Raw genomic sequence first — 70,543 nt, 5'->3', positions numbered from 1 at the left:
TTGCTAGAACGAAACCCAAGGAACATTGGCAGGATCCAAAATAGGTGTCATGGTCAGAAGGACCCATTACTTATAAAAACACAATCATCAACCTTAGCGGGTATTCTGTGTATTTAACAAATTCATGCTTGGAATCCCTTTGGTTATGGTGAATGTAACTGCTGCCATTGACACTGCCAAACCCTTTAGTACACAGGCTGACACTTTTAGTAAAAGGCAACCTTGGTCTCAGGAGAGAATCACCAGCAGTTTCATTTCCCCTGAGGTCACCCAGTGATCTTGTGTAACATATGGTACCTAAACCACAAGGACCAACTGAGACCCAGAGAGGATGAAAAAAAACCCCTCTGGGCAGGTGTCAGAGAGATGGCTAAGTGGTTAAGAGCACTGGCTGCTCTTGTAGAAGACCTGAGCTCAGTTCCTAGACCCCACATGTAAGTTCACAACAGTTTGTAACTGGACTTCCACAGGATCTTAGGTACCACTGTTACTACTTTCTGGGATTTTGTTTGTTTTGTTCTGTCCTGTTGTTTCTGTATGAAGACAGGGCTGACTCTGTGAGCCCTAGGCAGCTTCAAACACATGGTGTAGATCATGCTGCCCTTGAGTTGGCAGGAATCACCTCACCTCTATCTCTTAAGGTCTATCATCACTTTTACCTCCACCGACAAGCCTGCCTCTGATGGTATAATGCTGTGGAACCTCTACAGGCTCTTTAACTGGGTAGCCTTTCTCCAGTGACCACTCACACGGACTCAGGTCTCCATCCCACCGCATCTCAAATCCAATCAGCACCAGGACTTGGGTCATAGCCTGGAACCTCTGAATCCTCCCATTGAGGGGGAACTTCTTAATTATTTGTTTGTTTGTTTGTTTGTTTTGAGACAGGGCTTCTCTGTGTAGTTTTGTGGACCAGGCTGGCCTCGAACAAACAGGAATCCACCTGCCTCTGCCTCCAGAGTGCTGGGATTAAAGGCACATGCTACCATCACCACGCTGGGAACTTCTTTCTGATCTTCCCTTGCCTTGCTTCCAGATTTCCCAGACAGGAACACTCAGCTTGCTGCTCCTACTGGGCAGCACAGCTGTCTCCTTGGTCTTGCCTCAATTCTCTATTTGCTCACTGACCTGCTTTGGGAAGTTCCAGACCGGCACCCTGCATCTGATTATTTTACTAGGAACAAATGTAGATATGGAGGCCCTGGCCCTGGCCCTGCCACCCACCACCATCTCTTTTTTGCCTTGAACTCTACCAGTTGTGGGGTTGGGAACCTCTAAAGATCTTCAATGCCAAGGAAGTTTCTGATGTGCAGGGGGTTTGACCTTCAGGACAAATATACCCTAGTATGGAGCCGTTCAGCTCAGACTAGTAGCAGCCCAGGGGTGGAAGAAGGACTTTGACCCCTGGGAGCTTGGAGCCATTTTTACCTATCACTTAGAATCTGGGCCATTTCCTAAGGTTGCCCTGTCCAGCTGCTATGTGTGGAGTAGGTCTCCTGGGAGACCTGGTCCTGCTTTGAGGGTCCAAGAGGAAAACAATATCAGTTGCCTGGATCTCCAAGAGGGTTCATTTGGGGCATTCTTCTGACTGCTGAACAACACAAGAATGGGGGGCACTCCAGGGGCTGTGGTGACCTTTTTAGGGGAGAATGAGGGAGCAGTAGTGGGAATCAATCCAAGTCCACTGGGAGATGGAAGGGAATAGAGTGCACCCTAGGGCCCAGGTGGGTCCATCTCTTTTCTTCCTTTAGCAAAAGAAGAGGAGCACGGTGTGGAAGGGAGAAAAGGAAAGGGAGAAGAACATGAGGGAAGGATGTGAGAGAAGGTGCTGGGGGGGAAATAGAAGCCTCCACCATCAGTGACCTTCACAGGTCAGATTTTGGTGGCCTTGAAGATTGAGAACAGAAGTGTTCAGTGCTTCCTGCAATGTAGATGCTTCTGTGATGTCTTTGGGTGACTATCAATAGATGTTTCCATTGTTTATATCCCATTGACCCCACCACCACCACTCCTCAGAAACACCTGAACCAAACTTAGACATTTCCAAAGTTCTCGGACTGGTGGAGGATAGTCCAAGAACCTACACACTGAGCAGGAAAGCTAAAACCAAGACAGGTGGCTTTCTCCAGAGCTCCAGTACATCTCAAGACCAGCAGATACTACTAAACCGGTAAAGAGGGCTTCCCCATTCAAGAGAGGGGAGGCTTGTTGGTGTGTGTTGGGGGAGGGGCTGAAAAAATGGGACTGATGGTGGCTTCCTGTTATCTGGGTCTTTGAAGCAGAAGTGCAGGTGGCCTGAGAAGTGGGTTCTATCCTCTTATCTTGAAGATGACCCCATGGGTGAACAAAACTACAGCAAGACCTTTTCTATTGGAGACTGACATGAGGGCAAGGGGACAGTGACTCAGACCTCTGTCTGTGTCAATGTGCAAATAAGCACCTGTGTGGGCTCCTCCACTCCAGGGCAGTTGTTTCCAATACAGAACAGGACAAGATACCGCCCCTTACCCGCAAGTGCAAACTAGTTTCTGTGTTGGGGTAAAAAGAGAGAATAAAAGTTTAATAAACGTGTGCTGTGTCGTGGATGACTTTGTGGCGACCTCTGTTGCAAATGGCCTATGCATGCGGAATAATGGCCTCCTTGCAGAGAGGGAAATAGCTTAGTGCTATCATCGTTGCCTCGGTAACCATCAGAGTCCCCATCTAGCAAGAGAGAAATGAGTTATGAAAAGGCTTGAGTGAAGAAGGGATTAACACATGATCCCAGGGACAGTATGTCAATCAAAATCAACTGAGAAATTACACTCTCTATTTGAGAATTTCTCCGGAACCCAAACGGTAGTGAGGTTGGCATATTCTCTCTCTCTCTCTCTCTCTCTCTCTCTCTCTCTCTCTCTCTCTCTCTCTCTCTCTCTTCTCTTTCATACACATACACAACTTTTTTTTTCTGTTTGAGGAGAGGATCATGATGTTTCCTCATGATTACCATAGAGTTTTATACTGAGGGAAGGGAAGAGCTTTATTATAAAAAGGAGTTAAGAAGACAGGTCCTACCCATTCAATCCCTTTGCACCTGGGTACCCTTGGTCTGGGTTCCTCCCTCCTGCCTTCTTCACAGACCCCAGGACTCTGTAGTTTGTCTCCTTTGCACTGAGAAGGAAACCCAGGTCTGAGTCTTTACACATGGCCTGGCAAAAACCGCACTGAGGATGAGGCAAAAGCCCAGCAGCAGCGTTTCCCACCATCCTTCTGTCCCGAGAAGCAAGGTCTCCCTAACTGCTGCCTAGCTAGTTTTGCATTCTGTGTCCAGGGGAAACAAGTCGATTGTATTGCACACTCCGCCCCTCAGCTTGTGAGACCTTCTCTCTGGGTAGGAACACACACACACACACACACACACACACACACACACACAGCTTCTCACACACGTGAAACCTAGGGGAAAAGGGCTCAGCCCTGTCTTGCCGCTGCATTCGTATACACTTCCGGTTTTGCCACTTAAAAGAGGGATTTGGAAAGAATCCTCAATCTGTTGCGCTCCCACTCTCCCCTTTTTCTTTTTCTTTTTTCTTTCTTTCTTTTTTAAACACTTGAGAGGCCAAAGGCGCCTGAGAGGAACCTGGATAGGCAACTATTTGTGCGCTAGTAATACTGCAGTAATTCCTAGCGCTGTGGGCTACAAAGCAGGCAGAGGTGGATGGGGGAGTTCTGGAGTGAAGGCTTTCTAGGGCTCCAGAGGGGTAGGCCAATTGGTGGTGGCACCAGGTTGTTCAAGTGACAACGGATGAGGAGAGGGACTATGGAGTCAGTCACACACCACTCCCGATTTCTCTTCTAGCCCCACACCCTGCCTGAGTGTCCTTGGTTATCGCCTTGTACAATCCCTTCAAATGCCATGAAGGGAAACTGAGACCTAAATATGACACAGGTTTTAAAGCCTGTGTTGTGGCAAGAGCCTAGAGTTCTGAACCTTGGTTCAGAAAGTTAGTCCCATTTAAAAGAAACAAGTTATAAGGAAACTTTCATCTGAGAGCTTTAGCGTTAGTCTGTGAAGAGCAAGGAAACGTGAGGCGAGGCCTGGACCAGGTGAAGGCTGGCTCCTCCCTCCCTCAGCCCTGCTGTCTCTCTGCGGTAGCCTCAGTGTGCGCTTCCCACTTCCCACCTCTGCACGCCTCACCGGTATACCCTTCCTCCCATCCATCCGGGAGCTCCCCCTTCCCCCGCGGAGTCCCACACAAATTTCAAGCCCTGAGCGTCCCGTGGTTAACTAAATCGCCTTGACCCCGGCGCTATTTGATATTTGCCTCTTTGACACTCATTTAGGAGCTCGCAGCGGTAACGCAGACATTGGACAAGTCCAGCCTGAAACCGAAGCCTTATGAAAAGAGGAGAAGGGGAGAACCTGATAGCTGGAAACTGGTTTTCTCCAAAGGCTTTCGGGACATTTTAGCCCGGCTCCAGGTCCGCAGAGCGCCAGGGCGCCGCCAGTGCGGGTGTAAATGTTAAATGTTAGCTATTTGTTCCGATGATTGCCATGAAAATCGACTCTTTCTTGTCCTCTCTTTTTTTCCCTCCTTTCCTTTCCTTACCCCCTCCCCGTTTCCACAGACACCACTACAGACAAGGTCTCCGAGGTCCGCCTCCCCTCCTACAGCGCTGTTACTCCCAAACTTCCAATTTGGAAACAAATAACAACGGGAAGGGGGCAGCGTGTAGTGTTTTTCTGACTCTTCTACTTTGGACGACAACACTTCATGGTTTTTTCCTAGTTCCCGGTATCTTCTCTTTTTCCTCCTCACCACTTAGCGCCCCCATGTCTTTGAAGTGGGACAGGGGAGGCTTACTGTAAGCCGAGGAGTATTAACAAGTCAGGAGTCCTGTATTCTGTACAAAAAGAAGACAAAAGGATGAGAAAATGGGGGGGAGGAGGTCATGAAACTTCCCATTTCTACTTAAGAGGAACAGAGAGAGACTTCCTACTCAAGAGTGGTTTCTGCCTTCCCCCTTAAAGAGAGCCTTGCCCTAGAATTGAGGCTGGTGGCCAACCCACATTCTCCACAAGGTGTCCATGACTCAGTTCCACTCCTTCTACCCCCCAGCATTAAATAATAACACATTTATCACAGACGTTCCCCTTTCGTAGGGTGGTGCCTCTCAACTCCATCCCTGTTGCACCCCAACTCCCCATTAACCTTATTGGCTCCGTCAGTACCTACAGATTCTTGCAACAAAACCCTTCCCGGTCTCCTCACTCACCGTTCTTCCCCAGTTCCTCCTCCCCTTTCTTTCTCCCTCCTTGGAAGATTTTGGAACCGGGAAGATAAGATAGTCAACCCTCTATCGGGAATCCTGTGATATTAAAGATCAAACGTGGCATCAATACAAGGACCAAATGCAGGGGGAAACAAAAGGGGGAGCTGGGAGATGCTCATCAGCTAATTACAGCTGCAAATATTATGCAAATTTATCTTGGCACAGAAATGGAGAAAGCGAGTTTAAGTGTGGAGATAATGCCGGAAAATTGAATGTTCATCTGGGCATGGGAAACGGCCCAGTAGGCTCCAGCAGTCTGCCGCATCTAGGGAATCTCCGTTTCCAGGCTCCTATCGGATCATCTGCACTTCGCTGGTTGAGACTGAGAAATTCATATTGCTTATAATTGATACTTGAAATTCTTGGAGGGATATGTCGTAAAGAAAGGAGAGAAAGAAATAGAAAGGGAGGGAGGAGAATATGGAGAAGGAAGACAGGAAACCTTCCAGATATTAAGCACAGACTTAGAACACTGAGTCTGAGGTCTACTGTTACAAGGAACAAAGTGAACTAAGAGATAAAGGGGAAATAGCCCAGAAAATCAGGTGTCTCCTTGTATAAACCCGCTAGTTGTTTAGAACCATAACCCAAGTTTTAAAGAGACTATACTTCTTTGATTGCCTCTTTTTCCTAAAGGTGGGGGCAGGTGCAGGAACTGTGACTTGAACTTGACTTCGATGGGAACCCTGGATAATGCCGCAGTGGGAAGGGCAGGACCACTCCAGGCATGGGTGGAGGGATGCTTTTCCCTGCTCCTGCCTCCCCCTGTGTACTCCATCTTTGTCATCATGCTGGCCCCTGTGTACTCTCCATGCCATCATTGGTGGCCATGTCCACACCAATGATTCAGTCTCCTAAAGAACTATGTGGGGAATTACAGTCCTAGAAACAAACTTTAAATTCTCACACCGTAAGAAGCAAGTGTTTTTCAAGTGTAGGATAAAAGAAAACAATAGAAATTATGGAAAGTAACTCTTAAAACAAAAGATCTCCACCTAAGTCCCACCACAAAATCTTCTGTAACTTACAGAAATGCATGCACAAGTGTGCATGTGTGTATGCGCTTGCGCTCATTCACACACACACACACCAGCACGTGTGGGTGTGTGCTGGGGGAGGGGTTCAGGAATGCAGACAAGCGGTATTTGGTATTCCGGTAGAAGCCATCCAATTGCCAATAAATTACCACCTGACGTCAGGGGAAACAATTGGAAAGCGAATATGTATGACTCTCTTCTCATTCGTTTACATATTCCCAAGGATTATTTGATCCAAACACCAAGAAAGTAATCAGCAGTCACAGGAAGCTTAAAGAGTGAATTATCAACCACACTTGCCCGTCCCTAAGCCTGGATGTCAGATGCCGGGTGGTTCTGTCTTGGATTCTGACATCTGTCCTGTTCAGAGGCCAGCTATGCCTGTTGCATTTCCATGGCTTTTGTTCTCCTGGTGTTAGGATGAGAGACAAAAGAAAACAAAAATGGCAATTATTGGAACTAATTAGCCATTAAATGAGATGTGTGCCCCCCTTCTCTCTAAAATGGAAAGAAGTTAATGAGAGTAGGGGTGAGGTGGGGTGAAGGGAGTCTGAGAGAACCCACCCACCCTTGTTCTCTAAGAAAATCAAACCTGTGCCTCTTCTGCATGTGTTAACAGACAAAGCCAGACAAGCTGAAAACTGAATGTGTGAGTGTGTGTGAGTGTGTGAGTGTGTGTGTGCAGGCCCACAAGAGTGTGTATGTGTGTTAGTGTGTGTGCTTCGTGAACAGGAGCAAAAGCAATGACTATCTGTAGGAACCTGGAACTGATCCTTATGTCCTGGTTTGCTTGAAATGAGGCTGGAGTGGGCAGCGGTGGGGGAACGGGGGCACGAGAGATGGAGCAGCAGAGAGGAAATCTCACCACAGGAAAGAGAACATTATTGGTATCTTTCCATAGAGAGATGCAAGTAGCATTTTACCTTAAGCTGGCCCTGTGCTTTAGTCAGTGTTTATGATTAATCATCTCCTTTTTCATAAAAATAAATCATGTTAAAAATTAGGATCTCGGCACTGGGGAAAAACTAGCCACTGGTTTTAGGTCGATCTTGTTAATTTCAGCCTGAAATTGACACACTAATTAAAGAGCAGTGTGGTAAAGCACGACCAGGCAAGATTATACCCAGCCCCCCCTCCTTTTTTTATCAGATCTACCTTATATTTTCCCAATTAAAAACTGCAAAAAGCAGTTTCATTGCCTGGGGATAAAAAATAAGGGCCCCCTTTTCACAACGTTGGCCATCACTTTCCACCATCAGATTCATTGTGATGTATTAGATGCAATAAATTATCCCATGTAACAAAACATTGGGAGCTGAAAAGCAGATAATCTGGAAAGCAGAGATAAGGATTCATTATCCAAATCATTATGAATCCAGCGTTGCCTCTGACTTCTTTCTTAATCAGCTCCTCTGATCCTGGATATGTGAGCAGTACAGATAAGGAAAGAGTCGTTTATAATTCTCCACCTCGCCTAATATTTTAAAATAAAGTCAGAGGCAAGAAAACGCCATAAAACACTGGTGAGCAGACAAGCACCGAATGAAAAATCACTTCCATGCCATTATATCCACAGTAAGATTTAATTAAAATTCTCCCCTCCACGTGCTTTATTTTCAGATAGGATTTTTCCCATCACGTAATAATTGATAGGAATTTGCAAACGGGGCTATTTATTTAGGATGCCTGGGTGGAATGGGTCTAAGGGCTTTTTGTTTTGTTTTGTTTTAATTTCTAATGGCTCCTCTTCAAAACTTTCATCTGAGACACCCATAGCTCCCTATTAGCCAGATGCCTACTGCAGCAATTCCCCAATGGAACTAGATCAGGAAAACATACTCAGAATCATAACCCTGGTAGGTGATTTTAATAAAAAAATGTTTTGTTGGAGGGTGTGAAGAAAAGAGTCCTAGGCTCCAAGCTGTACACCCTTTGCATTCTCACAAGCCAAGTCCTCCTCCTCTACACTCCCACAGTTAAATTTCATAAGTGGGATTGAAAGATTAGAGTTTTTTATTTTGTTTGGCTATTTTGGTTTGTTCTCAAGCAAAGTCACATTTTGTGACCAAAGATCTCTTCAAACTCATGAGCCTCCTGCCCCAGCTTCTCAAATGCTGGGTTTACAGGTGTTCACAACCACACCTGTCTTGAAGGATTAGAACTTTTAAACCTAGGATAACAGTTCAGCATATCATCGTTTGGCAGAGTACCCATTGAAGTCCTAAAGTAATTTCACAGTGTACTTGGGAAGACTCAGAAGCAGGATGAGGAAGACTGATGGACAGTGAACACTACTTGCTGGTTTTAGGGGAAAGAAACGGGATGATGGGAACACACTGGGGAAACACACTGGTGCAGGGTAACTGTGGACTCCTTGTCCCTACACACAGCACTAACTGACCACACAGTCCTAGAAAGACTGGAGATTCTGTCAGAGATTTTTTTCCCTCCATCTGGGGACTCCTTTTCTTTATCCAGTGGGTGAACCTATCTGCAAGGACATTCCAGAGAGCTGCACTCCACGTTTCTTTTATCCCTTAGCCATTAATTGATACTTCTTCATCCAAGTGCCTGGTGACCTCCCTTTATATTTCCAACTCTAATGCCTTAGATTCTCATCTCAGAAAAGCTATAGCACTCAACTCTGGATTGGGAGCAGCCAAATGGTGATGGTGACCATTAGGAGAGCACAATGGCCCCCAGGAATGTCCCAAAGCCAAGAAATGTCCCCAGTCCCAGAGCTTCCCTCCATCTCCCTTGCTAACTAAGCTCACAGAAGGACCTCTGCCTCGTCCCCATTCCCACCCAACCACAGGAGAAATAGTTAAAAGTTCAGCCATGCAGGGGAAGTGGAGTCAGAGAAACCTGAGGTAGGGAGTGAGGTGCAGGCAGAGCTGACCAACAGTGAAGCCTTCAGGGCTTAGTGGCTATGAACTGTCCTGTGTCTTTGTGATCTAGGTGCCCAGAACACACACACACACACACACAGAGAGAGAGAGAGAGAGAGAGAGAGAGAGAGAGAGAGAGAGAGAGAGAGAGAGATTTCTGTACGAGTCAGAACTGCATTTTAAACTCAGAAAGCGACTCATAGCTTCATTAAAGTGCTATCCTTGTAGTGTTCTTAGCCGATGTGCAGGGATCAGGAATAACTCTTCAATTCTTCTGTCTAGGAAATGACCTAGAGCCTTTCCCTCACTTTATTTACTGCTCAGAAAGAAAATTCCCCACTGTCCCCCACTTTTTGTTTTGTCTTTTTCAAGACAGGGTTTCTCTGTGTAACTTTGGCTGTCTTGGAACTTGCTTTGTAGACCGGGCTGATCTAGAACTCAGAGACCCACTAGCTTCTGCCTCTGCCTCTGCCTCCGAAGTTCTGGGAATCAGGCGCGTTGTTAAGGGCGTGCTACCGTGCCGGGGCCTCTCACTTCCTTCCCACCCTCGATTAACACCCCCCAACTACCCAATATTATTTTCATCCATCGATCCATTAAGAGAACCAGATCATGCCCCCTGTCCGACCACTGCCATCCTTAGAATCTTCCTTTTTAACCTCCGAGTTTCTTTGGCAGCCTAACTTTCTTCAGTTAAGGTTTTTTGGGAGCGATGTCGGGCCACACGATCGTATTTTTGCACCTCTTTACACTTTAGAACTGTAGTCGATCAGAAGCCGGTGTCTGCAGAAATGAGCCAGGCCAGCAGACCTGCGGAGACTTTGGGGAGGGAAGATCGCCGGTGCTCGCAGGAGGGATCCTTAGTGGAGTACTGGGAGAAGGAAGAAAGTCTGCCTTGAGTCTTAGAGGCATCAGGACTGGACATAAATTCTTTTAAAAAAATAAAATAAAAAGGCTTTCAAATTGGAGACGAACTTGTTGAGGGTAAGGAAAAAGAGGGGCAAGATATCAGGAAGCTTTAGAGGGGACAAGAAGCATGAGAGGGAAGCTTGGAGAAAGCCATAAATGGCTCAACCGGCCTACTGACCCTGGAACTGGGGTCTAGAATCCGCTGGGTGCAGGCGGGAGGACTACTGTAGTCACGTGAGTCAGATCTCTACTACAGCTCCCACCCAGTCGCGTGTAAGGAGGAAGGGTGCATGCCTTTCCTATGGGTCCCAGAAGTCAGTGACACCTTTCAAGGGCCCAGGGCTTTCCTGGACAGTTCCCCAGGGTGCATCAGGGCAACAGGTTGGGCGCAGGCTGCCGAGAGCCAGGCCCCCGCCGAGCCTTCAAAAGCTTACAGGAGAGCTTGACTCCGCCACTTGGTGGCGGAGAGCTGGAGCCACAGGGCTGGGGACAGAGGCGGGGCTGTTTCTGTGAGGATGGATCTTCCGGGATCTCTAAAGGACCAGAAGACCACCTACTCTCCTTTGCCAGGTTGGCAGATGGTGTTCTCGGCTCACCCGATTCCGTGCTTCATCGCACCCTAGAGGATGCCCGGCCGAGGCGCGCAGACAGGCTGGCAGGCGGATTGGTGTCTAAATGGAAAGAATTTCTGGTTTGTGGAGCTAGAGACAGGCTACCAACCCTACGTAGGGGAAAAGAGTACCTGTCGTTGCTTTACCCACTCTGCAAGGCGATATCCACCACCCGATGCCTCCGCCTTACTTGTCCCCACTCATTCCTACCCTAACACTTTTGGGCCTCCCCCCTTCTCTTTCCTTCTCTGTCCTCCACCCTGCCTTTATCGACGCTTGCTCGGTTCCTTTGGCTCTCTCCATTCCCCTACTCCCAGGGACTGACCACCCCAAAACCTTACCTTAGGGCATTGAACCACCCCTTCCTACCCAACCGGTTGGAGCAGTCCAAACTTATTGACTTCATGGCTCAGCCAGGGCCAAAATTTTGTTTTATTTCTCCCCAAAGATATATTTATTTTTAAAGTCAGTCTCCATATTCTTTTTGTATAAATATTGTGAAAGGAAAACTCGACCTGTCAAAACAAATGGGCCCTGACCCTTTTCTACCTCAGTGTTTAAGGAGTTTCGTTTCACTCTAGCTGGAATTTATTCCTGGCAGATTCCCCCCGGTGCCCTTGCTAATAGGGTGAGGATGAGAAGAAAGTGGGGGGAACCCCAAGAGGAACGCTGCAGTTTCCTGGGTTCTGGGTGAGCAGAAGGCATCATTTCCTGCAGAGATTTTCTTTCTGGATGCTTCTTGTTCCTGTTTGTTTGTTTGTTTGTTTGTTTGTTTCTCCTCAATGGGAAGGCTTTCCCCTAGAAGTCTTTAAGAGGATTGGGACCCACAGGACCCTTTAATCTATGTGCCACCGGTAAATATTCATCTACACACGAGTCAGATACCAGCAGTCAAGCCCTGCCAAAAAACATCCCAATTCTAACTTACTAGACCCCCAACTAAATCGGTGGTGGTGGGAATGGGGTGAAGTAAGGGCAAGGAGCCTGCTTTTGAGAAGGAGTGCCAGTGCAGATCCAAACTTAAGAAGAAAGGCACTTTGAAGACTAGGCTCTAGTCCGTTGACCTGACTGCCCCTACTGTCTGTGCTCCTAGAAGCTCCATTGACCAGCACCCGCCCCCATTCAAAAGAAAATGCTTCAAGCATGTTTATACCTATGGTAATGACCCAGTCCACAGGACAGTGACATTTATAGTGTTAATTCCAACCCTGCCAGAAGACAGTGGACTGACTTTGTAGGCGCCAGAGGCAGGTCACATTTCAGGCGATCTTTCTTGTCCCCCCTCCCCCTCCCCTTTTCCAACTCTCTCAGTTTCACACACCTCTGATGTGCGGTTTGTGTGTTTGCAATGGGGAGGGGGATGCTATTAGTTCCCTCCCTCTTTCTTCTTCCCTCCCCCTTCTCCCCACCCCTTTGCAACCCGGAAGAGCTCTGCTGTCTACAGTGAGCCAAGGAAGGCAGAGGGGAGGGGGCTCTTAGCAAGGATTCACATCAGCCAGGTTTTACCTCTGGCTGGGAGCCTGACTGCCAGGCAGTGAAGCAGCTGCAGACTAGGACTGCGGCGGGAGCTTCGGCAACAGCGGTGAAGTCTGCCTGTCATTTCTACCTTCAGATCTCCAGCAAGTCGGGTGGAAAAAATAAAAAACAGCTGGCCCTCAGGAGAGAGCTGCCCAGGTCAGTGAGTACGTAGTTCTCTTCCTTTCTTCTGTTCTCCTTCTCCCGGCTCCACGTGCAGAGAATTAAGAGGAGGTCTCCCCCGTTGGGGACAGCTGCCTCTGGAAGAAAGTGAGCTAGACCCAGTCCTTTATTGTTCTTTCTGGTCACTGAAAATCTTTGGCTGTCTGCGGTGACCTTGGGTGATCATGGAATGGGAGTCTGCGGATGTCCTTGTTTGGATGAGGGGGCTAGTGGTTGCATTTGGGGTGCAAAGAAAAATTGAACAGAAAAAGATGCTTGGGAAAGGGCTCCAGATAGGTGCTTTTCACCACACGGAGAACAGATGACTAAAGGAAATAGCCCATCTCCTCAGGAGCCTTCACCAAGGGTGGCCGCAGTGTCCAAGTGTCAACTCCACGTTTATTTTTCTCTGCTTATAAGTGTATGTTTAGGCTCATTGTCTCTGAATATCATTTAAGAAACAGATGTTCACTGTGAGACAAAGTTCCCCTCGGGGAGCTGGTGGTTGGTAGTTGTGCTTGCTTACAGAAGCACCCTGAGGTAGATGAGAAAACCACAGAGGGTGACCAGGGTTGCATGGAGTGAGATGGGTGGAGGGGTGCGATTGGGACTTTCTCCCGGGACATCAGACTTACAAGATTCCACTCAGAAATATATGTGTGTCTCCCCCCCCCACCCCGCCAAATAGATAATGTAAAAATGCAAGGAAAGTCTGGTGGATCTGAGTGGAGCAGTTGTTCTAAAAGTGTTATTTCTTTAATAGACAACCTGACAAGTGCAGTCAGAATGAAGTAATCTTGTCTGCTGCATCCTTTTGGGCTTGAGTTTATTTCCCATAGTTCTTGGTCATCTCCTTATAGACCACAACAGGACCCTGAAATCATGGTTTGAGAGACTCAGAACTCTGAAGGGACAGATAATGAAGACAGCCTTTCTTCAGCCCATCCACTCTTCAGTAGTGGTAGTGGTGGCCTGATACCTCCAGTAACACATTGATGTTCAAGGAATGTCAATCAGTCAGGTTGAGTGCATTCAGGTATTTCTAAAAAGATGCTTGGCTGCCCAAGATCCAAGATGCTTTGCTGTTTGTGCGGGAGAGGTCTTCCCATAAAGTGGTTTCACCACTCCCAAGAATAAAAATGTTCTCCACCAGTTTGAACTAGGTTCTGATAGACCAAGACTGTAGGTATAGGTTGTTGATTGCGTGTCACGTTAGGATTTAGCCGAAGGCCCAGCTTTCACGGTTCAAGCCAGTGGCTCAGTGAGGCCTAAGGTTCATTGCATGAGAATACAACAGGGCTTAGAGAATGCCATGCATGATAGCAGTCTAGATAGACTGTCGTTTCCAGCAGCCCCTGATTGCCCAGTCCTTTTCTGTTACAATCCAAAGCCTGGACACAGGGCACTCCGCATTTTCCTTTATTTACTCTTTTACCTCTGCCTTCTTGGCAGGAAACGTATGGGGTGAGTGTCAGGCAGAGGTACAGTGAAGGGATGGGTACAAGCATCCGGGCAGACAGATCCCTCCTGTCGGTTTGCCAATAGCCCAAAGCCACACAGAAAGGCCCAGGGAAGGTGCAAGTATGTGGGAGTCCCAAGGCTTCCATCTCCTTCGGCAATTTGTGTCCCCATAGTGAGGAGTGAGATAGAGAAATAAAGATTCTGACACTGAGTGGGACAGAAGGGGGAGACCTTCTGTTCTTTAGCCCTAGGCTGTTTTAACGGTCTCTAGGTTACGCTGGAGGATGGTTTTATTCTTGGTGTCTAAGCCTTTTCACACTTGAGTGTTTGTTCCTTTTCAGGTATGTCTTTGTGTGCCAATCCAATATTTCTGATCACTCCCTCCGCACACCACTAATGGTTGGAATACCCAGGGAGACTTATTAACTGTGGGGAGGGAGTACCCTGTACTTCTTGCTGTGTCGACCGGGACTAGGGTGCTGTTGGGTGAGTGCACAGTCAACTTGACTGAGGAAGATTAGCCAGGTGCTCTACCCCCGGGGTTTGTGGGGGAGAGGGGGTCTGCAAGCAGCTAGTAAGCACGTGCATGGTCTGCTGGTTGTTTTATTTTATGTAACAAATTGCTGAAGCTCACGAGGTGGCAGGCTCTGGGGAGGTGCCCAGCAAGCCGGGGACCAGGGCCTGAGAGTCGCAGGCAGGCAGCAGGCAGATAGCAGCCCCAGTCAAAGAGCCGGTGATGCCGGGGGAAGTCTTGGTTTTGCACCTCTGAGCCCAGGCATACTCAGTCTTTTCTATGGGGTAGCCAGCTCGTTCAATGATACTAAGGATTCTGTGCTTTTTAAAAGCCATCCTCTGCTTTCCTCAGGATCCGAATCTCATCTCTTTCGGCCGTTCCCCTGCCCCCCCATCTTTGCTGTAAGTACCCCACAGCCCTCCCTGGGCTTCAGCCCTCGTCCTCGGTGGATTGTCCACCAACAATCGGCATTCCAGTTCCTTAGGCTAATCTAGAGATGTAAAAGTCCAACATCTCTAAGATACAGCCCGTTTTCTCCTCTTGAAACCACCAAAGCGCAGGAAAAGAGTAAGCTGAAGCAGGCGGGGACTGGGGAGAGCCTCAACCAGTCGGGGGTGGGGGGCCAGGACCGTAATGAGGCAGGTGACTAAAGATGGCCCTCCCCAGTCTCATATATCTTTTTTAAGACCAAGAGGCCTGTGTTCAAGAGGTCGAACCACTTGGCTCCGGATTTTCTTGGATGCCGGGCAGAATCCTGGGTGCTTCAAAGGTGGGGCCTGGAGCTTTCCTGGGAGCAGACTGGGTCTAGAAGCGCTGAATCTTCCACTAAAAATTAGTGATGCTCCGGGTCAGGGGAGCCGTTGCTGGGTCCTGCGCTTCCCAATGGGTCACCCGCATCCCTTCCTCTTTCCCACGGTTTCTAAGCCTCCAGGGCTAGGACCCGGGGAGAGCTGAAAAAAAAAGTGCACACTTTTCTTTTTAGGGTGAGTTCTTTCTCTTTCTACTGTAGGTGAAGGTACCCCAGTCACCATCCCCCCAAGTGTGCTTTGTTCTATTCGAAAGCAGAAATCCCGGTCTTCTCCTTGTCCACCAGGACCTTTCCGCTTCGCTTTTACCTACTTATTTTTTAAAAAATAAATCACGCTATAATCGGGGGTTATCTCAAGCGTGGGGGCGGGGAGATAGTAGTGGCTGAGGGAGGACCAGAATCCGTGGAAGATGAAGGTGTAGGCTGGGAGCGGAGTGCGAGGGTAATCGCCCAGAGCATCTCTCCTCTCATAGACTCTCCACGGCGTTCGCTGTTCCTCCCGGCCTGGGCGGCTTTGCTGCTGTGATAGATGAATGAGCAAAACAGAAAAGAAAGAAAGAAAAGAAGAAGAAGAAAAATCAAACCGTATAACCAAATCAGTGGCTCATTTGGCTTGGAAGATGGACCTCAGACCCCGGGGCGGGTGGGCGTGGGAGCCGGGAGATCTGTGGGTGCACAGCCTTTTCATCCAAGTTCTCATGGGTCCTCTCTCCCCCTTCCCCGCCCCTCTGCCAAGACCCTCGCGTGGCCAGTGACTTTTAGTGTCTTTCTCTGTATCACAAGTACCCTGTTCATTCTTTTAATTGGAAAAGGGTCTCTGTTGATGAGCAGGCAGCCTCAGCCAGCTTGGCCCATTGCCTGACTCGTTTCCCACCATGTTTTGATTTTGCTCTCTCCCTCTCTCTCTCTTTTTTTCCCTCCGGCATTTCAGCTCAAGCGGGGGGGGGGGAGGGAAACACGATGAAAGCTATAGTGATACGCAATATGTGTTTAACCTGTGAGGTCCGGGTCGCCGAGGCGAAGCAGCCTCCCCAGCCGTTGCGTCCGCTCAAGCCAGGCTGGTCGGTGGCGCCTTGGGGCTGTGTCCCCGGCATAACCCTCCAGCCCTGCAGCCAGAGAACTGTTTATACAGCTTTACCTGTACTATTCTCGCATCCAGTAAAAATCCTCGCCCGGCCTGGGTAACCTAATCCGGAGGCTAAAACGGAGGAGGGGTAGTGGGTCTAGCTCCAGAAAAGGAGGTGTGTTATGCGACTCAAGCAGGGGTCTCTCCTTTGCTCCTCCCCCGATTGGGAAGGTAATTCGGATTTGGTTCGAGGAACCGAGGCGGGGATGTAGGATTTAGAAAGGAGACGTGGATTCATGTCCCAGCCTTCCCGGCTTTTTCCCCTTAAACAGGCACTGTGGATTGATGCGACGACCGCAGCTCCAACCCACGCTCCAAGAAGGAACAGTAGTCCGGGGGGTGACCAGTGGGGACTAACAAGACCAAGGACGAGTCTCCCTCCGTGACCTACTAGGGGCAGACCTGGCGTCCCTCGCCTTTCTTTTACAACTCCCGTGCCTTAAGACAAAATGATCAAGGAACCGAACCGGTACCTTCACAACCAGACCCTCCCAGTTATCCCCGGCCTGTATCACAGCGCCCGGGTCGGGACTGCAGCGTGCACAGAATCGAATTAAACGCATCTTGGTGGTTATTGTCTCTCGCTAATTGCTTCAACAATGGCCACTGTTAAAACGAATATACCCAATTAAAGGCCCCAGAGCCGTCGCCCTGGGTTCTCGCCACCGTCCTGCTTCCCTAGTCCGAGGCTTTGCAGACCTCCAGGTTGTGAACCGCATTGGTAAAGTGGCGCCGGCGCTGGCCTGGATACCTCTGGCCTCCACTTCCTTCCCAGACGCACAGCAACCACGGTCTTTTCACTTCGTTTTTCTTGATTGATGGCATCCAAGGAAGATTGGTAGAGCTGGAATGAGAAGGGACGTTTTCCCTAGTCTTCGCCTCGCCGGGGCCCGAGGCTGTGCATTCAGTTTCTGACTTTCGGTGCTGCTCTTAGCTCTTCCCCGACCTCCCAGCCCCGCAGGTTCCGGGCTTCACTTCAGTCAGTAACCGCGCCCTCAGGTCCGCCCAGGCCGGCCGGCGCCGTTTCTCTTTGGGGGGGGGGGGGGAGGGACAAAGCAGTACGGCCCCGCTCCGCTTCGTTCTTCAGCCTGCAAATATTTGCTGCCTCTAGGAGAATCCTACTATTCCGCTCGCGCTCCGCTTGCAAAGTCCTTAAGTAAACACACTCAAATGACTGCCCTAGGCATTCCGAGGCACGCTCTCTACCCTTGCCCAGGATTAGTAACTATAGTACTTCGACCCCCAAGCTTCGGCTTTGCTGGTCACTCTCTGGAGGTCGGTGCTCAAACCCCAAGGTAGCATCTTTCCGCATCTCGGCCCCGCGGAGCTCGCCTGGCTTCTCTCAGAGTCAGGCTCGGGTGGGTGACGAAAGTTGTGTGGATTTCTACCTTCTGGATTTGTGGCCCAGTCACCTTCAGCTTCTTTGCAATCGGGGCTTCCAAATTCTGAAGGGGACAGACTGTGCCTGCTACCAGAGGGGATGGGGTCTCAAAGCCCCAGTGAAGGCAAGTGGGAGGGACCTGAAGATGGACTGTGTGTGTGTGTGTACACGCGCGTGTGAGCTGGAGGTATCCCTGCTTAATCCAAGCATAGAGAAAGTCCATTTCTAACCCTTTCCCCAAGAGGGCACACATACCCTGCTCAACTTGACGCCTACATCAGCAGCCCAAGGCCTGGGGTTTTCAGATAGGCCAAATTGGTTCCGGTCACCCAACACACAACCCCAGGTCCCGGCTCCTTGGAGGGCTCTAGCAGAGCCTTCGCCTGCTCCGTTCCAGAATGCTGGGTACCCAGGCACCCAGATCCTTGGTCAGCCCCTTACCCTATTGAGGGAGGCCTCAGGAACTACAGGAGTAAAAGGCAGCGACAACATGCTCCTTGAAGGCTTTCTCTTGTCTTCCCCCCAGTCTCTCCAGATGCTCCTGGGGAAGAGGGGGAATGAGCAACAAGGGGCTCAGGCCCGAGGTGCCTGGGTGGCACCCTACGTCTTCAGGAGGGCGCTGAGGCGTCCCCCAACGAGACCCGGATCAGCTTTGTAGCTCCGGCAACTGAAGGATTCCGACCACCCTTTCCCTGCTTCCCTCGGGCCTCAAGCCCCCTCCCCTCCCCCGCCACCCGCCAGGGGAGGAGGAAGCCCGGCCTGCATTTGCGAACAAGGCGGGTCAGACCGGCGCCTGGCCTGGCCCAGACCCCCGGAGTCCGGCTCTCCGCCTCAGGCCACGCGCGCCGCAGCCTCTCTGGCCACGATCCCTTCCCCCTTCTTCCCGGTGGGTCCGGGAGCCGACCTCGGCCCTCCCTCCCCGGTATCCCTCTCCCCTCTTTTTCCCTCCCCCTACCCGGCTCTGTGTTTCTGACTCTGGGGCTGGGCCCGTGACGTCAAACCCAGTGTGGCGTCGGCGAGACTGGCCGGCGCGGGCCATCAAAAGAGCAACGTCCTCTTTCCCAATTACCCACTGTCAGTCCGGGAACAGGGGCGGACCGGCTGGGAATTACATGTTAAATACCCCCTACAGGCTGGCTCCATTACCCCGGGCATCCAGCCTCAGGCCCTCTACCCCTTTCTACCAGCCCTAAACTACCTCAGACCAGGAGGGGCCTTCTAGATGTTTTATTTTTCCAAGGGAGGGATTGTCCTCTGCATCCTAGGGTAGCTCCTCTAGTGATTGAATTAAAACGAATAATCCTCTCCATTCCCGCTACCAAACTTACTAGAGATGAGTCCTTACTAGGGAAGCCTTCCTTTTCAGGAACATTTCTTTTTTCAGGCTTTTAAACTAAGTTCTAAGCCGCATAAATTAACACGTTCAAGCCTTGGCGTCAGGAGCTTTGTTTCTCGTCTCGAGAAGAATTTCTTTTGCTCTTTTTTTTTGTTTGTTTTTTGACTTATAGATCTCGGTGCCCAGGACCAAAGAGTTAAAGCTTACTTTTGAGGGTTTTTTTTTCTTTTTCTTTTTTTTTTTTCTCGTAGCTGTGAACTAGGGTCAAGCTGACTGGTGTCCCACAGAACTCACCAGTGACACAGGAACACTACTCTTTTTTTTTCTTAACTTCCATCCTTAATCTTAATCCCGGGCCTCTTAGCAAAAATGTGTGTGCGGTCCTCTCTGCTTGTTTATGGAGTGGTTTCCGGCGAATGTTAGACAGCAACTAAATAATTAAAAGGTTTTGAGAGCGCCGTGAGCTGGATGCTGGCAGCTTGATTGGCCCAGGAGAGATGAGTTGGTCAAAGAGAGAAAGTAAAAATCGATATTCTAAGACTGGGTCGCCTCATAAACGCGAGACCAAGGTGTGCAGGATAAACTCAGAAGGGAAATTTATTAAAAAAAATAGGTATCTTCCTATTTTGTATTTAGAAATTCAGCCTTGGTTTTGAACGAGGAGTCAAGGGAAGGTCCAAACCCAAGCCCACTGGGCATATTTCCAAATAAATTTTACTTGTCTTCTTCAAGGGTTGTGCTTTAAAAGAACGCACCCCCCCCCCACAGCTTCAAGGTAGACACTGATGCTTTTTCTCCACAGTAGGACCGGAGTAATTTAGAACTTTTTAGGAAGGGCTGGAATCGAAGTTTTGCCTTGGTGAGAAATTTTAAGGAGTAAAGTAATGGAGAGGGAATGACGCCTTCAATACCAGTAACCCTCCAAGCGAAGCTCTTTGTCCAGGAAGATGGAATGCAATCACCTTTTGTACACTGCCCTGGGGTGCACCCGAAATCTTTTCCCGCCGGACCTTGCAGGTCCGGGCTGTGTTTTTGGGACCCAGGCTGCAGAAATCTCAACGCCACTAGGGGATGCAGTGACTCAAAAGACCGAACAGGGCCGCAGAGGTTGAAGCCCGTGGGGCGGGGCGACTGCGGCCCGGTCATGGTCTCGCCCAATGATTGGCCCTTACAATGGTCCCGCCCTAGTCAAGCCCCACCCCCTCCACAGGGCGTCTTGCCGTGGCTCTCCCAGAGTCAGAATGCTGCCCACCCAGCCGACCCCGGCCCTGAAACCTACAAAGTCCAGGGAGGTTGCTGGGGTCCCACCTAGGAGGTCAGGGTTAGGGTCTGTGGAGGGGACCGTTTTTCTCGGATGGAAGGCAGAATAAGTAGGGCCCCGAGCTGGGCGAAGGGAAAAGTTAGGCCACCCGAGTAAAGATCAAGTCAGTTCTACACCGTATTTCGGGGAACCAGTGAGCCTAGGTCTCGCCCACCCGGCTTTCCATGCACCAAGTTGTCACTCAAGTCAAAATCACACATCGATTATATCATTTGATGTTAAAATGACAGCTGCAACAGCTGACGCTGTTGACACTGGTGAGGTTTGTGAAAGTAAGCATGGACCATAACAAAAATAATGCGGGCGTCCGAATCAAAGCCCAGGTCCTTTGCGCGATTCATCAGCCTGCGGGGAAACTGGTTCGGGAAGCAAATCTTCAGTTACTTTGCCATGAAACTTTTCTGATCAGTTTTACATGCACATAGCCCCCAAGTTAATATAAACTGAAAAATACTGTGGCTTGAATCCTAGTTTCAAAGTTTGCTCATTTTAAGGAAATATGGAAACTAGCTTTATGAATGGGGCGGCGGGGTTTCAGTGGTACGGAATAATCTTCTGAGCACGAATGAATCGGCTCTGCTACATTTAAAGGGCCAGAGCGCGAATTCCCTCCAGCCTGTCCCCTCCGCCCCAAGCCCCTGCCGGCCTCGCCCACCCTGCCCGCGGCCCCTCTGCCCTAGGCGGCCCTCGGCGGCGCCCCTTTCCGGTCAGTGAAGGGGCGGGAGGAGGGGCGGCGGTGTGAGGGGGAAGGGGGCGGGGGCGGGGGTGAAGTCCTGGAGCGGGTTTGGGTTGCAGTTTCCTTGTGCTGGGGATCGTGTGCCCTCCTGCCAGAGTCAGGCTCCTCCCCCTCGGCGCGGATGACACTAGAACCTCCTTAAGTTGCGTCGCGCCACAGCTGTCTGCGAACACTGAGCTGCCTGGCGCCGTCTTGATACTTTCAGAAAGAATGCATTCCCTGTAAAAAAAAATACTGAGAGAGGGAGAGGGAAAGAGAGAGAGAGAGAGAGAGAGAAGGAGAGACTGAGAGAGCAAGACATAGAGAGCTACGCAATCTGACCGGGCAGGTCACACGCCTCCTCCTCTCCTTGTTACTCAGGTCGGTATTGTGACTTTTTTTTTAATCTCCCTCCCTCCACTTAGAGGAACTTTTTACTTTGTGTGTGTGTGTGTGTAAACTTAAGCTCAGCTTTCTTCTTTTGGAGGATTTGTCGTGGTTGGAAAGATCCTGGGGCCGGTGTCCTCCAGGGAGGACTTGTCCCCAAGTTTTAATTGCTTAGTCAGTCCCGGGCTCCTGCGAGATGTGCTAGGGAGCTTGGCTTCCTTTCCCGCCGGGTCTTCGCGTGCTTGTGCACGTTCCCGGTGAGTCGGCCCTGCGGGAAGCTCGAGGAGACCTAGTGCCCTCCAGAATCTCAGGTGTTCAAGTACTTACGGCTCATCCAGGTCTCCTTCTCTCCTTTGCAGGTGACCGGAGGAGCAACCGTCTCTGAGCTCCAAGGAACCAGTGCGCAGTGTGGCCACACTTGGATTCCAGCGTCATTTCTTCTTTTTTTCATTTGGCCTCTTCACCGCTTCTACTTTTTTTTTTTGGGAGGGGGTCTCCCTCTTCCTTCCACCCTCCCTTCCTTTTTATTTCTTTATTTGCTTTTTCTTTTTTTTTTTGTCAAATTATCCCACAAAGATTTTTCTTCCCTCCCTAATCCTCTTTTTTTGCTCACCTTTCCTATCCACTTCGCTACAAACAAACCATTAAACGACCTCTCTCCCGGGCCTCCGACGGCAGGAGTCCTCGGACCTCCCAGGCCGACAGCCCTCCCTCTATCCGCGAGGGTTCCGGGCCCGGCGAGAGGGCACGAGCGTAACCGAGGACATGGAGGTGACTGCGGACCAGCCGCGCTGGGTGAGCCACCACCACCCCGCGGTCCTCAACGGGCAGCACCCGGACACGCACCACCCGGGCCTCGGCCACTCGTACATGGAGGCTCAGTACCCCCTGACGGAAGAGGTGGACGTGCTTTTTAACATCGATGGTCAAGGCAACCACGTCCCGTCCTACTACGGAAACTCGGTCAGGGCTACCGTGCAGAGGTATCCTCCGACCCACCACGGTGAGTCTACCTGGGTGCAGGGACCCTCTCAATCCGCTCATGTTTTCCTGGGTCCGGGAGACTCAGGCTGGGCAGAGGCAGCGAAAGCCCCTAAGTGTGTCACTAGCTCATTAAAAAAAAAAATTGGGGCCCGGAAATGGGCGAGGAAACAGAGTCGCTCGTTGGGAGAGTGTTTTTTAAAAAGAGTGCAGCAGGCGCCTCTCTTAGCCGGTGTCACTTGGGCCAGGCGCTCACCTGGCAGGCGCCTAGATGTAGCCTGGTCCACACGCTGTAGATTTTGCAGCCGGGATATCTCAAGCTGTGCCTGCAGGCGCCGCGCCGAGCCTTTCAGGCCGGGCAACTGTGCCGGCCAGGCCGGCCAGGCAGGCCTGGACCTGGGCTCCACTGAAGGACTTCCAGCTTCTAGCTATTTGGTGGAAGGGGTCTTTCGCTAGAGCCTTGCAATTTGTTTCTCCTTTTATATTTTCAGAAAGGCCCAAACACATGCATTTATTTTTACTTTCTTTGGCTTTCCCCCAAAGCTAGTGTATTTGGGTTTTAGGCAGATTTCTTACCTACTGGTGGCTTGAGGAAGAAAATCTGGTGGTTGACACGGTATAAAGGGGGAAAGCCTTAAGTTAAAGAGAAGTCAAGTTTGCTTAGACTCCCGATTACACAGAATTTTCCTACTTCTTTACTTTTAGGTTGTTTAATGCCAGCAACCCTGGCCTTATTTTCTCCTCGGCCTACAGTACTTCCTATAGGCTCCTCGGAGAAGTAGGATACACATCAAAGTTTCTTTTTAAGTAGGAGCCTTTCCAGTTGCCTCCCCCAAATCATTCACTTTGAGAAGTTTAGGGGAGTTCTGAGGTTTTTAAAAAGGAAAAAGAAAGGAAGAAACCCAGCCTTATGTGGTTGGAACAGGGGACCCTTAACACCCCTCAGCTGTAAATTTGTGCTCAGAGCAAAAAATCTGAAGGACAGAAGATGTGAGGCTTTCTCAGTCAGCTAGGTCTGCTCAGGTCTCCCTGCTCATAGACCCTCTGGCCGCAGGCGTCCTCCGCCTTAGAGCCTCCGGGGTTTAAACAGTCATTTCTGCGGATGGGGTGCTCTTTGCTCTGGTTGTGTGCAGATAAGCAGTTAAGTGGAAATGAGGTAGATCAGACCTGATGTTATTTACTATACTACTTCCTGCATAAAAAGAACCTTAACCCTTGGCGTTCAAGAGAATTCTCTGTCTCTCTTGACTCCCCTCCCCTTCCTCTCACTTAAAATTTTAGTTTCAGTATTGCTCTTAAAGGTTGACAAGAATGTCAAATGGGGAAGCATACTGAATTGAGAGATCAATAAGAGTGCAGATTTGCACTTGCAGTTTAAAGATTCCCCTATCAGAGAGTATGGATGTGGATAACTCGGGAACGCCTTAAAATTGTGTATTTTCAGCAAAGGCCGCACTCTGTATATGAGTGAGTCACCCTTGGTTTAAAATGAGCACATAAACTGGAATTTTGTGTCTCAGGTGAAAATTCACATACTGCCCTAGTGAATAGGAAGTCTCCCGGGCCAAGGGGCTTGTTTTCTTTTCTTTTCCTATAAGATTGAGAAGGGTGAGGAAGGAAAATCCTTCAAGGGCTTGGACATTGAAAACTTCCTTACAGATTTCCATTGCAGGCCTTGGGAACCAGCTTTGCCAGTCCTAAGCAGGCATTAAACTTCTCTGAAATTAACTTTGAAATGCACCGTGCCTTCCTTGCATTAGGTGTTGGGAGCTGGGCCTCTCCCTAGGGTTGAGGAGTGGAGTAGTCCACTCCATCCTTCAGGCCCCATCATTCACACTGACTCTTATCAGCCTGCTTGGGATTAAGTCTGCGGAGGGAGAATCAGGGCCATTGAAAGAAACCAATAAATCAAGGCAGGTTCTAGAGAGAGATCCCAGGAAATCTGGTTTAGTGTGTATTTGGACAGGACAAATAAGCCATGGAACCTTTCTCCACGTCCTTGCAACTCCTCTGGAGTATTCGGAGCAGGCCTTTCGTTTTAGATTTGATGGGTGTGGACAGGGTCTGCTTCCACGTCGAGGCGTGTGGGCCGGGTACTCTTGGAACCACGGAGATTAGAGTAGTCTTGAGTTCTTTCACGGTTGGGCCTGGAGGTTTGCTGACTGGGAGGTTGGGGGCACTCGGGGTAGAATTTCCAGGTGTGTCTGAGGGCAGCTCTCAATGCGGTTCTCTTTTTCTCTCCTGTTCCCCTGCTACCGCTGGCGTCGCAGGGAGCCAGGTGTGCCGCCCCCCTCTGCTGCATGGATCCCTGCCCTGGCTGGATGGCGGCAAAGCCCTGAGCAGCCACCACACCGCCTCGCCCTGGAACCTCAGTCCCTTCTCCAAGACATCCATCCACCACGGCTCCCCGGGGCCGCTGTCCGTCTACCCTCCGGCCTCATCTTCTTCTCTGGCCGCAGGCCACTCCAGTCCGCATCTCTTCACCTTTCCGCCCACCCCTCCGAAGGATGTCTCCCCAGACCCGTCGCTGTCCACCCCGGGATCGGCCGGCTCTGCCAGGCAAGATGAGAAAGAGTGCCTCAAGTATCAGGTGCCGCTGCCTGAGAGCATGAAGCTGGAGACATCCCACTCCCGAGGCAGCATGACCACCCTGGGAGGGGCCTCGTCCTCAGCCCATCACCCCATCACCACCTATCCGCCCTACGTGCCCGAGTACAGCTCCGGACTCTTCCCGCCTAGCAGCCTGCTGGGAGGATCCCCTACGGGGTTCGGGTGTAAGTCGAGGCCCAAGGCGAGATCCAGCACAGGTAAGCGCCGCCTCCACCCTTGGGAATCTCTCTTTTGCTCCCTCCTACTTCCTCTACATCCAGGTCAAGGCAAAAGGGGGCCTTCCTTCCTTCCCTCAAAAAAGAAAAAGAAAAAAAAAAAAAAAGAAAAAAGAAAGAGAAAAAATGGGGGTTTCTGGGAGGCCTGCAGGTACCCCCCAGTTCTTCGGAGATCTGTTTTCTGTTTTCTTCTATTCTTCCAGCCTGGGAACAATGTGTCTTAGCTCCTATTGACTTAGGCTGCAGAGGGGAAGTGTGAGCTGCTTGAGCCTCCCCCCCCCCATCCCAGTGAGCTGGGAAAGGAAAAAGACACAAACAAATGGATGCCCTTTCCTCCTGCCTGCTGAGGGACTTCTGGATTCTACCGCCAACCTTTAGTTTCCAAGACCAAATGGAAGGCCCCAAGAATAAATCTGTAGTGTTTAAAGCTAAAACGAAACCTCCTCCAACCTAAACAAACACAGGTCCCTCCTATGACCCCTTTGGCCCCTGTCAGTCGGACTGTTCCTCTTCCCTTCCCTCAGAGAGGGTCACTGGGGCTATAGCCAAGGACTGTCCTTTATAGAGACACATATAAATAAAGCGTGTGACTCTGTCACTTGGGAAGGAGGTAGGCACTTTGTAAAATCCGCAGGCTTCGCATGGAAAAAGGACTCTTAGTTGAACTTCTGAGGGCCGGAGGTGGTTCCTAGTGGGGTGCAGAGCTAAAGGAACATCAATTGTCCCTTGCATAGTTCCCTTGCCTACAGTGGATTTTGGAGTATTCAGGGTGAACAGGGCCTCCAATTCCTGGAGTTGGTTGGAAGCCAGGTCTGGTAGACAGAAAGGCTGAAAAAGACTCTGCAGGTGAATGCTTCTGCTTCCTCTGTGGCTTCCCTTTCCCTCAAAAGCAAACTGTGTTTTCCAGCACCCTGAGAGGTTTATTCTATCGAGGTCATTCAGGGAAAGCATACGCAGGCAGAATTTTTCTTTGCTTTAGAAATAAGACCAGTTCATTCTCAGTCTGTGGCTACTCGGAGCATTTCAGTCAAAGGAGAGTGATCAGACTGAAGTGTAGTTTTAGAAAGGATTTTGTGAAGGCTCTTACGTCTGCTAAGTTGTGCTCATTTCAGAGTGGGTCATTCCAACTAAACAGATTGCATTAAAAAAAAAAGCAATGATTAAAAAAAAAGAATCAGTTGTCTGTAAAGGGCTGGTTGAGCAGTCTTCAGACCACGCTTAGGTTTGGAAGACCTCAGAGGGAGGAGGGTGCAGCGAGCCCAGTGACCAGGAGATCATTTTCAGGGTTTTCCTTTCTCTCTTTCTTCCTTTCTTTTTTCTTTTTTTCCCAGGGTGACATTCACTCTGACTGCCTGAGCAGGACTGTCTCTATTTAGTTGATATGTTTTAGCTAATCCAATTATTTTCAGACGGCTGCACGCGACAGTTGCATTGTTTATCCTGGGCCAGGAACTTTAATAGAGTCCGGATGCGGTTAGGCTGACAGAAAAACTCAGACCTGCTTGTTCAGTACATGAAAGTAGGCAGGAGGGAGAAGGAGGTAGGCTCGTTGCTAGAGTCAAAAAGAAAGCTAGAGGAAGAGAGAGAGCTGAGAGGGAGTAAATGTGGTCTGCTAAGGTGCCTGGGCAAGAACGGGGCTTGTGGGGAGTGGAGGCGCTGGCCTAGAGAGAGAAAAGGACTGGTAGCCTCCAATCCGTGCTTCTGGAGGGCTGAAGTCAAGGAACGAAGGCTGTGTGTTTTGAGGTTGCAATGGGGTTTAAAAACAAAGCAAAACAAAAATTCTCAGTTCTGGTGGGGCTCTGAGGTCAGGAAAGCGCCGGGTCTGAGGCTGATGTGGTGGCTGTGGGGAGGGGGGGACTCTGACTTTCCAGAAGACTTTATTTCTGTGCCCTCATTTCCATGCTTCTGTTCCATCTCCTTAGGCTTGCACACTTTCTGTTCTTGGCCTGATCTTTCTCTCATCTCTTTCCTTAAGCTTGTGTGTGTGGGGTGGGGGTGGGGAGAAACAGGACAGTACTAGGTTTTCTCTAAACCAGAGCCAGGAATACCTGTGTCTGTACTTTATTTATTTATTTATTTTGGTGAAGGAGTGAAATTTGACTTTTTACTTCCTCCTTCTTACCCGTTTCTCACAGTCATAAAAACCAAGAGTGGCATACCTGGTCTGCAAAGGACATGGGACTTTTGGAGTGTAGAGGGAAGTTTCTAGAAGCTCTCAGAATGCAGAGGGTGGACTAGTGGGAATTCTTGTAGCAGGTATTCTCTTAGGTTTATTTCCCTTCCCCCTTTTCTCTTCGCATCCCCCCTCCCCTTCCCTTCTCTTCCCTCTTCACCCTGTCCCCCCATTCCTTTCTCTTTCCTCTTTGCAGATGCATTTATTGGGCGAGACAGAAAAGAGATGCAGATCAGGGCTGTTGCTGTGCTTTGGAGAAACGGTTGAGGCTGTGGTCAGTGCTTGCATTGCTTTCTTGATGTCTTTGCTTTCGGTCTGGGATCTATCTTTGTGAACAAAAGACAAAGCTGCTGCTGTTGCTTTTATTTTTCCCCAAAGGGTCATTTTTCTCAGTTTCCCTGATCACTTTTTGGATGTGGGTACCTCCTTCCACTCTCCTGAGAAAAATAGCTGACCCGCCTTCTGCTCCTACACAGCCCAGGCTCAGAGTTTCAGTCCGAAACCCAAGGGGCATTTGAAAATGGCTGTTGAATGTCAAGAGGCCTCACCGCTCTGTGGTTCTTGTCACCTAAGAGAGGTGTCTGCCTGGCAGCTCACAGCAGACAGCAGACGGGGAGAGGCAAGAGGAAGACAGAAAGCAGGAGAGCGGGGCCCTCCATTAGGAAAATTGGCTGTGTGCTGAAGTCGCAGTAGAGGCAGGGAGAAATGAAAAGAGAAAAGCCCACGCAAGGCAAGGCAGTAGAAACTTGTGGAGTGAATCAAGACAGAAAATGTCTGCAGCGTGCAGGGCTCTGCCTGAGAGCAACCATCGTGGTGCTTTCTGCTTTCAGGACCCTCTGAAAAGGAAGTTGTCTCCCTCCTACCTGACAAAGGAAAGGAAATCAGCCTGGCCACAGGCTGGGAGATCCCCTCAGCGCCAGCCAGGGTGCCTAGGCATTCACCCTGCTCAGGGCAGCAACTTGCTATCTTTCTGCTGTGCCTGGTGCAGGCAATGTGTAAGCAGCAAGTTTTGCTATGCCTTTCTGCTCAGTGCTTCTGCAGGGAAGGGGACCTAAATGCACAGACAGGGTAGAAAGCAGGCCTTGGCTGGGCTAGGGCCCAGACTGTCTCCCAGCATTCGAGCTGTGGAAGTTGTAGACACTTGGGAAGCCAAAACAGCAAGGCCTCCTGGCCATGGCTCTACAGCGGGTACCTCCTTACCCACCCAGTCATCCCTTCAGCTTCTCTACATCCACTGGTCATATCCCATCAGAGTTTGGACCCACGTGAAAATCATTTGAGTATGACACACTCTAGGACCTTTGAGGAATCAGGAAAAGTTAATCGAGTTCCTACCAAAGTACCTTTGACTAGATGTATGAGTTTTTATATCTAATCCCAGGGATTCTAGGACAGCAAGGTAGAGTTCTCTATAGACCCTACGCTAAGAGCTGTTTTGTAATCTGGATGAAAAAAATTGCTTAAATAATTTTTGAAATAGCAAGTTTACACACAGCCCCTGAGTAATGGTGAAGGTGTAAACGATATTTCTAATGTTTTCTGGCCACTGCTAGAGAGAATTGGAGTCAAATTGTGACGATGGTAATTTGTAAGAATTTATCCCTTGAGAAGGTGACAAGCCCACAGGTGTGAACACCCCTTGTTCCTTTGGTTTTGAAGTGGAGCTTTCCAAAAATCATTAGATCTTCTGTCTACCAAGGTAGACTTTGTTCATTTCCTGGGAAGCGGGACTTCAAATGGCTCTTCTGGAGTTTCTTCCTTTACTTCCTTTGCCATTGATTAATCTTTCAAGACAAAGGGGTCCCCCTTTTAAGTGCTGAGGAGCAAATCCAGTGCCTTCTACATGCTAGGCAAATACTCTACTATCGTATCATGCTATAGTTTCAGTCCCCTCAAGGAAAACTTTGGGGCTGTTCTTCACCTTGAGTGTATTCCTCCTACTACCTTGACCCACCGCTGTGATGGCCAAGTTGAGTTGCCTGTTTTTGTAGGGGATTGGGCCTTCCACTTCCTCCTCAAGGTGTCGGAGGAACTAAGAACACCAGAGTATTTCTCCACACTCCCCAAAATGGAAGAGGTCCTTCTAGAAAGGCTCTTTCTCCCTTCCAGAAGGTAAAAAGAAGTCTCTTTGTCCACTTCCTGGGGATCCATTTCTACTGAGGAACTTTCTGGGAGTTGGGTCCCTGTCCTGATTCAGCCCTGGTTCTGGGAGTGAACAAACCTGGATGGACTGGTTTTCTGTTTGTTTATTTGTGGTTTTAGAAAAAGAGAAACTGCAGTTGGGCCTCAGTTAATGAGTGGACCTCCTTAACTAATTCTTCTCCCAATCTGTATCTGACTTTCATTCTATCCCTTCTGTTCTTTCCTCCGGCTTTTCTCCTCTTGCAGGTCTCCTGACTCAAGGCTTGTACTGTATTTTCTCCCATCAGTCCTTGGCTGGTCAGGCTGGGGCCAGAGTCTAACTTCAATCCTTCTAATAGCACTGGAAACCTGCAGGAAATGTGGTATTTTCTGGAGGGGAGGCTCTGAAAATAAGTTTGAGTCAGTCCTGCTGGGCCTTAATTGATGACTTTGCGACTAGGGGCACTTACAGTTTTATTGGAAGTAAAAAATGTGAAGTTCTAGCTACTCAATCAATCAGCCAATTGATCAATCTACACATCCATCTATTATCTGTTTATCTATCTAGCCATCGATTAATCTTTCCTTTCTCCCCATCCTAATCTCCATTATTGAGCCAATCTATGTAGACAGCCCGGTGACCAACTGGGTCACCGTTCCTTGCTTCATTTACTTTTCCTTCTGAGGAAAATGAAAGAAGTCTTTTGCTTTGTACACTGACTGTTCCACACTCCGAGTCCTCTTAGGGGAATGCTTTAAGTCTCCCTCCTTCCTTTTGGCTCTGTGTTCCTCACCAAGTGGGATGTGTCAAAGTCAAGGTTCTGCTACTCTTTACTCACCTGACGTCTGTTTGTAACAGGAAGACTTGTGTCAGACACAGAGTCATAACTCTGAAGATGGGTGAACTATTCCCCTGCCCAAATAACTTTGGAAATGCTTTTGTTTTATTTTCCCTTTTAATTTCATTGTGTGTGTGTGTGTGTGTGTGTGTGTGTGTGTACATATATGGAGGATATAAAACTACTTCTCGGTGTTGGCTGTCTCCTTACACCATGTGGGTCTCAGGGATGGTATTCAGGTTTGGCAGCAAGCGCCTTTACTCACTGAGGGATTTCGCAGACCCTTCCTCATAATTCTAAATGTTAGCTCCTTTTTGTATGCTTTCCTTCCATAAGTGACTTATCTGTGCTCTTGTTTCCAGAAGGCAGGGAGTGTGTGAACTGTGGGGCAACCTCCACCCCTCTGTGGCGGCGAGATGGTACTGGGCACTACCTTTGCAACGCCTGCGGACTGTACCATAAAATGAATGGACAGAACCGGCCCCTTATCAAGCCCAAGCGAAGGCTGGTAAGTTCTTGGGAGAATGGAACTCATCTTACTGTTTTGTGTTTTCCATGCTGTCTCTGGGCAGGATGGCTTTCTGCAGGAAATTGGCAGGACAGCTTAGAGCCACATCAGTTTGATTATGACAATTTTCTCTCCTTTCTTCCCTCTCTCCTTTTTACCTTTTCTCCCCCCCACCCCACTCCCCCTTTCCCTTTTCCTCCTTTTTTTTTTCAAATTAGACACAGAAAAAAAAACTACTTTTGTCTTTCATGTTTAAGTCACTTCTTAATTATTATAAGGATACTAGCTTATTGGTTCTTACACCTGAAACGTATTTCCCAGTAAAATAGACTTAGCAATGTTAGGACACTCAGTAATTGCTGTGTCACAGACAGAACCTTAACGTGGGGATGAACTATCCCAGGAACCATTTAGAACATACCCTGGAAGTAGTAGAAGGTTCTGAGGAAACAGCTCTAGGTCCAGGGCTGTGAATGAACCACTTTAAGACCGATAGACTTCAATGGTGTGACAGTGCACTCCTGTAATCCCAGAATTTAGAAGGTGGAGACACATGATCAGTAGTTCAAGGCTAGCCTCCACCACATGTAGAGTTTGAAGGTGGCCTGGGCCATGGGATTGATACTGAATTAACTGAATTTCAGACTCGGCCCTTGGTATTCTTCTGCTTCTTGATCTGAGACTTTGAGGACTTTGTACAGGTGATTTCTGAGGAAGTTTTGTGATTCCCGTCTTGACTCATGGGCTTATCTAGCCTTTGGTTTTATATATATATGTGTGTGTGTGTGTGTGTGTGTGTGTGTGTGTGTGTATGTACATATTTTAGCAACTACCCATAGGGCGATATTTTCTGGTTCTCATCATAGACACTTTCTTTTATTTCCTGAGCTTTTTGGTTATTAGGAATACCTGAGAAACCATGTATAAAAAAAACAAACAGGAGGCGCTTGTTTGTAAACTTGACTCTGAAACCTTGGGCCAGATTGAACGGCGATTTTATATAAGACAATAAGAGTTGTTGGCAGGGGCCAACTACCCACAGGCAATATCAAAATGTTGAATCTCACCAAGTGGAAGGGAAGACTTTCTCCATGCAGACTCTATGGGGGGGCAGGGAATAGAGCAGAAACAGAACAGATGAGACCCCCACTATTGCTTCCTTAAAACGTCATCTGTCTTCCCTGCTAGACAGCAGTGCAGTTTAACACCTTTACATCCTCTTTAGAAAAAGGAAAACTTTCTAGGGGTGGAAGTGCTCACACGACTTTAGTTTTTTTTCAATCTTAGATCTCGAGGCTTCATTCTATCTGATCTTTACGCCTGTCTCCAACTGTCTCAACACCGCCCCCCCCATCACCACACACACTTCTCATGCAGTTTGGGTTCTTTTTTTTTTCCCCTTTCTCTTATGTGCAGAGCTAACTTCCTAGGAAAAAGCTGCCGGATATCTGAGTTCTAGAGATAACTCATAAACAACAACTCAGCTTCTCCAACTTAAACATCAAGATGTTTAGACGGATCAGAACAAGAAGCACTAAAAAAAAAATGCTGGAGGTGTTAGCTCAGAATGAGTGTGATCACACCACAAAAGAATGCTGTGAATCATCCAGAACCCAGCCTCAGTGAAAAAAAGCAAAAAAAAAAAAAAAAAAAAAAAAAGCAACAAAACTTTTTATTGAACTAGATCATGGTACAGTTACAGTTTTTAAATTGTAAAGACAAAAAGTTATAATGATCTGAAGTCTCATAGGGTTTTGATGGATGAGGTAGAATTTATCTGCCATTTCCTTCTGTCTGACAGAGAACACAGGGAGGGCTCTACTTTGTATGACTTTGCCTCCACTCACCTTTCATGAGAAGTCTGTGGAACTCTGAGTAATAATTGCTTTTAACTCTAGAGTCCATAGGCTGTCCCTATTTAAGCTGTCTGTGTTGATATTTTCAATCCCATTACAATTCAGATGAAACACGAGACAGGCATTTTCTTTTCATTTACTTTTGTGTGTACGTTGCGTGGTACTGCGTGCATGTGGAAGTCAGCAGATAGTATGCAGGAAGAGTCAGTGCTCTCCCACAACTGGGGATTGAACTCAGGTTATCGGACTTGCTGGCAAGCCCCTTTACCCTCTGAGCCAGCTTTGCTCCCTCCCCCTTTAGATACATTCTACTTCTAAATACCTAGAACCTTGTTCTCTTTTCTTTCCTTCTCTCGCCTTTGTGCTGGGGTTTTGACACCTGGGCTTATGTATGTTCAGGACATTAGAGCTATATTTTTTCTTTCTTATGTATCATGTCTTTTCACTTTGGCTCAGCCTTTACAGCTTGCTGGGTTTGTCTCACAGATTTGAGACTCACTGATGACTGACTTAGCCCATCATGTAGCTAGCTTCTCCAGGGTATGGGTATAAGCTAGATCTATAGCTTTCCTGCCTACTAGTATTCCAGAATTTTCTGACTTACAACTAGAACGGGTTGAGCAAGTTGCTTTATTGAAGGACTTGTTGATGCCTGGGCCACGGAGTCTAGGAGTATGGTTCTGGGCAGTTCTGTAAGTTTGTATAAACTGTCTTTTCAGAGATGTATCTGGCACACGTGTATTTTTGATCTTTACAATCTACTATAAAAGGTTATTTATATATGTATGAAATTCTTTCTTTAGAGCACTCATTGTATTAATTGGCCTTATATTTGCATTATTCATTCAAAGTTATTGAACTGGGAGACCTGGTTGCTTGATTGGACACTGTTGGACTTGATCTGAATGTTTCTTCTGAAGTAACATAGGGCGGTGATAATAATCACATGTAACATAATTGTCACAAATCATTAGGCATTGGTTTTCAGTAGGACTTTCTTCCAGAGAGCACATGAGGGGAACTAAGTTATTTAAATATTCAGTGATCACATTTCATAAAGGCAGGTGGCCAAAGGCTCCAGTCAGCACCAACGCTCTTGGGCCTTGATGACTTAGTTTCAGAATGGATAGCGAGAAAGCAGCACCTTCTTCACGGTGGTAGACAAGGGCTGGTTTTTATTTTACTTCCTTAACAATCCCTGAAAGAAAAAAAATAGTCTGAGCTATTTAAAGCCCATGGGGGCAGATCTGTGGGACAACCTAGGGACTTTAAAAGGAAGGGAGTCTGTCTGCTGAATTAAAAATTACCCCTGGTTTCCAAAGACGGCTTGGAGTGTTTGCTGCATCTCTGTGCTTGGTGCAATATTGATAGAGAATAAAGCCAGGGACATTGTAGATTTTAGTTTTGCGTTCTTTTTTTTTTTTTTTTTTTTTCTTGGTTTTTCAAGACAGGGTTTCTCTGTGGCTTTGGAGGCTGTCCTGGAACTCACTCTGTAGACCAGGCTGGTCTCGAACTCACAGAGATCCGCCTGCCTCTGCCTCCTGAGTGCTGGGATTAAAGGCGTGCGCCACCAACGCCTGGCTTAGTTTCGCGTTCTTAAAAAAATCACAGAAGACTCTCGTTTCCTTCTTTCTTTCCTTTCTCTTTCCTTCGTCCTTTGCCCCTCTGTTTCCCCCTGCTTCCTTCTTTCTTGCTTTTCTTGTCTTTTTTGGGGGAGGAGGGGGCTAGGAATCCAACCAGGAGCCTTCTGCTATGTTAACAGCCTTTCCACTGAGCTGAATCCCAGCTTCCATACCAGAAGTTTCTTGATGTTACTTGCATGTTTTTTCTTCTATTCTTTACTGTTAATTTTGAGCTCAGGATCTAGACTCAGTTTTGAGCTATCATTTTCTTTTCAAGGTGAGGAAGAATGCTTTAGAAATGACAGCTCTATTTAGTGTGTGTGTGTGTGTGTGTGTGTGTGTGTGTGCGCGCGCGCGCGCGCGCGTGCACGCGCACATTTAAGTACATCTTGTAGGAGTTGGTTCTTTCCTTCTACCACATAGGTTGTAGGGATCCAGTCAGCCTTGGTTGTGAGTGTTCTTACCTGTGAATCATCTTCATGGCCCACAGTTCCATTTTCTTACACCAGTTTTAACTTGAATTTTTCATTTAAAAAATGTGCATAGAAAAGCTGCCTGATAAGTTTAAATTCATAAAAGGTAGAAGAAATCTCTCTGTTAAAAAAAGAAAGCAGAACTAAGGGCATTTAAATTTAATTTTGAGACAGGATCTCCCTGAAACTTCTTGTGTAGACCAGGCTGGCCTTAAGTTGGTGGCAGTCTTACAAGTTTTCAAGTGCAGGAGTTACAGTTGTGAGTGAACCACCATGCCTACATAAGCAAGGAATTAAAATTCAAGATGAGGCTGACTTTTGGCCTATGACTCCTCCGTGCTCCCCAAGAGAACAGCAAATAGGAAATACTGAATCTCACGCAGGAGGCGTGAGATTAGAGCCAGGTGGGCCCAGGATTCCTACTACAGATTATATTATATATATTGATTGTCTCATTACATGATGTCTGCCTACCTAAAGCTGTTGAGGCTGGCTGTCTTGGGAGTGGCAAGGGACCTGCCAAGTCTGGTCTTTATCAGATGTGTGAGATGGCTACAAGGCGACTAGGCAGGGTCTGGACTCAGGATGTCCTCTTCCTAAATCATGGCGCCCTGTGTTTTTTCTATTTTGTAGTCTTTAAAATATCTGTCTTTATACATCTGTATGTAAATTCAATTCTTAGTTTAGCATACAAAGTATTGAGTTTCGTCAGGCTATGTTAGCTTACTTTATTCTCATTTGCTTCCTTCTATCATGTATCTCCAGCTCGCAGTGATCCTCCTGCCCCCAGGGGTCTAGATTTCTACCCCCATTCTGCCCAGTTAATCCAACATTTCCTGAGTTAGGGAGTCTAGCACGGGTTCCCGAGCTCAGGTTTGCTTTCATTTTGCTGTTAGTGTGCCCTGACATCCAGCAGCTGACTTAGAGATTAATATGTTTGGTAGTCTTTCTTGAAAAAGAACTCTTGTGGGCCTGGGAATGATGAATGGAAATGACTAAGAGCTTGGTTCCAAAATTAGCCTGGCTAATTGGAAATTGTCACCTTAAAAATGAACTCTGTGGTGCACTTCATGGGGACGGAGGGAGGAGGGTAATATTCCAAGGCACCCTGCTTCTCTCCAGTTCCTCACTCAGGTTGCCTGCTGAACCTAACTCCTAAACACTGGATTGGCTGCATCTTTCTTCTCCAGGACGACCTGGGATCTTTATGACTTTCATGTGGCCCACTTGCTAGTTTTGATTTCAATCTTTTTTTTTTTTTTTTGCTTCCATGCCTGTCTCTGAAGCTCCACTAACACATTTACTATTTGTTCTGATTTCATCCTCTCCTCTCTCCCCACCCCCAGTCAGCAGCAAGGAGAGCAGGGACATCCTGTGCGAACTGTCAGACCACCACCACCACCCTCTGGAGGAGGAACGCTAATGGGGACCCGGTCTGCAATGCCTGTGGGCTCTACTACAAGCTGCACAATGTAAGTGGGACTGGACCCAGCCAGGGTGGTGGGGATTCTGACCAAAACATACTGCTGAAACAGCACTAGCGTCCAGATTCCTGGTGGGTTTTAAGCTTTGGAGCTAAGCAATTTGTTCAGAAATCAACACAGTAGGACTGACTTTATTATTTTTAATTCTTGGTTTTCTGAGACATGTGTTTTATATAGCCCAGGCTAGCTTTGAACATGTAGAGGGGGCTGGCCTTTGACTCCTGGTCTTCCTATTACATCTTACAGAGTGCTAGGATTACAGATGAGTGTCACCACATGTGGCTGTTTTGAAAACATCTGGGCTGAGATAGAAGGGTTAGACTGAGAAGGAGCTCAGGTTTGGTAACACACCCATAACCTTGTCACTTAGAACTACCTACCTATCATGGGTTGGAAGCCATCATGGCCTACATAGCTAGTACTAGGTCAACCAAGGTGACATAGCAAGATCCTGCCTCAAAACAACAACAAAAAAGTGGAGAAGAATGCTTCCCACTACCCACTTAGTATGTTTTGGAAAGTTTCTATGTCCAAATATCATGGACCCGTGTGGGTTTTAAGGGGGAAAAAATCTTCTTGGAAAACAGAAAAATCATCAGTTCTAAAGCCAGGTCAGGTGGAGCAGCACGCCTTTAATCCTGGTGCTTGGGAGACAAATGCAGGTAGATGGTTGTAAGTTCCAGGCCAGCCTGTCTACATGGTGAATGCTCTGACAGCAGGCTCCATAAAGAGACTGTGTGTCCAAAAAACAAAACAAGCCAGGCAATCGCCAGTTCTGTGTCCACGATCCCTTACAAGGGCATGGGACCAAGGAGCACCTCCCTTGCAGGGGGAAGGGAAAAGATACATATGAGGTGCTGAGGAAAGTTTTGGTTACTGGTGAGAAGAAAGCCTTGATTGTTCCTGTACTGTGAACTTCAAATGATGCTCTGTGTGACAAACACGAACTGAAATGTCTGAAGATTTCACTGGATGGCCTTGTCCCAACCAGCTTTACATATAGACCACTGAGGCGAGAAGTGAGGTTGGAACTAGAGAAAGGAAATGGTTTCTTCTTCCTTCTGGACCTCATTAGCAGAATTACAATTGCCAGTCTACAGAGTCTAGCTGGATCTACCCCCAACCTTTTGTTTGTTTGTTTGTTTGTTTTGAGACAGGGTTTTATAGTACCTAGACTGACCTTGAACTCACTACATAGCAGAAAACAGACTCAAATGTATATATAGTTAATACCAAGCTCCCCACCACTACCAAAAAAGAATTCTCATCTCTCTTCTGTTCTTCAACTTTGCATATTTTCCTGGTTTCTTTTGCCTTTGGCTGAGTCTGGGAGGAATGAGGAAGAAGCAGGAATTTTTGCTTGGGGGCTCTTCTTGCAGTAACTCACTTTATCTTGGAATACCTCAGAACAAAAGGGGAAACTTCCCTCCCTCCCCCTTTCTCTCTGTCTCTGTCTCTGTCTCTGTCTCTGTCTCTCTCTCTCTCTCTCTCTCTCTCTCTCTCTCTCTCTCTCTCTGTGTGTGTGTGTGTGTCTCTGTCTCACTGTTTCTCTGTCTCTCGCTGAGATAAAGTTCTTGAGATTCCATAAGAGTCTAAACGCAACACCTCTTGACACAGTCCCCTCGGTGTTGCCCAGTATAAGGAAACCGGAGCTTTCCTTCCTAAGTAGAATCTGCTGCTGTTCCCCCACTCCTGGGGCCATGGTACATGCAGATTTATCAGCAACTAAACCAAGTCCTGCTTTCAAATATGGGGCAGAGCAGTTAGAAACATTTGTGATTGTGATCTGGTGGGGACTGGAACATCAGCATTTATTAGCTCTCCAGGCATCCCCACAGCCTGTGTGGTTATTTTCTGAGCTACAGTTTCCAGCTCTCTAAGAATGTCCGTGTTACTTGACGACATGTAAGCCTCAGACAGCCCTGTGATGTATATAGGGCAAAGACTTTATTTCAGTTGTACTTGAAGGAGTTATGACTCAGAAAGGCACGTACCTAGGGTATGCAAGGTAACATAACTAATGAAGTAGAAGTCAGGTCTGCTTTCAGGGTGTCAGAGACCTCCCATGGAAGTCGGGGTGTCAGGAGTGAAGAGGACTTGGGAAGTTCTCAATCTGACCTTACAGGGCCGCAAGATCTCCAGGAGCTGTCATGAGTTATAGAATTATGGGAAACCAGCTACCTCTAATTTTTAAAATAGTAGTGATGAGCTGTGGTGAAGCTGCTTTCTCACAGAAGTATATGTGTGCATATTTTTGAATAATGATTTCTTCCCCATGCTACTAGGGATGGACCCACAGCTTTATGCATGTGAGGGAAGTGTGGTATCGCTGAGTCATACTCAACCTGTTGACTTTTTCCCTATTGCTCACTCCTCTTATCCCTTCCTGGACCCAGCAGTCCCCCTGCCTCAGACCCTAAGTGCTGCAGTTATAAGCTTAAGGTGAGGGGGGAGAATTTTCTCATCTTAAATGTGCATTTTTTTTCTTTTTCTGCCTTTTGGCTTAGTATGGGTTCATCAAAGAAGGCAACTTCGGTGTGTTGAACAATAAGATAATCATCTACGACCATTTTCTTGTCGTGTAATTTCTTCTGCCCATGCTGTGTCTGCACATGTACGCCACGGGCTTCTGTCTTCTTATCTAGGTGTTTAGATGATTACCTATCTCGGCATCAGCGTATCTAGGTGTGTTGTGACTAGCTATCTGTGGCCATGTAGCTATTGGTGTAACTAGATATTATATTTAGATATCTGGCTGTGCACATCTAGCGATTGGTATACACAGTGGTGTCTCTAGACATTATCTTAGGGAAGGTCTGACGTGGGAGTGGATACCTGTCATCTCTGTGGGCGGCACCTTTATCTTCCTGACAACCTGAAGGAGCCCCGAGACAGTTTTCTGGCACTGACTTTGACTACTCACCCCATCTTCCTGCCATAGGGGTAAATAAGGTCTGAGGCTCCAGTGTGGGGCCTGATATTTCTCTCAGGTGACCTGCCAGCACCAGGAAGCCATGGTCTTACTTGGTCCTTCTTGGCTAGTTGGGTCTTTCCTTCCTCACTGTCATTTCCAGCCTCAGGAGCCGAGAAGTGCAAAGACTTGTGCCAAGGCCGTCTTTTTATCCACAGTTTAGAAGCCTGGTAGCCGGGGCTGTTTGCCCTTAGCATGGCAGGCAGCAACGGGCCCTGGTTCCCTCTTGTCAAGATTCTTGGTTGCATGCCTGGGAACATGGCTAGATATGCAGCTGGTTCATTGTGGCAGAGGTGTGCTGTTGACATCAACTTGTCTCTGTTAGCTTTGTAAAGTCCTATCCTTGAGTCTGTGTCCCCCTTTTAAAAGGACACTTAATCACTTAACCAAGAGGATGGTCTCTTTATCTCAGCGGCATCTTGCTAGTAGCTCAGGTTAGCCTGGAACTCCTAACCCTCCCAACCCTGCATTCTAGGTATATGCCATCATGTCCTGCAAGTCTAGTAATCTTCAGAGTAGGGTCTTGCATCTCTATCTGACGCATTCTTGGTTTTCAATTTTGACTGCCAGTTTCCTTCCATGCTATCAAAGGACTTTGGGTTGATTGCTTGGTTTTAGTAGCTTGTCCTGTTCAAAATGCAGAGGCAGGCTAGGGGCGGCAGCAGCTGCCAATCACTGATTGTTGTTGCGTGATGTAGACACAGGGTTATCCTTTGGAAGAGCCCACTGCTTTCGGATAGGCTCCAGGACTGTGCGAGTAGGTCCTAGCAGGGTGAGGAGGCCCTGGGTTCTGTCCCCTGAACAGTCATTCCTCCCTCCAAAAGTCTCAGAACACACACATTCCAGAGGAAGGTTTTCTAGCACATGCCATTGTGAAAAAGCCAGGTGGAAGAGTGGCAGCCAGACCTTTGCAGTGAGGTAAAGGAGCCCTAGTTTCCATGAAAGGTAGATTTCAGCCCTGCAGGCTTGACTCAACACCCGCACCACCCCGTGCATGCTGGCTCTATGTGGCAAGTATCAGATTAGATTCATCAAAGAAGTAAACAAAATGGTGTATTCCCCCTGGAAAGTGCCTTGAATCCTGTCTTCTCATGAAATATCTTAAGAAATCTTAAAGAAGTAAGGCAGGTTATTGTATTTTAAGTTGTCAGATGTAATACTTCTCCTAGGTGGGCCGTGAACATGCCCAGTTGAATTATGATGAGCTTAGTTGAGTTGTGCTTGGCACCTCTGGCCTTTGACAGCCAAGGCAGCTGAGTCGGAAGTCCCTTACAGGAGCACTATAGTACCTGGGTCCCTGGAAAAACAGGAAGGAGCAAGTGGGACTAACACAGAAACATCCCTGGCCTGGGGCAGGGCCCCATGCCACTGTGCAAAAGCCTGTACCATTTCAAAGGCAGCAAAAAAGTAAAAAAAAAAAAAATTGATCTTTGTTTAGATTAACAGACCCCTGACTATGAAGAAGGAAGGCATCCAGACCCGAAACCGGAAGATGTCTAGCAAATCCAAAAAGTGCAAAAAGGTGCATGACGCGCTGGAGGACTTCCCCAAGAGCAGCTCCTTCAACCCAGCTGCCCTCTCCAGACACATGTCATCCTTGAGTCACATCTCCCCGTTCAGCCACTCCAGCCATATGCTGACCACACCGACGCCCATGCATCCACCCTCTGGCCTCTCCTTTGGACCTCACCATCCATCCAGCATGGTCACCGCCATGGGGTAGAGAGGGAGAACCCTGCTCCACATGCACGAGGAGTTTCCAAGTCCACAAAGAATCCCTCTGACCCCTTCTACTTGCGTTTTTGCAGGAGCAGTATCATGAAGCCCCAAAGCCACAGATCTGTGTTTTTGAAGGCAGAAAGCAAAACGTTTGCTTCTTTTTCAAAGGAGCTCCCGGTGGTGTCTGTGTTCCAACCACTGAATCCGGATCCCATTTGTGAATAAGCCATTCAGACTCATATTCCCTATTTAACAGGGTCTCTAGTGCTGTGAAAAGAAATATTGCTGAACATTGCATATAACTTATATTGTAAGAAATACTGTACATTTGAGGAAGACTTTATTGTACCTGGATAGCTGTAAGAAAGGCATGAAGGACGCCAAGAATTTTAAGGAATATAGGGAAATAAAGTATGGAGGGAGATACAGAAGAAACTAAGTCTTGATGTCCAAATGGGCACACTGTCAGTTTTGTTTCCCTTTAGTTGTTTGATGCATTTAAAAAGAGAGAGAGAGAGAAAAAGGAAAAAAAAGAAATGAAAAAAAAAAGAAAAGAAAAAATTCAAGAAAAAAAATGTTGTAGGCAAATCATTTGTTCCAGGCTGTGAGCCTTTGCAAAGGAAATTTTGGATCTGGGCAATCAGTGAGAAGTCTCACCAATTGCCGGTGAGGATTTAAGAATGTCATGTCTAGGCCTCCATGCTCTGTGAACCAGTCCCTGTAATTGTTGTTTGTATGTATAATTCTGAAGCACCAAAATAAGAAAAGATGTAGATTTATCTCATCATATTATACAGACTGAATTGTTGTATAAATTTATTTACTGCTAGCGTTAAGAACTGCTTTTTTTTTTTTTTTTTTTTGGTTTTAACATTTTCCTTTTTCCTGGATTTTCGATTGAATAAAATAGCTTGCTTTCAGTTGACCTAAGGTGGATGTACTCTGGAGGGTTTATTTTTCCTTCTATTGTTTTTGATGATATTTATTAAATAGCTTCCACGGGCCCAATGGTACCTGTCTTTTCCGTCACTCCTTGCAGCCTAAGCTATGAAGGTAGCAGTGTACTGGCTACCCACGTGCATGTCAGAGACCTGGCCACCGCAGGCCTTGTCCTGAGAGCAACCTGGCTGACTGTTAGCCCCTGTGTGTTCTGTATTAGTGATCACTGCCTTTAAACAGTCTGTTGGAATAATACTATAAAAATAATAATAAAGTTAAAATATTTTAAAACAAAGTAACATTGTATCAAAGTGATGGCCAAGCTCTTAAAGAATGTGGTAGTACTAGCTGATTTCAGAGTTGTTTTTTCTTTAAGCATCCCAAAGCAAACATGTTGGTTATTCACCAGGAGACCATGTGAGTACCAGCAGGGTGATATCCAGTCCTTGAATGGGGTTTTGAGTTCTGCTGTTCTTTAGAGAAATGTAGCCCTGGGCAGGCAGTTTCAGGGGTCAGCCTGTGAACAGCCTGCTTTCCTTGGGTACCTCCAGGAGAAAATTTTAAAGAAGTGGGCCAACTACCCCCCTGAGCTTTCCAGGTGAGAGTCAGCCTATGGGTGGATTCCTGTTTGACACAGCAAGCCAGCTGGGCCGCTCCTCAGATCATTCCCACCTGCCTTAGCTACTACTGAGTAACCCCACGGTGGAGAGCTGTTCAGAATGTCCCCTCCTCATGAATGACCCCTTTCAAAGCAGCTGTATTCCCTTTGCCCTGCTGACAATGTGCAACTCTGGCACACACAGAATCTGTTGAGCGCCCTGCTTTTTTAGCAACCATTTTAAGTCTAAAGCTGAGTGTTGAAATAAAAGAGCAAGAGAATTGACAAGGAGGTGGAGAGCTGCCTGCCTCCTGATTGATGATGAGAGTCCCAGTCAGTACTGTTTTCCAACAGTGTCTGAAGCACCAAGGAAAGAGGTCATGCTGAACCTGGGAGATTTTATTGTCAGGTTGGCTCCCCATCTTACTTCTCTTCGTAAGACCTAAGACCGTTTGTGTTAATGCCCTTTCACCTTAAGAACAAGGAATTCAAATTCTTGACATTCCTGGAGAGAGAAGGGATAGGGGACACAGGGAAAAAATTTTTGATGCTAACCAAGCCTGAATTTTGCTTTGTTTTAGGTAAGGTAGCTACCTCACTGGTTCTTTGTCATTTCATCAAGGCATGCTTTGATTTAATTTCAAAGCTGTTTCTAGAAGATGATGGAAAAGCCTTATAAAATATCTATATGGCTGATGATAATGGCTCAGGGTTCCTTTGGAATATCACCACATTGCCATGGCTCTAGTAGCTTTTGTTATTTGGAAAGAAAGGAAGGGAGGGAGGGAGGGAGGGAGGGAGGGAGGGACAAGCAGAACAACATACATGAGGTTTTGATCTGGAAAAAGAGGACAAGAGCCAGGAAACTGCTGAAGTGTTTTTGAATAAATTGTATCTTTGATCAATTTTCAATCAGTTTTCAGGCTAACTGTATTGGCTTTGCTATAGAAGAATATTTGAGACATAGCGCAGAGCTTGGGAGAAGGGAAGAAGACAGTGATTTGGTTTAGGTGGTTTTTTTAACAGGCTCTCATGCTGTAGGCTGGGTTGGCCTCAAACTCTCGGCAGTCTCCTGACTCAGCCTCCCTAGTGCTGGAATGAAGGCATGAACCAGCATACCTGGTTAGTTCTTTAAAACATTTCAAAGGCTGACAAAAAAAAAAAAAAAAAAAAGAAGAAGAAGTCACTTTGGGAAGTTCAAGGAGTAAATATCACTGGATTTAAATGCTTTGAAGTTGGTTGTACCGGCCCCTGCCTTCAATAGCAGCACTGGGGCAGGTCTATATCACCTTTAGTTAGAGGCCTGTCTGAGTTACCTGGTGAGCAGCCTGAGCAGCAAAGTGAGATGTGTCCTCCAAATAAAACAAAAGCAAAACAAACAAATAAAACAAAAATAAACTTCTGCCACTTATTCAACAAATATCCGTTGGGGATGTAGGTCAGATTTCATTTAAAAATTATGTTTTGGGTAAAATGACTCAGTATGTAAAGATGCTGACCCTGATGACCTGATTCCCAGGAAGCATTCAGCACAAGAGAAAGAAGGGACTCCAGAAAGTGGCCCTCTGACTGCTCGTGGTTGTGCTTTGTGGGTGCGCATGAATGTGTGCCCGTGTACACACTCACACACAATCAATCAAAAATTTTAAAAAGAGGCAGATGGATTTTTGTGAGTTCAAAGCCAGCCTGGTTTTCCAGGACAGCCAGGACCACACAGAGAAACCCTGTCTCAATAAATAAATAGATAGATAGATAGATAGATAGATAGATAGATAGATGAATGAAAAGAAAAAGAAAGGAAGAGAGAGAAAACTAGACCAGGAAATAGAGGAACTAAGACACTAATGTTGTCATTCTTACTTTATGACATTAACCTTGTTATTACCCTTCAAAATGAGCTTCATAGGTGGTGGTGAGTTCATGGCTGGGCCTCTCTCTCTGGGTTTGTCCTTCAGGTGGACAGCTGTAATGGGACTGGGGACACTTAGAGCCCATCTTCTGAAGTCAATACTTATTCTCTATGGTTTAAGACGATTGCTTAGGGAACTGCAGAGATAGCTCAGTCAGTAAACTGTCTGCTGTATAAACTTGAGGAAAGCCCCAGCCCCTCCTTCCTTCCTTCCCTTCGTCCCTCCGTCCCACCCTCTCTCCTTCCCTCCCAAAAGCCTGGAGTATGTGGTTGTCATCTCAGCGATAGGGAGGTGTGCACACACACATACGTACACACGCATGTGATTTTTTAAAGATTTAAATCAGAAACAAGCTTGTTATACATGGCAATCCCAGTTCCCTCTCCCTTCCCTCCTCCCCTGCCACCCACCGACCCCCTATCCCATCCCCTTTCTGCTCCCCAGGGAGGGTGAAGCCTACCATGGAGGATTTTCAAAGGCTGTCATAAAAATATGGAACTCTTCATGAATTTGCCTGTCATCCTTGTGCAGGGGTCATACTAATCTTCTCTGTATCTTTGCAATTTTAGTATATGTGCTGCTGAAGTGAGCACCACACACACACGATTTTTAAAAGTTATTCTTCATCATGAGTGCTTGCTTGCTCACTCTCTCTCTTCCCCTCTCTCTGTTAAAGCCAGGTCTCATGTAGCCCAGGGTATTCTGGAATTCCTCGCATAGCCAAGGATGCCTGGGAACTTCTGATCCTTCCTGCCTCCCCTTCTCAAGTGCTACCATTACAGGCATAGGCTACCACACTTGGTTTACGTGGTGCTGGTTATTTTGTGCAAGCTAAGAAAACACTCTACTAACAATAGGAATGAATACCATCCTTATTTTGAGACTTCTCTATTAGTACAGGCTAGAGTGGCATTTGAAGATCCGGGAGGGACAGGATCCAGAAGATTCCAGGAAAGTCTCCTGGCTTCACCCTCAGAGGTGCTGCTCACTACCTTACAAAACATAAATTAACTGGTGTTTCATGACAGGCAGTTCTACCCAGAGTCAGCCTCTCTGTCTTTGGATTCTCTGCTCTTTCTGAACTGTGTCCAGGCCCCTCTGGAGCTGAATACACAGGACTTACTTGCCCTGCTGATTTTGGCAGCCTGGCTCATCATTCTTTCATCCATCCTGTAAAGAAATCCTGCCTGAATGGCTTACGGGCTATTCTCGGAGTATAGTCAGCGCCCGGCTTTGCTTTTTCCTGGTCGTTCCCTCTCTCTTTCCCATTGGAGAATGGGATAAACAGAGGAAGTAAACCAATGTTCACAAAAGCAGTTCCTTTCCGGGTGCCTTGGTCACATCCCTTCCTGACTGGCCCTTGGCTCCTTTGCTGGGGACCCTGGTACATTAGCTACATTGTCTGTGGTGCATTTTTACAATCCCCTGTCATGTCTGTGTGCACGGTTTGTCAGGCTGAGCATTGGAGAGGGGATTTGGAGAGTGGGCCCCCTCACCCAACCCATCCTGTTGACCCACAGGCCTGGAGCTGACAGAAGCCCTGCCCTTGGAAACACCAGTCTCACTGCCCTGTAGGAGGGGCCCGGCCCCTAGCTAGAGCCTAAAGGTTGTGTCAACACCTAAAAGGGACATTGTATTATGAGGAAGCAGCTTTGGGATGTGGGTTTTATAGCTCAGGGTGCGGATAAAGCCATTGGGTCCTAAAAGGTGACCTAGTTCTGTGACTTGCTCTGAAGGTGATGTAGCTTCAGAAACAGTGCCATGAAGAACCTGCTTATCTGGGTTATTTGCCCGGTGAAGATGGGAAGGAAGCCCTGTGGGCACAAGAAACTAACAGAAAATGAAAGTTTTGTTCTCTCTTTTTTCCTGTTGATAAAATGAGCAAATACTGATGAACTAAATTTGTAAAGACCCCAAACACTGTTTATTTTTATCCTTGTATTGTTGAGGGTTGCACCCAAGGCCTCTGTCATGCTAATCAAGTATCCTACCTCTAGCTGAATTCCCTGTGTAGCCTAAGATTTTTGTTTGTTTGTTTGTTTTGTGTTTTTGAGGTAAGGTTTCTCTGTGGAGTCCTGGTTGTCCTGGAACTCCATAGCCAGGCAGGTCTGAAATTCAGAGATTGGCATGCCTCTGCCCTCTGAGTGCTGGGATACCACTGCCTAGCACATAAGACAAGCTTTAAAAGGAGTAGAAACACTATTCTCCCTTGCTTTTGAATTGGTCTTGAGTAAGCAGGCAGTCTTTGGGACAGTTGACCTCAAAGGCATTTGTGAATAAGTTGTTCCCTGGGGATGGGGGTAGGAGTATAACAGTCACTTCATTTTATTTTTAAAACAGGACCTCACTCTGTAGCCCAGGCTAGCCTGTGATTCGCAGTCGATACTTGAGGGTCACTAAAACTCCATTTCAACTGGAAAGGGTTGTCCAATAGAAGCCCTGTAATTCCCCCTGTCTTAAATCTGAAAACTGAGAGCGTCGTTCATCACAACGAACACCCTCAGCGGTCCCTTGCTATAGCTGAGTAAATGCTTCTTGTTTTGTTTTGTTTGTTTTATGTGTATGCCCATTTTGACTGCATGTGCGTACGTGCACCATGTACATCCCTGGAGCCCTTAGAGATAAGAAGAGAATGTTGGACCCTCTAGAATGACAGGGAGATGGGTGTGAGCACCTTTTGGGTGCTGGAAGCTGAACTAGGGTCCTCTGTAAGAGCACCAAGTGCTCTTAGCCACTCAATTATCTCTACAGCCACCTGAGTAAGCTCTTAAAGTCACCTGCACCTCCTATGGAGGGACATGGCCAATAAATAACTGATAGGATTCACTTTCAAGTACCTCCACATGATGTCCTTTGACCTTCACACATGTACTATGGCATATGTGTACCAGCACACACACACACACACACACACACACACAAACACACACACACAAACACACACACACAGATAAATAAATATGCGTAATCTTTAAAAAAGTTAGAAAGTTAGGAAAACTGATCATTTGTTCAGTTCATCCCTTAAGACCTTGGATTGGCCGGGTGTTGGTGGCGCATGCCTTTAATCCCAGCACTCGGGAGGCAGAGGCAAGCAGATCTCTGTGAGTTCGAGGCCAGCCTGGTCTATGGAGCGAGTTCCAGGACAGCCTAAAAAACAATACAGAGAAACTCTGTCTCAAAAAAAAAAAAAAAAAAGACCTTGGATTGCAGGGAGGGACTGGGAGGAGAGGAGGAAGGGGAAACAGTGGCTGGGATATAAGATAGATAAATGAATGAATGAATAAATAAACAAATCTTGTATTGATCAAACCACACCATGGAAGGGACAAGGACAGACAGGACTAGGAGGTGTGAGGCAGAGCCTATATAGTACAGTCTGTGTGCTAACACACAGAGCCGGCACCAGAATGAACCGCTGGAAAATGGTAGCTGACCTTCCACCAAGCACGTCTCAAGCACTACAACTGTGTTCAGTTCCTCGAGTGGATTTTGTCACTTGATTTCTTCCACAAAAACTCTGGGAAGCTCTCGTTTCTATTATGGATAAAGACTATTCCAGAAAAAGCAAATGATTTGTCTAATGGCTCACATCTGTTAAGTGTAAGAGGCCAGAACTGGACCAGTTGGGCTAAGCGTCCGTCTCAACAATAGTATTAGTGGTATTAGGAGAACGCCAGTCATTGAAACCTGCTCATACCTCACTTGTTCCTTGTGCTTTGTTAGATGCACAAATGCCAGTGTTCTACCTCTTTGAACATAAACGAGTCTCTTTCTCAGAGAAGATATCCAGACTACCCACCAAATACAATGGCTTCCATGCTAGGCAGATAGCTTATGTAGGTAAAGTGCTTGCTTTGTAGCATGAAGACCTCAGTTTGATTGCTAGAACCAACATAAAAAAAGGCAATCCTGCTGGCATGTGCTGGTAATCTAGCCTTGGAGGGGCATAGCTAGGTAGATCCCCGTGTGGACAGTGCCTGAGGAATGACATGTGAGATTGTCCTCTGCTTCCACATGTTAGTGTGTAGTTGTACAACAAATGCATACAGGTACACGTGCACAAAAGCCACACAGACAACAGAGGCTATCAGGACTGCTCAGCTGGCACAGTGCTACTTCACAAGTATGGGGATCTGAGTTCAGATCTCCAGTGTCCACACTGGAAGCTGGCATGGCAGTATGCCTCTGTAACCTCAGTGCTGGGGAAGCAGAGACAGGAGGATTCCTGGGAAGAGTTCAGGGTTAGCTTGGGCAAGATTCTGAGACCTTGTCTTAAAATGAAAATTACAGTGGTGGCTGGTGGCTGGGGTAGCTCGGTGATAGAGAGCTTCCTTTGCAGGCATGAGGCCCTGGGTTCAATCCTCAGGAGAAAAAAAGAGGGTGTCTATATGGAATAGAGACATTTGCATGGCAAGATGTGTGTGTGTGTGTGTGTGTGTGTGTGCTTGTGGAGGGTGGGGGGTCGATGTTATGTGTCTTCTTCAACCATTCCTTCCTTTTTTTTGGTTTTTCGAGACAGGGGTTCTCTATGGCTTTGGAGGCTGTCCTGGAACTCGCTCTGTAGACCAGGCTGGCCTCGAACTCACAGAGATCCACCTGCCTCTGCCTCCCGAGTGCTGGGATTAAAGGCATGCGCCACCAACGCCCGCTACTTCCTTATTTTTTGAGACAGGGTCTCTCGCTGAAGCAAGCCCCAGGAATCTTCCTGTCCCTGCCTCCTCAGCCTTGAGATTTCAGGCATGTGGCCAGGCCCAGCTTTTCAGTGGGTGCTGGGGATTGAACTCAGGTCGTGTCGGGCTTGTATGGCAAGCACTTGACTGACTAAGCCATCAAATACAAGGGCTTTTGCAGGATGGAGTTTCAGAGACTCTAGTGGGTGAGGTAGGAGGCAGGGTCTGGGCTGCTGTTGAAGAGCACTTAGTTAACATCTCTAAGGCCCTGAGTTCCACATCCAGCACTGGAAAAAAGAAGCAGTAGAAGGAAGGAGGAGGATGGGGAGGAAAGAAAAAGAAAAAAAGACATTCTTCTTCAGCTTTCAAGTGTCTAATCCAACCCACTCAGTGTTAGCCTTCCCTTAAGTGGTTACCATCTTGTTGGGTACCAATATGTGCCTGAGAACAATCAAATTGTAAATGAGCCTCTGGCTCATAGGTTGAGCAAGTTTGGATGTTCTACCCTGACCTTATAGAGAAGGCAGGAGGTCCATCCCTCTAACATTGAATCAGGGGGTCCCAAGTTGCCACTTAGACTTGAAAGTGATTGACGAGATGGGGTTGGGAGCTTCTGTTGTGTTGCTGCTGCCCTTACCTGGCACACAACACACTCTGCTCTCAGAAGTCAATGACCAGGTCTGTGGATTAGACAGACCCTTTGCATCCTTAGCTTTGCCTCCTGGATTCCAGAGCTGGACTACTTCCCTGATCCCAGGCGTATTCACAGAAGGTAAGGATGGTTTTAAAGGTTGCAGAGTCCGTGTGGGTCTGCTTTGCTAAGCATCTGCAGCTCGAATGAGGGTGGAGGTTTTAAGCTACAGCCGTGGCAAGGGTGAAGTTTAGGGCTAAGGTGTCTCTGCTCTCCATTACCCCAGATAGAAGAGCGCTGGCAGAATGTCTGCCTTCATAGCCAGCTGGCTGAGCAAAGGTGAAAGGAGAGGAGGGAAAAAAAGAGGTGCGCATCAATCCACTTTTTCCATCGGCCCAGCTCGGTAAGGTGTACTGTTGGCCTGTGTTCTCTCTCTGCTGCCGCCTGGGAAACCGAAGCTCTGGGCATGTATCTGAGTTACTCAAGGACACAGAGTCCTGTCCCCAGGGCTCTGCCCTAGATTATGGGAGTGTTGGTGTAGCTCAGCTCTAAACAATAAAAAGAAAACGGTGGTGTGAGTCTTAAACTTAAGGGAAACCCCAAGCTGGCTGACGGCTGAGAAAGATGTCAGGATCTAGACAGGGAGATCCTTAAGGGAACCGAATTCCTTGTTTTCTCATCTCAGAAGGAGACGAGTGCTGCCCCTGTGGTAGAACAGTGTTTGCCCACCAGCCTTTGACTTTTTGTGGTTTTTGTTTTTGGACAGGATCTCATGTAGGCCATGCTACTCTCAAATCTCCAATGTAGATGCTGATCTTGAATTTCTGGTCCTCCGGCCTTTGTCTCGTAAGTGCTAGGACTACTGGCTCCAGTATTCAAGCCTAGTCTATGTGCTGGAGATCGGACCCAGGATTTCCCACATGCTGTCAAGCTGTCTAGCAACTGAACTACACCTCCAGGCCCAGCCACTGAATTTAACACCTACTGAGGGTATGAACTGAAAACAACAGTAGCAACAACAAAACCCAAAAAGACAAAAATGGGGGGAGGAGGGCAATGGGGTTAGAGAAATGGCTCAGCTGTGTTTGAGTTGGGATCTCAAGCAACAATGTGAAGAAGGCTGGCATAGAGGCATATGTTTGTAATTCCAGTCCAAGGGAGGCTGAGGCAGGAGGATCCCTGGGACTTGCTGGCCAGTCAGTTTAGTTAAATAGATAGGCTCCAGATTCAGTGAGAGACACTTGTTTCAAAAACCAAGGTGGAAAGTGATTTTAGGAAGACACCCAGATGTTGGCCCCTGGCCTCCATTTGCACACGGGTGCACATGTCTGCTTAGGTACACACACACTCCACACACATATATGCCCCCCTCCCAAGAGAAGAATTCTAATCTGATCCCAGATTTTGAATGGCCAATATGAATTTTCACTGGGGGCAGACAGCTGTAACTTGGCAAGAATGGATGCCTGCGTCGGACTGAAGCTTGCAAATCAATACAATGTGTTGGCTTGCTGGAAACTTGTCCCATTTTGTTAAGGATTACGTTTCTACATGGTTTGCAGACTAGATGTTAATCAGTGGCTCTTGGCCAGAGAGGGCAAATCCTACCAGCAAATAAATGCATTTAAGATGTCAGGGGATGACCAAAGAGGAATATGTATACAGAAATCTAAAAAAATATGAAACCAGTTAGGAACTTAAAGGTCATTTGGGTGAGGGCAAAATTTTTGTGCAGGGTGCTGACAGTTTGCCCTCTGGGTGTTTTCAGAGCTTAAAGGATCAAACTGTCCACACAAAATATGGGATGTCTAATATAGAAGCCACATGTACCCTTCTAGCACAACCCTTTTGCCCTTTAATTACTGTGGCTCCAGTTCATGTTGGATACCACCCTGCCTGTAACTGTAGAATAGGCATAGCATTAAGCGGTCAAAAGATTGGGTGGTATCTCTAGATAGATAGTACTTTAGAGGAGTCTTAGGGAATGAAGGCAGTCAGTCAAGACTCATCTGAAGGTATGCTGCATTGGAGACTAGTTCCCAAGGATAATTGATAATTGAGCCCCCCCCACTGTGTAGAAATCCCCACTAAAGCTTCTCATTCCACTGTCCAAACAGGCTGCCATGGGGCTGGGGTTCAGGGGTTCAGAGGGTAGAGTGCTTGCCCAGCATGAAGCCCTGGGTTCACCCAGCACTGCACAGACCAGGCATGACTGATGTGCATCTATAATCTCAGAACTTGGGTGTTGGGAGGTGGACGCGGGGGAACCAGAAGTTTCAGGTCATCCTTGGCTACATAGGAAGCTTGAGGCCAGCCTGTGCTACACAAGAAAGACTTTGTCAAGAAAGAAAGGAAAGAAGGAAAAAAGAAAGAGGACTGCCCATGCTAAGAGTGAAGTGAATTATAATTCTTCACTTTAAAAAATTTGGTAGCTGGATGGTTGTGGTACACACCTTTAATCCCAGCATTCAGAAGGCAGAGGCAGGCGGATCTAGAGGCAGGCAGATCTCTGTGAGTTCGAGGCCAGCCTGATCTACAAAGAGAGTTCTGGGACAGCCAGGGCTACACAGAGAAACCCTGTCTCGAAAAACCAGAACCAATGCCCCAAAATGTACAAACACACAATTACATTTTAGTGTGTGTGTGTATGTGTGTGTTTGTGTGTGCCACAAGTGTGTCGGCCAAAGAACAACTTGCAGGAATGGTTTCTCTCCTTCCTCTGTGTGGGTTTGACATTTGAACTCACGTCATAAGGCTGGTGGCAAATGCTTTTACCTGTTGAGCCATCTCACTGCCCCACTATTTTAAGAGAGTCTTGCTATGTAGCATACACTGACCACTAATTCATGATCCTCCTGTCTCAGCTTCCTAAATGATGAGATTACAGGTGTGTGTTGGCACAGAGAAGTTTGTTAAGTAATAATTTGACCAGTTGTATGTGGGGTGACCATGGGTCTGGAAACAGACAGTATTTTGCCATAGCAGGAAATTACTATTAATAAGCCATTTGTGGACCCCTCTTTGCAGCCACCCTTGATATTGAGAACTTTGTGTGTGCTTTACACACAGTATCTCACTCCACCCTCCAGTCTGTCCTGTGACACACTGATTTCACCCCAGATTTATACAGGGCACAGGGAGGCTTGGAGAGGCTAAGTTAGCTCCACTTCTATCCCCCAAACTTTGTGGCTACCTTCTACTTTGTGCTACAAGAGGCTGCCCCTCAGTCAGTAACAGAAGCCAAGTTGAGCATGGTTGAGTATACCCATAATCCCAGCACAAGGGACGTTGAGGCAGGACCATGACTTCAGGACCAGCCTGGGATACACAATGAGATTCTGTTTTAAAAAGCCATAGCCAAGATGTAAGAGGACAGGCTCTGAGTCCCACATCCCTGGTTTTGGAGTTCTTTTCCTTAGGCTTCTTCCCGATGGCTCTTTCCACTGAGTGACTGTTGTGCAGTTTCTCCCTCATAAGGTAAAATCACCATTTAACCCCCAGCCCCAAAAAAGGTTAAGTTACTTGCCCAACATCTCATGGCAGGCAAAGGTCAAGGCTGGGCTGACAACTAAGTGCAGTGCTCAGGGCTGTGTGTCCCTTAGGGATTGTTCGTGGCAGAGGTGGGTTATGTTTAGACTTGATCTCTTGGTGGTCATCAGCATTTTCAGGAGCCCAGTATAATCTCCCACGTGGACGCTCTGGCTAGAAAATCCCTTTCTGAGTGGGGAATGGTGGTGCATGATTGTCATCTCAGCACTTGGGAGGTAAAGGCAGGTAGACCTCTGTGAGTTTGAGGCCAGCCTGTTTTATGTAGTGAATTTGAATTCCAGGCCAACCAGGGATACCCAGCAAGTTCCTTTGTGTGTGTTTCTGTGTGTGTGTGTGTGTGTGTGTGTGTGTGTGTGTGTGTGTGTGTGTGAGAGAGAGAGAGAGAGAGAGAGAGAGAGAGAGAGAGAGAGAGAGAGAGAGAGAGAGAGATTTGAAGCTGGGTGGTACAAGTCTGGTTTCAACTATTTGGGAGGCTGAAGCAGAAGGGTCACAATTCAAGGCCACTTGGAAACTTTGAATATAGAGTACATTCAGGGCCAGCCTGGTAAGCCATCAAGATTCTGCCTTAAAATAGACGACAGGGCAGCTATAGATCAGTGATCCAGCACTTGCCTAGCATGAACAAAGTCCTGGAGTTCAGTTCTGGGCTCTGAAAAGAGGGGAGTAAAGAGGTAAAGAGGATCGGTTCCCTTCCGAGATTGAAGGAGGGCACGTTTGCCTCCTGGACAGCCTCCAGAGGCTGTCCTCCCTTTCCTTCCCATTGCCTGCTTGCTCACACTTGACATATAACGGAACTCCAGATGCCATGTGGGGACTTGCTGTCCTTAATTACATCCAGGCTGGTAAAACTCAACCAAATTAATCACCAAACAGTCCATCCAATAAAAGTAACCTCTTCTCATAATGGAGAAATTAACCAGGACTGAGCAGTAGAGGTTAGGAGAATGGCCATAAAATATAATTATAATAATATTATTATTAATAGTGGTACACTTCATGGCCTCTTGCCTTTCATCCCAGATCTGAGAGAGACTGGCTACTGTTAATTAATATCATTTGGACCTGTTGAAACTAAACTATACATACGGGTCTTAAAAGGAAGCAAGGGTTTGTTTGCCTTTTGTTGGGGAGTGAATGTTGCTTTTCCTGTCCTACAGCAGGAGGGGTGTAAGAGGGCGAAGGGGACTTGACATAATTCCCTTCTTCACTGGGGGCTGGAAAGAGTTAACAGGTAAATGAATTTTAGAAGGCTGCTTTCACCTTAAGGTTTTTCATATTTGTATACTTCACTGCTACATGTATTTGGTTTCTAAACCAAGCTAGCTGTGCTCAGCTTAGAGGCTGTTTGGGCTAGAGTTTGAAATGGACTCTTGCAACACAGTTCATAGATGCTGTTGACTTGGCAAAGATAATGAAGTTGATGTGGAGGGCCCAGAATGCATGTGACCAATTTTCCTTTTTCTTGCTTTTCTACTTCAGATAGCTCAGGTTGGCCTCGGCTTTTGTAGCTGATGATAACTTCATCAGCCTTCTTTTACTTTCCAGGTGCTGGTATTACAGATGTACATGCCCACTCCTAGCTCTTAATTTTAAAAAAAGTGGCATGATAAACTTCTTCTTCTTCTTCTTCTTCTTCTTCTTCTTCTTCTTCTTCTTCTTCTTCTTCTTCTTCTTCTTCTTCTTCTTCTTCTTCTTCTTCTTCTTCCATCATGGGTTTTAGGAAAGATGACCGCAGGCAGTGGGGGAACAATTTCCAGAGATACCTATGCAATGGAAGATGAGGGAGGCCCAGTAGACCTACTTGATCTGAAACTGTGCTGATGAGGACTCTGGAGCAGTCACTCAGCTGCTTCTTTACCTCTGGCTGCAGCATAGTAGAAATGAGTGTATACTCTGAACCAGGATGCAAATGCTAGCTCCATCAGAGACTAATGAATAGTTCAACCTGGCTAGGCTTCCTTGTTTCATCTGAGGCGAGGCAGTAGTCTGCATATATATAATTTCGAAGATCAAGTAAAATGCTTCTGACCGTGTCCTCAGAACTATGTTTGCAACAATGTCTTTAGTCTGTCAGTTCCAGGGTTGGGTGATGTTGATAGAATGCTTGCCTTGCAAGTATGAGGTCTTGTGTTCAATTCCCAGAACTGAACTCTCTATATGCCTCTCAATGTCATGTCATTAAAAATAATTTAATAACCCATTAACTCCAACTTGTGCTGTTGATATACTTCTGGGTGTAGAGCCATGCACCGGAGTGTAATAGACCTAACCAGAGCCATCCCTTTCAAGAAAATGACTTTCTCCTCAAGAAGCCATCAACTATCCATGCACCGGAGTGTAATAGACCTAACCAGAGCCATCCCTTTCAAGAAAATGACTTTCTCCTCAAGAAGCCATCAACTAGCCATGCACCAGAGTGTAATAGACCTAACCAGAGCCATCCCTTTCAAGAAAATGACTTTCTCCTCAAGAAGCCATCAACTATCCATGCACCGGAGTGTAACAGACCTAACCAGAGCCATCCCTTTCAAGAAAATGACTTTCTCCTCAAGAAGCCATCAACTATCCATGAAGCCCTTTCTTACTCCAGGCTAGGATGCTGACTGGCTGGATCTTGTGTAGGTCTTCCGCAACCAACCACAGCTGCTATGAGGTCATGAATGAAGAGGCCCTATCATGTCCACAAGGCACTACTTTACTCTAGTGTTTCCCAGCTTCTGGTTCTTACAATCTTTCTGCCCTCTTCTCTGTGTTGAGGCATGAGCTGTAGGGAGAGGGTGTGATGTACATATCCCATCTGAGATTCTCCATTCCATAGTCACTTACTCTCACACTGAAATTAATATTTAAGCCCCTAAAGTTCTTATGTTTCAGTGTGTGTGTGTGTGTATTGGTTTATTGGTTTATTTTCTTAATATGGCATCTTGTTCTGTGGCCCTGGATGGTCTGAACTTACTATGTAAACTAGGCTGATCCTAAACTTGAGATCTTCCTGTTTCTGCCTCCCCGGTTCTGGGATTACAGACATTTCTAAGAACTGATAGAGCCATGGTAAACACAAGCAAGATTTTCATTTGTTCCTCTCTCCCCAATGCTATAAAAAGGCAAGAAGGAAAACATTAGTTTAATGAGAAATGGATATCTGCCAAGGGCTTAGATTTGATCCTTCAACTTCTCATTTCTTCCTCTTGAAATCACTAGGTCTCTGACAGATGTGATGAAAAACTTTTAGCTTTCACTTGTCACATGATAGCAGGCAGGGGGCTTAGTCTTCTCTGGTCCCAGTTTCCTCATTTCAAGGCCATAAGACATCATCAGATTTACGGCTTCCAGGTCTTGTGGTGAAGGTTGGAGTGATTGGAAAGTGTTGTCAGCTCCACTGTGGCTTATTTTGTTTTCACCAAGGGTTGCATCTAGCCCAGGATGAGGTCAAAGAGTTGGACCACATTGAAAAATATTATAGCACAATGTGATCCCTGACTTGCGGCCCAAAGGCACCCTTGGCATTCAGGACAAATGTCAGCCAGTGTGGACCTGAGCCTGGACAAAAGCCTCAGGTATGTTCAGGGGTCCCCAGAAAAGGAAAACACAAAATAAAACAAATCAGGATGTTACCTCCGGTAGATTTGATCGGAGTCAAATCTAATGGAGGATGGTCAGAAAAATGGGTGTCTACACCTGGGAGTGTGGGTGTCAACATCTTTCTCAACTGATGTGCCCATGTTTCCACACTTGTACATTCATTCTGACATGCCAAGTCCTCATGCAAATGAGTTGAGGTTCATTTTATTATCTTGAAATATCAGAAGTTTTATTTCTCTTCCATCAGAGCAGCTATTAAAGCAGTGGCACTTGTCTGTAATTTTAGCAGTTGGGAAGCTGAAGTAGGAGGCTCAACAATTTAAGGCAGCCAGGGCTATATAGCAAGATCCTCTCTCCAAAAGATAAAAAAAATCCCCAAACAAACTAAGCTGGCGATTGAACTCAGTTCACAGAATGCAAAACCTCCTGAGCTTGATCTCTGTCACCATACAATCTAAGCTTGGTGCCGAAAACCTGCAATTCTAGCACTGAGGATTAGAGGCAAGAAGCTCAGGTGTTCAATTTAAGGCTAACCTAGGCTATATACAGCCCCATTTCAAAACAGACAAAAATACATAGTAAGATGGCCATGTTATAATCTGAGCTAGGAGGCCAAGGCAGGAAGATTCTTGAAAGTCTGAGACAAGCCTGGGTTACAGATCACCACAAAAATACAAAACAAAACAAAACACATAGTGATAAAAACCAAAAAGACTAATAAATAATAATCAGCAGGTGATTAAAAAGCAAAGTTTTCAAAGTGCAATATTTGAATAGGAAAGAGAACTTCTTTTTAGGTTGTCTTCTGTTTAATTATGGTTGAAGTCACTGGGGAGAGGGGGCAGTGAGACCCTCTCTGAGTCTCTGGCTTGTGGGGTGGAGCCAACCTTGATAAAGACTAAGCTGTTTTCAGTCACTGAGGCAGGCAGATGGGGTGTGCTGTGTTCTCTGAGCATAGGTTTCTGATTGCAGAGCTGCTGATCTCATGCTTTCTACGGAGCATGACCCCTTGGGACCTGAATCAAGCAGAAGACTCAGAATGCTACAGAATACAAAAAAGCACGCCCCCTTTGGAGATGTGTTCCATGTGAGCTAGGCGAACATGTGGTTATGTATTACAGCTGGGTATATAAAATCTTTCAGTTGTATCCTAAGAAGGAAGTGTAAATGCCCACCCTGTGCGCTGTAGTCACTGTGCTGTGCCCTTTGTGGTGACAGGAATGATACATAAATCTTCCAACACTGAGCAAGAAGTGATTCAGATGCATTAAGACAAACAGGTCTGACAGCTTCTCTTCTCTCCTACTGGACTAACTTGTGGCTACAGGTGATTTATAACAGCAGCAAAGGCCACACAAGTGCCTCTTCATGAGGGGCCAGTGGTTGTGTAGACTCAGAGAGTCTTTCTTTTTGGGGTTTTGTGTTTTGTTTTTGCTTTTGTTTTGTTTTCCAGACAGGGTTCCTCTGTGTAGCCTAGGCTGTCCTAGAACTCTCTCTGTAGATCAGGCTGGCCTTGAACTCAGAGATCCACGTGCCTCTGCCTCTCAAGTTCTGGGATCAAAGGTGTACTCCACCACCACCTGGCTGACTCAGATATTCTTAAGGTTAGGTACCAAGGCTAACTGCTATTTAACTCCCTTGGCTGCTGGAGCTTAACTAAGAGTGCATAGGCATCGAAGGAGAGCGTAGACCCACTGATGGTTCTCAGTGGTAAGAAATATTCCTTCTCCTCTGCCATGCAGATTAGACATGAGGACACAGGGTGAGGTGCGGTGGAGATGTTTAGCATGCATACTTACGCCACTTCAAAATGAATAAATAAATAAACAAATAATAAATAGGAAAGAAAATGCTGTTGCTCTGTATACTTCTTTAAGATAAAGATGTATGTAACCAAGACACTTAAGTCAAGGACTTTGTGGGTACAGTTAATGGTCAAAGTGCTCTCTAGCTGTAGAATCAACAAGAGGCTTGAGAGTTAGCATCATGGCAGACATAATGCCAGACTACATGCAATGTTCTCAAAAGAGAGAGGCCTAGGCCTTGCCTTTGGAAGGCTTAGAATCCACCAGGAAAAACGAACAGTGTGAAAATAACAATACTTGACAACCAGCAATGGCTCGTTGGATTGTAGAGTGAAGCCTGCTCCTAAATCTGACAACCTGAGTTCAGTTCTAAGGACCTGCGTGTAATAAGGAGAAGACTGACTTCTGTAAATTGTTCTCTGACCTCCATAGGAGTACTGTGTCTTCTAACACCCAATGTGCACACACAAGTCCACACTCACACACACACACACAAACGAATCAAACAAATACCAATACTACTAGGGTGATAATGGAAATGAAACTGAAAGATGGGTTAAGAGGTGAGAGAACACGGAAGATCAGGAAGACTCTTATTCGACCTGTATTTTAGCAAGAATTTCTTTTTCATGGCTGGGATCCAAACCCAGGGCTTTCTTGAGTGCTAGGAAATGCAGTCCATAGTGAGCTTCACCTTTAACCCACTCAACAGAGTTTTGCTGGGGAGCATGACATGAAGAACAAGGGCTTTGCATGAGGGTAAAGGACAAGGTCATAGCCTGGAGGGGGAGATGAAGGAGCCCCTGACCTGATGTTATGAAAATATCGAGTGTAGACCACATGGACAGAAAAGCTGGACTGAGGGTTTGGGGCCAGATTATTAACAGCAATTAAACAATTAAGGTTTTCATCAAGAACTAAGATGAAAGGGAGTTAGAGCCATGTGTTTGACAATGGGTATTGGGAGGGCCAGGGAACAGAATGAGGAACTATCAGGGGGCCACAACAGGAGTACAGGCAGGGGGTAAAAGAAGGCACCTAAAAAGAAGGTACTGACTTGGAGAGATGGAAATGGCTAGAGAGATCTCTGGAAGAAAAAAGAAAACCCCACAGAATCTAGAAACTAGGCAGATGAAAGGGGTTAAGCTAGAACCAAGCAGATATCGGGTAGCCACGAAAATGACCTAAACTTTCTGGTTGTTCTATTTTCCCAAATGCCTCTTGGAAAGACATGGAAAGTGTAGGGGCAGCATTTGGAGAAAAGATAATAAAGCTAGCACGACACATCCTGGATTGTTGGTGGATTGTCCCAACCACAGTGTCTAATAGACAATGACCAGACATAGGCAAGACAAGCAGGTGGGATTGTCTCTGCAGAATCCTCACAATCATGTCAAGGCTAAAGGAACCCAAAGAGAAAGCATGAGGGCGGGGAATTCTAACTCACAAATGAGGGCCCAGCTTGGAAGATGGAAGACAGAAGGAGCAGGGCTTGGAGAGGCAAATGGGGAAGGTCATTTGAGAGGAAAACTAGGGAGAGAGACTGAAAGGCTGGGGTGTGTTTCAATGGTAGAGTGAGTGTTTACCTAGCATGGATGGGCCCCTGAGTTTGATACACAGCATCAGAAAAGGAAGTTCAATGTTGTAAAATTAAGATTAAAGAATGAGAAGAGGGCACTGGGAAAATGGTTTAGATCAGTAGCTCTCAACCTTCCTAATGCTGTTCCTCATGTGTGGTGACCCCAACCATAAAAATGCTTTCGTTGCTACTTCATAACTGTAATTTTGCTACTGTTTTGAATTGAAATAGAAGTATCTGATATGCAGGATATCTGATATTTGACCCCCGTGAAAGGGCCATTTGAGACCCAAAGGGGTCATGGCTCCCATGTTGAGAACCACTTGTTGAAACAGTCAAGTTCCTGCTGCACAAATGTGAGGAACTGAGTTCAGATCTCTAGCACCTATGTAAACAGCAAGGGCATAGAGTCCTCAGTGCTGGGGCTGCAGACACAGGCAGAGCCCCAGAACTTATTGACTAGTCAGCCTGGCCAAATCAGTGACTTCTAGTTTCAGTGAGAGACTAGGTTTCAAAACAGAAGCCGGATCAAGCTATGCAAATTTCAGCATAGAGGGGAGAGAGGTTCATAGGTTCATGAACATCCACCCCTAGTTGAGAAGCTCTTGGCACCTGGTAGCTTCTAAAGGAGAGAGTCAGTTTTTACAGATGTGGTCCCTGGTAGGTTGTATGCTCCCGTGGATGATGGACTCACATCCATGAATATTGAGCACAGTAGGTTATAAGAAAAAGAAAAAAAAAACACTACAAACAAAACCCGAGGATACAAATTTAGGAGTGTGTAAAGGATTAGGAGAAGTTATGGGGAGGAGAGGGAGATAAATATGATCAAAATACACTGTATACATGTATGAAATACTTAAAAATATCTTGTTAAAAATAAGGCAAAGAGTACTTAAAGAAGATATTGGAGGCTGGGTGGTGGTGGCACATGCCTTTAATTCCAGCATTCGGGAGGCAGAGGCAGGAGGATCTCTGTGAGTTCGAGGCCAGCCTTGTCTACAAGAGCTAGTTCCAGGACAGCCTCCAAAGCTACAGAGAAACCCTGTCTCGAAAAAAAAAAAAAAAGATATTATTGGAAATTGCGAGTGTGCACGCAGACACACACACACACACACACACACACACACACACACACACATGAGAAGAGAACATGGACTCTTGGAGCTGGGTGACTTCTATGACTTGGAAAAGAGATTCAAGTAGATGCTTGGGGTGTTGGAGAAAGGGAAACCCAAGCCTTGCAAACTTGTGAAGGAGTCGCTACTGAAAGCTGTTAAGTTGAGCAAGATGGTCACAATAAGAACCCTTAGTCCAGGAAAGACTTGAGTGAATAGACACTCAAGATAAGTGAAGGGAACCAAAATAACACGGAGATGGGGCTGGATGGGAAGAAAGCTTGCAGGATGCCAGAGGGAGCTTGGGAAGAAGGGGTGGGGCACAGAGGTAGAATTAGCTTTCCCATGAGAAATGGAAAGAAGAGTCAGAAGTTGAAAGGGGGACAGAGAAGTTGGGGGAGTTTGTGACAGAAGCCACGTCCTCAGTAAGACAGAAAGTCAAGCTGTCCATAGGGAGGGCTGGAGGGAGGCCAAGGCGTTCATTTTGAATTGTGTGAGACACGGACCGACCCCACCAAAGGCTTGCCCTTCGTGAACTTGGGGTTCACAAATCTGGGGGCTGAAACAGAGAAATCAGACCGAGATTATAGTTTAATCTGAAATGCTGGGGTAGCTATTCCAGGGCTGTGATTCCTTAAACTGGCCTGGTGGTGCCTGCTTATAACCCCCAACTCCTTCAGACCCAGGCAGGAGGATCACAAGTACATACCAGGCTAGGAAACTTAGCAAAATGCTGTCTCAAAACAAAGAGCAAACAGGGGACTGAGAATGTGGCTTAGTGGCAGTCTAACATACAGGAGGCCACAGGTTCAACTCCCAATACCTCAAAAGAAAAATTAAAAAAAAAAAAGAATGGCTGCATTTGTTTCCGCTTCTTAACCTTTGGCAGGAACCTGGGGCCTCCACGTCAGTGAACAGGTGTCTGTGTTTAGGCTCTCTCTCTGGATTGTCCCCAAGAGCCCATTTTGCTATTCTGCTGGATTCCTGTAGAGTGATCTTTTCTCTTTCTTGGAAAGATGAGTGAGTTATCACTCCTGAGAGGCAGGGATATCTAGCTCAGTGTTTGAGCTGCCCTCTATCCACCCATGCCGGACACCCAGCTTCCTTATGGCTCCTTACGAAGCAGTATTTCATCATCTCTGTCAAGGTGCAAGAGGCAGCTGATAGTGGTGATGGCCTCAAGGTGGTTTAAAGTCTGGGCCATAAGTCCCAGAGTAGCATTCTGGTTGCAATGCTCTCAAGGCAAAGGGCGTCTTTAATAGCAACATGAGCCATGAGTGATGAAGCTTATTTTACATTAACCTGGCAGAGTCAATTCTGCACATAATAATTCTGCACATTTATGTGCAGGTTTGGGGCTGTGGTCAGCAGCAGGTGGTGTGAGTCACAACAAGGAAGCTGGTAGAAGGTTTTGTGGATGCTTTAAGAGACCTCCTCAGGTTTCCCAAGACAGAAAGGGGATGGGCTGGTAAATATGAATTAAGAGCAACGTTCTCGAGGTCTGTCTTGGTAACACTGGAGAATCTGAGGCAACCAGATCAGAAGTTTGAGAGCAGCCTCAACTCCATGGGAGTTTGAGGCCAGCTTAGGCTATTTGTGTTTTTTAAGACAGGATCCGCTGTTGTTTTAATAACAGCAAGAGGTTGAGGCTAGCCTGGGCTGCCTACTATGACCCTATCTCAATAAAACAAACAAACAAACAAACAAACAAAACCAAGACATCATTATGATTGGGCTCAAAAATTCAAGTTGATGTTTACCAGATAACCTCTAGACCTTGGAAGCACCAACTATAAACTGGGCACACAAATATTTACCAAGTCACATTACCGGGATGATTCAAAGATAATTTGCAAAAGGGTGACTGTCATGTACACTTCACCACATAATCATGGTGTTTAGGATTTGTTTCTCCCATGTCCCAGGAAGCATGTGGTCATCAATACAACTGTTGAATTAGGCTGTGGATATAGCTCTGTTGGCAGAATGTTTGTTTAGAGTGTATAAGGCCCTGAAATTGGTCACCAGCACTGAAGGTTTGGTGGCACAGATCTTGGCTACTATTCATGGGCTGCAATGAGGGTTCAAGACTAGCCTGGGTTATAGGAGACCCTGTCTCAAAAGAAGAAGAAGAAGAAGGAGGAGGAGGAGGAGGAGGAGGAGGAGGAGGAGGAGGAGGAGGAGAAGGAGGAGGAGGAGGAGGAGGAGGAGGAAAGAAAAGAAAGATAACTGTTGAATGAATCAATTTTTAGACTTGAGTGACTACATTCACTATGAATGTGCCAGGTTCTGCCAACATTTTATCTCACTTAATCTTCATAACAACTTTATGGCGAAAATATTTTCATTACAGACAACTGGTAAAGAGGTTAAATTGCTTGCATGGTGGAGTGACCTCTTACCCCTTCTTCAGAGCTGTTCCAAAAGAGAAACACAGAAGCAGAAAAATGCTTCATCAAAGAGTGGCGTCTTAGGAGTGTCTGTCTGTCCACCCCAAGAAATGATGGGAAAGGGCTTTGGACAGAAGTCCCTACCTCTAATGGTCGGGTGGTTTCCTCTACTGAAACATTATGGAGATGAGGTCATCCAGCATGCTATCCAGCTTATGTGCTGGGTTTTAAGAACGTCAAAGCTATTATACACAGGAACAACCATGAAGGTTCAACCCAGGCGATTCTACTAGGCAAGGGGCAATGAGCAGTGGCCTGGGTGGGTCAGAAGACCTGGAATGCTGGTCCTGGAGCTTCCTGCTCCATGCCCGCTGCTCTTGAGTAATGGGGCAGTGGAAAATTCCTCTCAGTTTTTTTTTTCTCCCTGAACGAGAACTCGATTTAGGAGCCGTGAGTGCCCCCAGGGTGATGCTTTCCCATTTGTCAGTACCGAGCACTCCACCCTCACCTGGACAGGGTGTCAGTCTTTGCAGCAAGTCCAGGAGGAGCCTGAACCCTGCTGCAGCTCCAGGGGGAGGACCCAGTTCTTCTGAGGGAAGAGGCCCTGGGAGTGTGCTGTTATTTTCCAGGTCCCCGTGCTGGCTTTAGTCATCTTGCTACATAGAATGCAATGTCTTACACAGCAGGAACTAGTGGAGGGCCCTGGCTTTCTTGACCCGGAAGTGAAGTGTTCTGCCCTGGAATAGGCTCTCTTCTGAACCACTTTGGAGAGCGAGAAGTCAACATTGTTCCCTCTGTGGTGGGGGCAATGCCGGTTCCTATTTCTGAATGTGCTCCTTGTCAAATTCTCTATAAAGAACATGCATTGCCTTAGTAATCATAGACCTGGGAAAAATTCTAGTATTACCTTAGCTTTCCTTTTAAAACTCATGGGATTCCTCATAGCTGTTTTGGGAAAGAGTGAGAAACTAGGTGTTCTTTATTCACCAATGTGGCTTGCCGTGTTTCTCCCTTGAAATTAAACTTGGGCTCTTAAAGCCACCATCTTAAAAACAAACAGATATCTCACCAAAGTAGCCAGCTGCACAGCCAACATGTTCATCAATTAAAGAGTTTAACTTTTAGACTGACTTATAATTTCTTCTCCATCTTCCATGAGTCTATCTTGGGTTCGTTCTCCTGTGTTTGATGTTGCCTTTTGTTGGTGTGTATGAGAATTAGTGGCTATCTGTTTTTGTTTTTTTTCATCTGTTCTTTCTTTTCTTGTAGCGTTGGAGAGCAAACCCATGGCATTGTGCATACCAGGCAAGCCCTCTGCCATGGGACTACATCCCTGGTGGATCCCGTCCGCTCTTCACCAGGACAGGCTTCCTTGTGTACCTTTCTAGCCATTGGTTTTCTCCTATAAAATCTTGCTTTGTGCTTGGGGCTGTGTCTTGGTAATGAGTAACACAGATGAAGACAGGAGACTTGAGGAAGGAAGCAGGGATTTCCCCAATTCCAATGCTTTCTCTCCCAGCTGCTTCCCTAGCAGGCTCTGTTGCAGACTCTGAGCTGAGCTTGGGATAATAGTTTTCAGGACAGATACATGCTGCAGTTGGAGTACAACTGGTTCACGAACAGTAGAAGGAGTTATTGGCTCTGTGAAAAGATGCTTTGCTAATCCAAAGGATTCCCTGCTTGCAGCTGCTCCCTAGTACACGCAAATGTTATCATCACAAAATGCAACGCAAATTCAACAGGGTAGAGTTCTTTGCAGGAAGAAAGTGTATCTGCAGTTTTGTTTTGTTTTATCTTATCTTTTAACTTGACCCAGGGCTTATAATGCTGCCAAATCTGACTTTGAACTTGTGATCCCCACTTAGCCTTGGTATAGCTGCTGTCACAGCATTCACCACCACAGAATAGCTGATGTTATTATAAACTTCAGTGCAATGTTTGTTTGTGATAGTGTCTCATTTTGTGGCCCTAGTTGATCTGGAACTCACTGTAGCTCAGATTGGCCCCAAACCTTGTCAGTCCTCCTGCCTTAACTTCCTGAGAAGCTGGAATTATAGGTGTTGCTGCTATACCGGATTTTTCTTTCTTTCTTTCTTTCTTTCTTTCTTTCTTTCTTTCTTTCTTTCTTTCTCTCTTTCTTTCTTTCTTTTTTTAAGATAGGATTTCTCTGTGTAACAGCCCTGGCTGTCCTAAAACTCTATTTATAGACCAGGGTGGCCTCAGACTCACAGAGATCTGCCTGCTTTTGCCTCCCAAGTACTGGAATTAAAGTCATGCACCACTACACATCATTTACTATACCAGCTTTTATCCTTTTTTCCTTCCTCCCTTCCTTCCTTCTTTTCTCCCTCCCTCCATCCCTCTCTTTCATTATTGTTTTTTCTGTTTTTTGTTTGTTTTTGAGACAGCATTTCATTGTGCTGACCTGACTGGACTTGAACTTAATGTATAGACCAGGCTGGCCTTAAACTCAAAGACATCTGCTTGCCTCTGCCTCCCAAGTGTTGAGATTAAAGGAATGCACCATCATACTCCATGTTTCTTTGAGACTTTTGGAGTGTTATATTTTTTACTCCAAGGTGATAGTGATGATTGGATAAAATCACTCAGACTGTAGTTACGAGGTCAAGTTGATAAGCACTGTCTTGTAGTATTTTCCTATGTAATGCAGTAGCATGGGGCTATCTGATCGTGGTGATTAACTGGAAACCAGGGGCCTGGGATTCTCAGATGACTCCTTATACTCCTAGGAGTGTTCTTGAGCTGGCCACATGACCCTTGGCTGCCCTTTGTTTTCCTGCTTAAGCAGAAGTATGGGCTGGGGAATCTCTGAATATCTTTCAGACCTAATTTACTCATTCATTTGTGTGTAGAACAAGCTAAGAACCTCTTGGAAGTTGTGCAAAACTCCTTGGAATTTCGTTTTATCTAGTGTTACTTCCACTGCTTTAAAGGAATGTCACAGGAAGTGTCAGGAAGTGAGGTAACAAGCAGCATATCTTCAAGATAACCGTGTTTGATGGTGACACCCTTCCAGGAAGGATATTCAAAACTTATTCTGAATTCTGCCGAGACGAAAGATCAGAGACATCCTCATTCTTTCTATAGGAGCTGGAGGGCAGTGGGAGTCTTCATGACCTTGGTTCTGGTGATTCCAGAATATGCAGGCTCCTGGAGATGAGGAACCTTCCTTTTTATGGCTTCCACCATCATCTGTCAGTTGTCAACCCGCCTCTCTGAACAGTTGTACAAAGTAGATAATTATTAACTGTGCTTGGAAGAGGTACTAGATGAAAAGCCAAGGAGATGCCACTTTCATCATGGAGAAATTCAAAAGACTGGGCAGATATTAGAAGAAGGGAGGGGGCTGGGGGCTTAATGAAAGTGATTGCTCTTAGGAATAATTCCAAATTGTTCAATGTCAAATGTGTCTGGAAAAATGTCCCCTTAACCCAGTACTCAGAATACCTGCCGAAAGTAGCTGGGCCTTTTGTAACTTCGGCTAAGCTCAGCCTGACTGAAGTTGGTTCTTTCCCAATGAGAATAGAGCAAAAATAGAGCGTGTCCATTGTTGGTTTCTAAGTGTTTCTTCTCTCCCACTCTCTGCTTCCGCCCCAGTCCTGTTGCCCCGTGGCTCTCTTCTTTGTCCTCCTTTTCTTACCCTCTCTGTTTGTGTAGCTGGTCAGGCAAGAAACAGGTCTGGCTCAATCAAAAAAATTAAATTATATTTCAATTTAGTTGTGGGGTGTGTGTGTGTGTGTGTGTGTGTACGTATACTTTGAGGGCAGAGGATAAGTGTGGGGAGTTGGTTTTCTCTTTTGACCATGTAGGTCCCAGGGATTGAACTCAGATCATCAGACTTGGCAGCAGCTGATGAGCCACCTCACTGCTCCAACAGCCTGCTTAAATTTCATCCCAGCCCCAGAGACCACAAGTCACTAAGCTTCACTAAAATAAACTATCATTCTGGGTACAGAAGTGTACCTCTTTAATCCCAATATGTGGGAGACAGAGTTAGGCAGATGTTTGTGAATTCTAGGTCATCCTGATGTTCTACATAGAATTCTAGTCCAGTCAGGGCCACACAGTGATGCCTTGTCTTAAACAAACAAACAAACAAACAAGAAAGATAAAATGAACTGGCACAGTACTGCATACTTTTAATCCCAGCAGACAGAGGCAGGCAGATCTCTGAGTTTCAGGTCAGCCTGGTCTACAACAAGAGAAACCCTGTCTTGAAAAACAAACCCACACCCCCCCCCCCAAAACAAAAGTTACAATTACCTGGGCTGGGGAAATGGCTCAGGGAGTAAAAGTGCTTCCCACACAAGCATGAGGACCCAAGTTCAGACCCGAGTTCAGACCCGAGTTCAGATTCCTAGAACCTACAAAAGAAAAGCCGTGTGTGTGTGTGTGTGTGTGTGTGTGTGTGTGTGTGTGTGTGTGTGAGAGAGAGAGAGAGAGAGAGAGAGAGAGACAGAGAGAGAGACAGAGAGAGACAGAGAGACAGAGAGAGACAGAGAGAGAGAGAGACCCCAGTGTTGTTGGGAGGTGCAGACAGTGGAATCATTGGAGTTGCTGGCCAGCCAGTGTAGCCAAACCAGTGATCTCCAGGTTCAGTGAGAGCCTGACTCAGACATCTGATGTCTTCATGTGTGTGCACATCCACTCCTCACCACAATTATAATTACTCATTTACAAAAGGTCTACCCTCCTCCAAAAAATAAAGAAAAATGCAAATTAGGCCTTAGTTGTCCTTTCTTTGGGACAGATGTACTCAGCTGGGTCACTTTGTTGTTGCTGTCCAGCCTTCTTAGCCTTGCTGTTTCCTTTGATTCTGGTTTTGGTGTTGTAGATGGGGTTGAACCTAGACCCTTGCCTGAGCTGATGAGCACTCTACCACAGAGCCACACCCCAAGGCCCCCCACACCTCGTTTTCATCTTTTTCAATGCTGGCTGTGCAAGGGCTCTGCCACAGAGCCCTATCCCCTGCTTTTCTTGGGCTAACTTCTATTTTGAGGCAGGGTCTTAGTAACTTGTCTACTCTCCCTATGAACTCATGATCTTACTGCGTAGCTCCAGGAAACCTTGAATGTGTACCCTGCTGTTTCAGCCTCCCAAGCCGACATGAGGCCTGGCTCTCACCCTCCTTTTTACCTGGACTTTTTCCTCACTCCCTTTGCCCCCCTTTCATCCAGGTTCCTAAGTAAAGGTGGCAAACACTCTGTTATGTCCAGATATTTCCTGCTAACGGAACACACTGTATCCCAGGGCCATGGGCATTTCCAGAGGGCCTGGGTTTGAAGTGGTAGAGAGGCATGGAGTGCATTTACCTCAGTCCACCTGAGGTTGCTTGGGTTTGTTTATATATTTAGTTGTTATTTATCTATTAGGTAGCATCTCATGTAAGTGCAGACTGGCTTTATGCTCATTGGGTAGCTGAGGGTGGACTTCAACTCCTGATCCTCCTGGCTTCACCTCCGGAGTGCTAGAATTACAGGTGTGAGTGACAACTCCTGGCTTTTTGATATTGTTAAGTAAACCAAAAAAATTAGGCAAGAGTTCTATGTACATCTACAGTAGCAATTTCCTGAAGGGTCCCACTGACTTTTTTTTTTATACATATATATATATACACATTCAAAATTTATATGCAGATAAAGAATACTATCTTAGAGTAGTTATATCTAATTTTCTCTCAGTTATGTGTTTAAGTCTGAATCTTTTATACTAAACTCATTATTTACTCACTTTTTGAAAACTTCTATTTGACTGATATCTTTAAATCCAATTTACAAACCTAATATACTTAAGTCTTTCAAAAATTGCCTCTTCTTGGTGTTGGTCTTGCTGCTTTAGGCTAATTGAGAAAAAAAACCTACCTCATCAGATATGCACTGTTAGATCAATCTTTACACTTCTTTTACTTTCACATATCAAATCCAGCTGTTATGAAAATGTTAGGGGATTATTATCTAAATGCATTCAATATGTAAGATTTTCCTTTTTTTCCTAGCAGGTCACCAGAGGAGGTCTCCATCACTTTCTATCTCAACTATTCCAAAGCCTTTGTACAACTTTAGGTGCTCATGTTTTTTTTTTTAATATTTCAGTTTTTTTTATTAATATTTTTTTTTATTTTCCATTTTAAATTTAGATAAGAAACAAGGTTGCTTCACAAGTCAGTACGAGGTCCCTCTCCCTTTCCCTCCCCTCCTCCCGTGCCCTCCTTCCCGTGCCCACTGACTTTTTTTGTTAGCTTATTCTTCTGCTGCCACTTGAGGAAGATTCTAGATAGAAAACTCTTTTATTTATTTACTTGTTTATTTGCTTACAAATGACATTGTGTGTGTGTGTGTGTGTGTGTGCGCGCGCGCGCGCGCGCACGTCTGCTAAAGTACACATGTGGAAGTCAGGAAAACTCTTGAGTGTGTCCTAGAGATTGGACTCAGCTCATTAGGCTGAGGGATAAGCACTTTGTCTGCTGAGCCATCTTCTTGGTCTGTATTCATTTATTTCTAGGAGATGGTTTTGCTGTGTAGTTCAGGCTGGCCTTGAACTCCTGGCAATCTTCCTGTCTAGCCTTCTGGGTGATGGGATTAAGGATCACCATGTCCAGCTGCTGAAGTTTTCTTTTCTTTTCTTTTTTTTTTTTTTTTTTTTTTTTGGTTTTTCGAGACAGGGTTTCTCTGTTGCTTTGGAAGCTGTCCTGGAAC

The 70,543-nt window shown here is 46.6% G+C and overlaps 1 protein-coding gene and 1 non-coding gene across 4 annotated transcripts; one reads left to right on the top strand and one right to left on the bottom strand.

The window, feature by feature from the left end:
- Positions 1-12,266: 12,266 nt before the first annotated feature.
- Positions 12,267-42,290, top strand: Gata3 (GATA binding protein 3). 3 transcript variants are annotated; one of them, XM_040755530.1, is made up of 6 exons: positions 12,267-12,432; positions 21,844-22,487; positions 24,736-25,272; positions 30,786-30,931; positions 36,229-36,354; positions 40,776-42,290. In XM_040755530.1, exons 2-6 carry the CDS (start codon positions 22,250-22,252, stop codon positions 41,058-41,060), a joined length of 1,332 nt encoding a protein of 443 aa, XP_040611464.1. In that variant the 5' UTR covers positions 12,267-12,432; positions 21,844-22,249; the 3' UTR covers positions 41,061-42,290. The 3 variants fall into 3 exon arrangements, with proteins under 3 accessions (XP_040611464.1, XP_012970075.1, XP_012970074.1); XM_013114621.3 differs by lacking the exon at positions 12,267-12,432 and adding an exon at positions 21,251-21,478 and having other exon boundaries at positions 30,789-30,931; XM_013114620.3 differs by lacking the exon at positions 12,267-12,432 and adding an exon at positions 21,252-21,478.
- Positions 42,291-44,989: 2,699 nt separating this feature from the next.
- LOC121143828 lies at positions 44,990-45,096 on the bottom strand. Its single transcript, XR_005881144.1, has one exon. It is a non-coding gene; the product is annotated as a U6 spliceosomal RNA (small nuclear RNA).
- Between the last annotated feature and the right edge of the window lie 25,447 nt (positions 45,097-70,543).

Source organism: Mesocricetus auratus, unplaced genomic scaffold, assembly GCF_017639785.1.
Source record: "Mesocricetus auratus isolate SY011 unplaced genomic scaffold, BCM_Maur_2.0 Super-Scaffold_100013, whole genome shotgun sequence".
Classification (NCBI taxonomy): Eukaryota; Metazoa; Chordata; class Mammalia; order Rodentia; family Cricetidae; genus Mesocricetus; species Mesocricetus auratus.
Note: the sequence above shows the minus strand (reverse complement) of the source record. Positions and strands in the feature narration are given on the sequence as shown.

What these genes read in the sequence shown, in the direction of transcription:
- Gata3 (XM_040755530.1), top strand. Translation starts at nt 22,250, where the DNA reads ATGGAGGTGACTGCGGACCAGCCGCGCTGGGTGAGCCACCACCACCCC. An exon ending in TCAAGCCCAAGCGAAGGCTG is followed by an intron (nt 30,932 to 36,228) that starts GTAAGTTCTTGG and finishes CCCCACCCCCAG; the next exon opens with TCAGCAGCAAGGAGAGCAGG. An exon ending in TCTACTACAAGCTGCACAAT is followed by an intron (nt 36,355 to 40,775) that starts GTAAGTGGGACT and finishes ATCTTTGTTTAG; the next exon opens with ATTAACAGACCCCTGACTAT.